Source organism: Anabrus simplex, chromosome 10 (assembly GCF_040414725.1).
Source record: "Anabrus simplex isolate iqAnaSimp1 chromosome 10, ASM4041472v1, whole genome shotgun sequence".
Taxonomy (NCBI): domain Eukaryota; kingdom Metazoa; phylum Arthropoda; class Insecta; order Orthoptera; family Tettigoniidae; genus Anabrus; species Anabrus simplex.
The window spans coordinates 109,585,495-109,657,583 of record NC_090274.1 but is presented as its reverse complement, the minus strand read 5'-3'; the positions used below and the strand labels follow the sequence as shown (position 1 = coordinate 109,657,583).

The following is a 72,089-nucleotide window of genomic DNA, read 5'->3' as shown; positions in this document are numbered from 1 at the left end:
TGAACGATTACAACTTTTAAGAGCATCGCAAGAGGCTGGTCACACTGGTCACGGATCAGAAATTCTAGAAATAGAAAGAGAACTACGTTATGCCGGTATTATTTTATAATGGCTCGTCAAGAGAAGATCTCACCTGTAAAGGTAAACATCGCACATGAGTTACATAAACCAGCACGTCGCACCTACTGTCGCAGACGCGTTATTACACGAGGAAAAGATGATCTCTGGCAAGCAGACTTAGTAGAAATGATTCTATATGCTTCTAGTAATAAGGGCTATAAGTATCTACTTACTGTTATCGATGTGTACTCAAAGTTTGCTTTTGCACAACCCGTGCGTTCTAAAACAGCAGCTCAAGTTAAAGAAGCATTTAAACATATTGTTGAAGAATCGAAACGCTGCCCAAGGCTTCTTCAAACTGATCAAGGTAAAGAGTTTTACAACAAGGATTTTTCTTCTTACCTCAAGTTACTTGGCATTCAACACTACTCTACGTTCAGTAATCTCAAGGCAAGTGTTGTAGAACGCTTTAATCGTACACTCAAAACAATGATGTGGCGAGAATTTACAGCGCAAGGTTCATATCGTTGGATTGATCTGCTACCTAGACTTTTATCTACCTACAACGATACACCTCATCGCACTATCGGAACAAAGCCACGTCTTGTTACAAAGAATACACCTCGTCTAGATGCTATTCATCTTGTAATCAAAACAGCTGATCCACGTCGCTATCGCTTTAAAGAAGGTGATTTCGTTCGCATCAGCAAACACAAGTCTATCTTTGCAAAAGGATACACACCTAACTGGAGCACTGAAATTTTTCAAATCAGAAGTGTTAAGCTTACTAATCCAGTTACGTATTTACTTCGCGATCTCAGAGGACAGCCTATTGAAGGAGGATTCTACATCGAAGAACTGCAGAAAACAAAATATCCTGATCACTATTTAGTTGAACGTGTTATTCGACGTCGTGGTAATAAACTGTATGTTAAATGGCTTGGTTTTAATAACAGCTTTAATTCATGGATTAATAAAGAGGATGTACTTTAAATCTTATGTGTGTTTTCTTTTAATCCTCTACGTTTCCTTTCTTCTAAGTCACTAGGACATGCTGTAGGATTAAACAACACCTGTAATATGTTTTGACAATTCATATTTATTTTAGACTATATACATACATTTTTATCCTTTGTTCATGTTACGGTCTTTGTCACTCAGTTTTTCGTTTTATTGCACCAACAACGACAAGTGCTGCTATATTCTTCTGAGCAGCTAAAGCACTAGGTAATAACACATACACACACACACAGCATAACTTTACGAAGCAGATTTTAACAGCTACACTCTATGCAGGCAGCATGTAACTACGTATCAGGCGAACGTGTTCTAGGGCCGCAGGGGAGATGAAGCACGAAGAAAAGAAGATCAATCACTCTATTGATGAGTCCACGCCCAACATGCTTCCTCATCTTTCTCCCAGCACGTTTCTTCACCTTTTCCTTGTTTACTCTCTCCACAGCCATGATAAGTGTTTATAAGCGAAGACAACTCGTTAGTTTTAGGTCCGTGATACAGTTTAATTAGTTGACATGTACGGCACTGTCTCACAGAAGGTCTTCTAGCTAAACTCACGTGTTCATGATGTAAACTACACGTTTGAAGCTCTGACAAAACAGGATCTTGAGTCCACTCACGAGGCACCTTATCCCAAATCTTCTTTACAGCATTCGCAGCTACATTGACCAAAAATGCCTTTGGTAATGCATTTAACTCTTCTTCAGTAAAAGTGTTTAGTTTCTTTTTGCATGCATAAAACTTTACGATCGCCTTTTCAACTGCGTTACACTTAGTATCTGTTAGAAATGACATGATGTCTATACTCTACAAATGTTTCTTTTACACTAAGGTTATTTCGACACTGCACTTTACATATGTTGTTCACTTCCCGACATGCACTGCGACACAACCAATCAAAGAGCATGCATACATGTTGTAAAGACTGTTTAGTTGTTTCTCTACTATGCTCTTTCGGAAGAGTTTTAAATGATGGGGACCCCAATTCATGCATGTCGATAACATCACATGATGATGGTAGAAAATCACGCAACCATTCTTTCTTTTCACAACCCTTTAAAAGAACAAGATCTGCTCTTGACAAATGTGCATTCATCATTAAAGGTAGAAAACGATAAGGTATTCCTTTTTCTTCCCACTTCAAACCTAAATTGTTTTCAATCCACTGAGTCTGCTTTTTATCTTCATCTGTTTGCAAACAGTAAGGGAACGGTGGACTAAATACTAAACTAACAAGTTTTGGTGCCCACAACACACAGCAATCTAACACAGCCACCTCTTTAAACACAAACTTGTTTCCGTTTACTTTAAAGCCTTGCACATCAACTATTAATGTATTCGTCATGTTTGCACTCCACACTCTATCACTGTTTCCCGAAGACTAAAGCTTTTAGTCAACGAACGGGTTTAAACATGCATGATAACGTCATCACTGCAGCACGTGCTTACTCTAGCTTACCCGATGCGTGATTAAACTTGTTCGAATTAACCGCCATCACATAGAGTGCAGCAGCGAGGTAAGCGATGTAAGATGGTGGTAGCTAAAGATGGCAGCACGGTGCTCTGTTGATTAAAGATGGCTGCTTGTCAAAAAGATTTTTTCAAGTTATCCGCCACCACATAGAGTGCAGCACTGAGGTTTGCGATGCAATATGGCGGGTGACAGCTTGTCAAAGGTAAGTAGCTAAAGAGGGCAGCACTAAGGTTAGCAATGCAAGATGGTGGATGACAGCTGTGACGTAAAATATTACCCGCAAGATAGCACCACGATGCCCTTTTCATTAAAGATGGCAGCTAGAATTTTTCAAATTAACCGCCTCAAAGGTAAGTAGCTAAAGAGGGCAGCACTGTTCTCTCTGGATTAAAGATGGCAGCTTGTCGAAAAGAATTTTTCAAATTAACCGCCTCAAAGGTAAGTAGCTAAAGAGGGCAGCACTGTTCTCTCTGGATTAAAGATGGCTGCTTGTCGAAAAGAATTTTTTCAAATTATCCGCCACCACAAAGAGGGCAGCACGGTGCTCTCTTGATTAAAGATGGTAGATGACAGCTGAAGAGCGAGTAGAATTTGTTTCCAAATAAGAGCACGTAGAATTTGCCGCCACCACATAGAGTGCAGCACTGTTCTCTCTAGATTAAAGATGGTGGCTGACAGAAAAGCGCATAGGTTTGTAAAGCACGTAGAATTTGCCGCCACCGCATAGAGTGCAGCACTGTTCTCTCTAGATTAAAGATGGTGGATGACAGAAAAGCGCATAGGTTTGTAAAGCACGTGGAATTTACCGCCACCACATAGAGTGCAGCACTGTTCTCTCTAGATTAAAGATGGCGGATGACAGCTGTCAGAAAAGCACATAGGTTTGTAAAGCACATGGAATTTACCGCCACCACATAGAGTGCAGCACTGTTCTCTCTGGATTAAAGATGGCGGATGACAGCTGTCAAAAAAGCACGTGAGTATGTTTTCAAACAAGAGCACGTGGAATTTTTCAATTTGCCGCCACCACATAGAGGGCAGCACTGTTCTCTCTGGATTAAAGATGGCGGATGACAGCTGTCAAAAAAGCACGTGAGTATGTTTTCAAACAAGAGCACGTGGAATTTTTCAATTTGCCGCCACCACATAGAGGGCAGCACTGTTCTCTCTGGATTAAAGATGGCGGATGACAGCTAACGAAATTGCCCGCATGATAGCAGCACAGTGCTCTATTGATTAAAGATGGCGGATGACAGCTGTCAAAAAAAGCACGTAGCTTTGTTCCCCAACAAGAGCGCATAGAATTTTTCAAATTGCCGCCACCACATTTCAAAGGTATCTAGCTAAAGAGTACAGCACTGTGCTCTGTTGATTAAAGATGGTGGATGGTAGCTGTCAAAAAAGCACGTGAGTTTGTTTCCAAACAAGAGCACGTGGAATTTTTCAATTTGCCGCCACCACATAGAGGGCAGCACGGTGCTCTCTTGATTAAAGATGGCTGCTGTCACGTGGAATTGTCTGCTACCACAGGTATCTAGCTAAAGAGGGCAGCACTGAGGTTTGCGATGCAATATGGCTGCTGTCAAAAAGCATTTTTCAAATTATCCGCCACCACATTTCAAAGGTAAGTAGCTAAAGAGGGCAGCACTGTGCTCTATGGATTAAAGATGGCGGATGACGGCAGTACTGAGGTTTGCGATGCGTTGTTGTCTGTCAAAAAGCACGTGGCTTTGTTTACAAATCTGTCAAAAAGCACGTGGTTGTCAAAAAACACGTGGCTTTGTTTATCTCGAGCTAGTTAGGTTAAGTTGGCACTACTGAGGTTTAGGCCCGTCAAGATGGCAGTACTGAGGTTAGCGATGCGTTGTTGTCGATGTCAGCTGTCAAAAAGCACGTGGCTTTGTTTACAAATTCGAATTTCGCGCTAGTTAGGTTAAGTTGGCAGCACTGGAAGAGGCCTCTGGCTGAGGTGGAGGTGGCCACTGGGAGGCCTCTGGCTGAGGTGGAGGTGGAGGTGGCCACTGGGAGCCGGAGGTGGCGGTGGCCGCCGAACTCTCCCATTATACTACTAATATGGCTTGCTAAATTTTTTACAGACATTCTTCTAGCAGTCAATATACCCCATGAATTAAAGACGGCAAAAATTATTGCTATTCTTAAACCTGGCAAACTAACAAAGAACCTCAAAGCTATAGACCCATTGCTCTGCTTAGCATGATCTATAAACTTCTGGAAAGAATGACGTATAACCGTATTTGCCATATCACTTTCAAAAACTTACCTGTTGAACAAGCTGACTCCCGCCCACACCGAAGCTGTACAGGAATAGAGAACTGAAAGTTCACTTTGATAGCAGATTACTCTCACAAATCAAGTATCCAAAATTTCTAGGAGTCATTGTAGATAGGACTCTAAGGTTCAAAGAACATCTTACCAGAACTGACGTCAAACTCAGAACCAGAAATAATATCCTGCTGAAACTGTGCGGCACTACATGGGGGTCAACAGCTTCTACACTTCGGACTTCTGCCCTTGGACTAGTTTATCCCGTGGCTGAATATTGTGCACCAGTCTGGATAAACAGCGCTTATGTTAAGCTTGTTGATACTCAGCGCAACCAAACTATGCGTTTAATGTCAAGGACAATCAGATGTACTCCAACATACCAGCTGCCATCATTAAGTCACATACCACCTCCATCCGTGAGAAGAAAACAGGCACTTATCAAGGTGTACAATAATATATGCAACAAGTCTTCTCTTCCTGTACATCTTGAACTCCCTGTTATTAACAGGAAGATACTTCGCTCTCGCCACCCTCCATTGAACACTGCAAGGAAGCTTGCTGAAAGTAATTTCAATATGAATGACAGCTGGAAGCAATTATGGAAGACCTCTGCAACACCAGAACAGCAAGCTATGCCATGCATCACATCTAAGCCACCAGGTTTTGAGGTCGCCAGAAAAATTTGGTGTACTCTAAACCGAATCAGAACTAATTGTGGCAGATGTGCAGATTCCCTTTATAAATGGAAGAAAATTACATCTCCCGAGTGTAGTTGTGGTGCTGAAAGATAAACTGTTCAGCATATTATCCAAGAATGCCCTCTAACAGCCTTCTCAGGAGATCCAGCCGAGTTTCCGATGGCTACTCAAAACGGTGTTAATTATATTAGAGATACCAATCTGACATTCTGACTTAATGTGTTCAGACGTGTAAATAGTTTTAAAATACTTTCATTGTGATGTGATTGTAAACCATACGATAAATAATAATAATAATAATAATCTAAGTGACGAATATCTACTCACTTCCTGGTCGTTTCCGGGGTCGATGGTAAAAACGTTTCAGACGAATGTAATGTTATGATTAGCAATTTGATCGAAGAAATTGTTGGCAGTGAAGTCGACGAGATGCACAAGCATCGCGATGGATCCGTACTAATCAGGACATCATCGAATGAACGGCCCAGACGGATACTTAAAGCCAAATTATTCGAAAAGGTAGAGGTCAAAATCGTTAAGCACCTATCCCTGAAAATGCGTGTGGGTGATAAGCTTCATGATACGGGCAATTTCATCCTGACCTTCGACGCTGAGACCGTGCCTGAAGCGACAATAAATTAGCAGTGTACCGACTGACTGTTCGTCCTTATATTCCAGCTTTAAAGAGGTGCTATAACTAGCCACACCTGATTGAAATGGCAAGGTCCGACGACCTGCAAAAAGTGTGAAAAGTTCGAGCATGTTGCGGCTTACTGCACACCACCCACATGTGTATCTCTAGGGAGCTAGCATCGACAAGTCTCAGCCACCAACAACAAGTACTGAAGGGAATTGTAGGTCCTGGGAAGGTATTATAAACTCCTAGAAACAAAATACGTGCGCTATTGCCGACCTCACCTGGGAAGGGCCCTTTCCAGGAAAATTCGGCTGGGAAATCCTCCCCCAAAATAGGGCAAAGGGAAAATGCTTCTCCAAATAGGGCTGGAAAGTTCAGCCCTCCTTCCAATGCCCAAACCAAAAAGGAGGAGAAGGGGAAGCCCCAGAGCCCCGCTAAGAAATTAAAGAAGAAGTCTTCTTCAACTCAATCAGGGGTCACAGGATCCCCAAAGAAGTCCGGCGAGCCAATTGCCGGTCTTCCTCAAAAAACGACGGAAACGGTGGGCTTAGAGTGAGAGGTCACGACGCCGTCTTGATCGATCGCGTTCTGGGGAACCCTCTTCTCCCAAGAAGAAGTCTCACCGTTCCCAATGAGCTAGATCAGCATCCATGAAGTTCTCGGTCTCCGTGCCTCCTTCTGCTGAGGAGAAAATGGAGACTGAACCACTCATTGTCGTGGATGATGACAGTGATAAAATGGACACCGGCAAAGAAGGCGGAAATTGGCAGGAAGTTGACCGAAATAAGCAACTACCCTAACTTCGTAATGCTACCAATCCACACAATGGCACTTTTGCAGTGAAACTGCAATAGTTATCACTGTCGCTTAGCTGAGTTACGTCAAGTGATATCCGTCCCTGCAACCTCCATAGACTGTCTACAGGAATCTCGTATGAGACATGGACACGACACGACTATGAAAGGTCTTTATTCTAAAGACAGAGTAGCTGTGGATGGCACTGTGACTGAGGGGGTGGGGCCGTTTGTACCCTAGTTCGCTCCGACATCTTCAGCGACGAAGTACCGCTGCGTACCTAGCAAGATGCTGTTGCAGTTCGCACTTCGTTGCCAGTAATGACAACAGTGTGCAACGTGTACATTCCACAGGACTACGATCTTGAAATGCATGAACTCCAAGATCTGATCGATTAGTTGCAACTTCCTTTTCTGTTGCAGGGAGACGAGAACGCCCGTAACACCCTCTGGGATCCAGTTTGCATCTCTGTCTTGGAATTTCCACTTTTCTCCTTTAATAATGAAACTGTCACTGTTTTGGATACGTTCGGCGGTAAAATTCAGATCACAGATACGACTTTTATCACTCAAAGGCTCACCTTGTCGTGGAGTAGCCTTCTAATACTTTGAGAACAGATTGGGATCCTTTGGAGTGAAAGAAAACTGTTTTCATTCGACTGTTTATCACAACCCGACATGGCAAGTTGTTGGCTTATTCTCAAACGGTATTAAATTGAAGGATATTCCGAAGTATACGTCCTACTTCTCAAATGCTTAATATTTTTTACGTTTCAGTTCATGAAAAGTTAACAACAAATATTTTTGCGCGTATAAAACTACCGAAAAACACCAGAAACTGTTTACACACGTCCGCTTTAAGTTGAGGAAAAGCGCTCCTACTTGGCCTTTAAAACGACAGCAGCGTTGCAGGCGGCGGATAACATACACACTGTGTCTGTTAACATGTGATTCAGAGGGAGCCATCACACTATTCATTTCTATTCGTAATGGTACAAGACCACCTCCAATACTCAGACCTCAAGGCAGGTTTCCATTTTATGGCAAGATGGCTGTGAGCGCGGTCCATGAATGAAGTCACTATGATCGTGAATGCCAGTTTAAAGTAAACGTTGTGACTAAGTATTTTAAGTCTGCTTTTGTGGCTGCTTTTAATAGTTTTCAATAGTGACGAAGAAGTGCAGAAGTCGTCCTGTTCTTTTTTCTTTCTAGAAGTTTAATATAATAAGTATAGGCTATCTCCTGTTTACACGTGGTTACGTATAGGTTACGTGTTTGTTTATCTTTGTGTTCGTGTGTTATTTTTAATATTATTAGTGTCGTTTCAGAATGTAATGTACATATTTTAGATTAGCATGGGTCGATCGTGTAGTGATAGTCTTACGAGAAAAATGAATTCGTTACATCCATCGTGAAACTTTCACTGTAAATAGTAAGACTGTTGTCTGCATCAAACATTTTGACCCTAAGTTTATTGTGCGTGAAGATGTTTTTCCCGTTGAGAATGATGAACCGATTCGCATCCCCAGGAAGAATCCTAAATTGCACCTGATAGCCATCCAACCATATTTGACAATCAGCCTTCGTATAATACCATAAGTTTGCCTCGAGAAAGAAAGGACCCTGAAAAACGTAAACAGCAATTGCTACAGAGAGACGAAGAAGCGTGTAAACGTTGGTGTGAAGAGGACAAGATAGATAATTTTCAGGTTTTCGCGACAGAAGTGAAGAAGAGAAATATGAGCCCATTCAATGTGATTGTAAAATATGATATTCTATTCTTAAATCTTCAAGACCAAGATATTCCATCTATAGTGGTGAGTTTTAAAATGATGGGTGACCTAGAAGTGAAAGTGGATTTTAAAAACCCTTTACCTGCAGAAAAATTATATTAGGATGTGAAGGACAGGATGGCCTGAAGTGTGACAGATGGAGCAAATTTGAAACTCTGGTAAGTCATCTTAGTAATTATGAAGAAAGTAGTATTGAACTGAGTGATAGAGTACTTATTTTGGTGAACTTTCTGAAAAGAGCCCTTATTTTAGATTTTGAAAAAGAAAACTGAAACACAATAAAATTAAGTTTGTAGTAGAACAGTTGGAACTTAGTTTACTAAAGCAAGTGAGATATACTTCTGAGTTGCTAATATGGGCAGCAACTTTCTACTATTCTTTTCCTGGAGCTTATCGCATGTTGAGGAATACACATGTGATGACTTTACCACATCCTATCTATTTAGGACACCTTTTGACAAAAATAGGTCCAAATAGTACTGGCATTGGGCCCTCTCAAAAAAACATTTTTAAAGGAGAAGGCTAAACTTCTCCAACACAATGGTAAAGTTGTGACATTGATGTTGGATGAAGTCTTTGTCAGTTCTAAACTGACATATAAAGCTGGAAAGATTTCAGGAGTGGCAGAAAATAGTTCTGAGCTGTATCCAGCTACCACCATTCAATTTTCTATGTCGTGTTCAATACTTTCTGACCACAAAGATGTTATTGGATTCTTCCCGATAGCAAAACTAAATGCAGAGACGCTTTTGAAACTCACAATGGAGGTTCTAAAACTTAGGAATGAATGGTGTAGAAACTTTCTTTAAAATTGTTTCTTGGATATGCATAGTGCTAGTTTTGTTTGACTGCAATATTTTGATTAATAATGAGCTAATGGGTATGTTGTGTTATATTAAGTTATGAGGAAAACTGATTTTTTTTCTTTGCTTGGTGATATGTTGATTAGTGTGTAGGCCTCATTTGTATGTTGGATGTGTGCACTACTAGTTTTGTTCGACTACAATATTTTGGTGAAGAGTGTATATCGAGTTAATGGGTATGTTGTGGTAGTGTTAATAAGTTAGGAGGAAAACTAATTTTTGTGCTTGGTGTTATGTTGATTAGTCTGTAGGCCTAATTTGTATGTTGGATGTATGCACTACTAGTTTTCTTCGACTACAATATTTTTGTGAAAGGTGAATAACAAGCTAATGTGTATGTTGTGTTAGTGTTAATAAGTTAAGAGGAAAACTGAGTTTTTCCTGCGCTTGGTGTTATAATGCTTAGTCTGTAATTTGTTTGTTGGATGTGTGCACTACTAGTTTTGTTCGACTGCAGTATTTTGGTGAAGGGTGGATAATGAGCTAATAGGTATGTTGTGCTAGTGTTAAGAGAAGGACAACTGATTTTTTGTGGGTGTTATGTTACTTAGTCTGTAACTTTCTTGAATATGCGTTTACATTTAACTAAAGTCGTACTTATAATGCTGTTTGTTGTAAAGCTTTCGAAGTGACATACTCTCATAGTTTTTTTTTGCTAGTGGCTTTACGTCGCACCGACACAGATATGTCTGATGGCGACGATGGGACAGGAAAGGCCTAGGAATGGGAAGGAAGCGGCCGTGGCATTAATTATGGTACAGCCCCAGCATTTGCCTGGTGTGAAAATGGGAACCACGGAAAACATCTTCTGGGCTGCCGACAGTGGGGTTCGAACCCACTATCTCCCGGATGCGAGCTCACAGGTGCACGGCCAACTCGCCCGGTCTCTCATAGATAAAGCGTAATGAAAATTACCACTGTTATTTTATATTTCAAACATTGTGCGTTTGATAACCACGGATAAACATTTTCGTACTGCAAATTTCTTACGACTATTATTAGGTTATTCGTCGCCATGTCAGCTTCGGCCCGGTACGGCAGCCATGCTTTTTCTGCATTGTGGTCTGAGTATTGGAGTTGGTCTTGCATGGTAATATCGTAACATGCAGCCATGTTGGATTACTGCCTTTCAAGCCAGAGAGTAGACACTTCCTCTGTTCGCGGAAGAATACTATATACTCTTTGATTCTCTAACTTTTCCCAGCTTCCAAATGACACATGGCAGAGCGTTCCTAATAACTTACATCTTAGCCTACAAGGAATACAAAGCCTGCCCAATAGCCAGTTGTAGTTGTCCGGCCTGTGGATGCTATATTTGCCGCTAGAGGCGCTGCAATTCAACCTCACATGTACACCTCGGTTGGCGGTATTTCTACACGTTGTATGCTTAATGGTGACGTCGTATTGTTAAAATACGTCAATTATATTACAGTGGTGTACTGTTGCCTACCGTTTTATAAACAAGGCTCTAGAAATAAAATTTCTGGAACTAGTTTTCATGAATTCCTTTGCCAAGAGCCAACTAGGGAATTATGGATTAAAGCAATAAGCAGACAAGGTATGGCACAGTGAATACGCAGACCATGTGACGGCAAAAATTAGGTTACTTAATTATTATTATTATTATTATTATTATTATTATTATTATTATTATTATTATTATTATTATTATTATTATTATTATTATTATTATTATTATTATTATTATTATTATTATTGCTCCTGTTCTGATAATAATAATATCTTCGATATAAATCTCATGGCGCGAGAGACGGTGTCACGTCTAGGAAGCCCGTCTCCCTCTTCAGGGCAGGAATAAAAATGTTTAGTAGTTCCATGATCCGTCAACATTAGCATATTATTTGGGAAGGTATAAGCAATGCCAGACTCCTTCGGTGTCATGGCCATCGCATTTGGCACAAATATTGGAGTAGGTACCCCAGGACTACAAGGGTCTCTCATACCTTCATTATTTCCGTGGTATGCTCTACATGAAACTCACATTGAGAATTGCCAATGTCGAACTGTGATTTGAACCTTGGAATATTCGAAGAGTGCAGCTGCCCATTCTTATCAAGGAGCGTAAGTTAATGTGCTCGTCTATGCAGAAAGAAAAGAGGAGTAGTTGTGGGACGTAAAGTGACATAACATATAAGTAGTTCCCTTTTAACTTTCAGTTTTTCGTGAAAAATAACCAGAAAAGGAATGAATGGTCTCCTATAAGCTTCTAAATGGTTTTCTTCTTATTTTCGGAACAAAATAAATAAAATATACCTTTTCCAACTTTTGCAACCGTTAGTTAGTGAACAAACCGCACACGCGGATGAACCGGGAGCAACGAATTCTGAGTTAGCAACAAATGTTCAAACACAGCTGGAAAGTATCCAAAAGGAAGCCGAAGGAGCACCAAGCTTTTCTATGTCGAGTGCTGCAATGGCATATATTGGAGGGTATTTGGTAAGAGTTGTCGAAGACCACATGCCATGTCAAGAGTGTGTTGATAAAATTAGCAGTATCCAGAGTCCATCTCCACTGACGTCATTAATAAAAATCAAAGACAGAGGTGGTCTCAGGTATCCGAAGACAAGTTTTGTTTCACTGCTGATGAAACTGGGGCAAGTAACGGACGAAATGATATCGGTAACGCTAGGCACTCCAAAAAGAGCAAAAACATTAACCGAAATACTGTTGCCACTTGTTGCTAAAAATCCTATTCTACAGTGTGGAAAAAGTGATCATCCTGACGAACTAAGCAGAATAATACCGCAGAAGTTTCTGCGCCCCTCTGTCACTAACTACGCTGATGGCATGACAGATGAGTATCGCCGAGAATACTTCTTGAGAAGAAAAACAATTTATGAGAAAAATATCAAGGAAAATGGTTAAAGTCGTTCCTCTCTACTGAAAATCTAAGGTGCGATAGTGAAAATATCTAGTGCAGACCTTATATCCTTTTAAATGCCAAACATAAATGTCGACAGTTATGTGTGTTATTTGAAATGAAAATCCACAGCTGAATTGAACTCCTAGGGGTAAAAGGTGAACATTTATTATTTTCTACTTCATTCTGCGTAGTAACGTATATAATATACAGGAAATATAGTGTAGAGGTAAATTTGTGCTGGTTTTAACACCCGATTGCAATGTTAGCGAGTGCTGATGTGAGGTGGTATACTAGCGCTGCAGTGGTCAAGGCGCGCACTGCCAGGCGGACACTGTTTCTAAAGGGAGCACTGCGAGTGAGCAGGCTTTGTATTCCTTTGTAGGCTAAGCCCAGAATAAACATGGCGGACATCGGTGTGCGATGTGAGAGGTTGAGGGAAAGGTTATGCATGTTTATTTCGAGTCACCTAAAGAAAATATCACAAGTCGAACGTCATGAAATGCAACTCACTAACTCAAAATATGAATAATTAAACACCAAAAGTAGCGTTATAGCGTATTGTAAGTCTAAATGAAATTTCAGAGGGGAAAATAACGAAGGGAGAATTATTGTATCAACGTCAGGTTAAAACAGAGTATAAAATTATTTCACATATGAATCTCCGGTCAGCAAATACGATATTTTTTTGCTAGGGGCTTTACGTCGCACCGACACAGATAGGTCTTATGGCGACGACAAATACGATATATAAATGTCAACAAAGAACATTATTAACCTTACACGAAATACAATGTAACACCACCATTAACCACAGCCCGTTAGGTAAAACACGCAAACAAATTTCTCCAACAAAATTTCAACCCTCCAAAATCCACCTGTATTGTTGAGTAAGTACAAGCGATATGTGTACGATACACTTGACCATCTAAAGCACTCGTCAGCTTAAAACACCAGAATTGATGGCATAATTGTATTTATATATAAAAAAAACATAATCCTCATGTTCACTCCACGGGAAATGGGTTTAGGTTTAAGTTTACGCATGTTGATTGTAAAACGTTGAAAATTAATTACATCATTCTTGCACCACCGTTTAAGAATAATTTAGTCTCTAAATCATAAATTTTAGTCATGATTTCTGGGACTGATTTAATATTCTTTGTAGTAAGGTACGTTGGCTGGTAAGGCAAATGCTAGGATAGGCATCATTAGTTTAAACTTCGGAAGTTTGCACGGCACTCGAATTAGATCACCACCTTCTATGGGTATATAATGTCTTCCCTGATAATACATTTGATTTCAAAAATGATAAAATGATTAATCCACACAACATTATTAGTCCTATGATTCGGTTCGAAGTTTTCCTTACGAATGCTCTTAACCCAATTTTGTCTTAATACTAGGTCTTTTGGAAACGGGAACACTGAAGCTCTTACTTACATCCAGGCACACAGCACATAAAACTATAAACATATTGTATAGGTAACTAAAAATGAAGAAAAAAACCTTTCAGATAAGAACACGAGAATCAACATTAACCTTATCACCATCGATATTGTTGGAATAAATAAGCTCTTTGAGAACAAATAGCTTCTTACGGCACTGAAAGATGATCTGTAACCTTCTTAAGACTATAAATAAATATAATATACGATTAATAATGTTCAAATTTCCGTAAATATTTGGTAACAACACGACTACACAAATCAAAACAAACGCATGCTAGCACTGCAGCTGCCGCCATTATGGACAGTTTCGATAGGTCGGTTAAGGTCTCAGATATTGTAGCTGGTCTTGCTTACATGCTGCTAAGGAAAAACGTCTGCGTACAAACAGACTCCATTATGCCGTACACCTTAGACAATATCTGGGAACACCTATGGAAGGATAACCTAACTATACTAGAAAGAGTGACAGCCATGTAACTTTAAAAAGTTCTCTGCCTGCCATAAAACGCTCTTTCGAGCCTAACCTATGAGCTCACAAGAATACCGTTCTGTATAAAAGAACTGCGATTAAATATACCATTGCCTTCTACGACACAATACCCAGCTTTGCATCAAGAACTGCAGGATTAAAAAAGCGAATATATGGATAGATTTTTACCATACAAACGGCATGATGACGTCAGAATATGATGAATTCGGACTTCGAACTGGGGCATACCATAACGCGCTTTTTATTAAATGTTCTTAAAACCATTTAAGAGGGCAGGCAAAACAATATGACTCGGACAGGCATATCAAGACAAGTTATCTGACCTATTTATAACGAATGAAGCGGAGCGGCATGGCTCCTCTAGTTAGATCGGAATATTAATGAGAGTGTTAGTCGCTTAGCAACTTGTTAAATACAGAATGTATTGTGGGTTAGGGTAAGCCTTCGCGTGCAATTATTAGAGTGATCATTTAATGATTTGATTTTTATGATTACTCAAAGTTGGCTGAACCCAGAGGTCTATCAATGTCTCATGATTCAACGGTAGGTAATTGCCGAGAGAATAAAACAAAAATGAAGCGCATCGGTCCAGTAGAACGAACGGACGGATTTGCCAAGGCTCATTTTATTAAACTCTTTTAATGGGTCTGTTGCATAAAAATAAGTGTTTGCTTTTACTTGCTGTAAGTTAAGTACTTTCTTATCATTCGTTGAATAAAAGCCAGGTTTTACTTATTGAGGTGAGCAAATACTTCAAGTCTTGAGTATTGCCTAAAAGCGTGCCTTAAAAATTTTCTAGGACTGTCTTATTTCGGTTGAATAAAGACAAGTATTGTCTTAAATCAAAAAGTAAGCTCTTAAATATTTTCAAAGTTGCTAAAGGGAATGCTTGTCTGTGCTTATCTCACGTTGCACATGGCAGGACTCGTAAATTTACGCAGCAAGAAGTGTTACAAGGACAGAAATAATATTAGCCTAGCCAGTGGCGGCTGGTGCAGAAAATCAGTCGTGTGCTGTAACCCATCCCCATTCCAAAAATAAAAATATTTAGAAACATACCGGTATGTGGTTTTCAAGAGGCTCACCACTGAGTTTTCCACACTGAACAAACACGCAAACAACCCCAACACATATACACATTCCTCACAAAAGAAACCTATAAAACTATATAATTAAACACACATTAACACCTGCAATGGCAAAATATTCACGATCTCAAACACTTGGTGTGAGCGCGGAAAAACAGAACTTCCCAATGTTACCAACATCATTGAAATAAAACCAGCAACGTCGTAATGCAACATTATATGTTATGTTTTTATAGTGTCATTTATAAACTAGATATTTTTAATTAAAGAAAATCACAAAATCATGTCCTTATTTTGACAACATAAAATGTACAATTTTTATAGTTAATCGATTTACAAATGTGTCTATGGGATAGGCAAGTTGGTAGTATTCTATCCTCTTTGGTATTAAAAGACCTGGCGCGAGCAACTCTGTAGTATTTTGTTTTCCTGTTTGCGATTCCCTCTTAAATACTACCGCTGAGTCAAGAGGGTGCCAGATGCCACGTTCTCGTATCGTTCGTAATGCAAGTGTGACTAGTGCAAGTGCTGCTTCTCTGTGGTCGAACGAAGAATCGCTGTGAAGTGATGTCTTGGCTGTTGTTTCCATAGCCTACCGGAACACATTCTCTTTATATCGGTAAAGTTCGGCACGCATGCGCAAAAGGCAGAGTTCCTGGTTTCTAGCTAAAAGCTCGCTGAGCTGTGATCGCACAGCACCCGGCGTGAAGCGCACCAGTAGTTACCTGGTTGAGAGGGGAGTTGAATAATTTCCTATTCTTTGGCTGACGTCTTTTTCAATGCACTGTATTTGATTGCAGATAATATTTTTAAAATTTATTTTCCCAACAGGCAATGTGCTGCAGCACTTCAGCACATAAAGTACGCCCGCCCCTGAGCCTAGCCAATCCAGGCGTTTGTTATGTTTTGAAAGCAATAGTGTCGATTATTTGACTGATCACTTTTTGGCAGAAGTTGATTAAACAAGAGGAGGAGCACTTAGTTCACGGCAAAAGATGGAGATATTTCTTCGTTTTCTGAGTGATCCTGGATTCCAGACAGGTGTTGCAGAATATGTGGAGTTCACTAAACAACTGACTGCAGAACTGTAAATAGCGTCGCTGATGGCACATTGGAGAAGGTACACCAATGGATAAAGTTTCCGCCTGATTCACGAACCATGGATGAGTGTAAAGTGAAATGGTCAAACAGGTTTCAAATACCTACAGTCATCGTGCGTTAGACTGCACTCACATACAAATTAAAAGACCTTTGATGTTTGGAGATCATTATGTAGATCCTGTTTATTATACAAGGGAAATAAGAAAATTAAAAAGAAAATGTAGAATAGTAAACAGGAAAATCAAAGAGGGTAGGGAGAATAGAGAAACTAGAAAACAGCTAATGAGGGAACTGAATAGAGTGAAAAAGGAAGCAAAAGAGAATTATATGAATGGCATTCTTCAAGAGGGTAATGACCACAAAGGGAAATGGAAAAAGCTGTATTCATATATTAGGAATCAAAAAGGAAAAGGAATCCAAATTCCTACAATGGTGGGAGAAGAGGGTGAACACTATTTAACAGATACTGAGAAAGCAAACCTCTTCAGTAGGGAATTCAGAGATTCAGTAGAAGATTGTCAGGACTTGGAAACCATAACAGAAGATAGAGAGGGAGAGACACATAGGGAAACAAGAAGCTTCTCATTCACAAATGAAGATATTTTCAGAGAAATCCAACTGCTTCAGCAAGGAAAAGCAGCAGGAAGTGATCAAATTACTGGGGAGGTATTAAAGACGATGGGGTGGTATATAGTGCCTTATTTAAAATTTCTCTTTGACTATGTCATAAATAATAGTGTAATACCAAAGGAATGGAAGGAATCTATAATAATACCAATTTATAAAGGAAAGGGTGATAAAAGGAAACCAGAGAACTACAGACCAATCAGCCTGACCAGTATAGTTTGTAAAATACTGGAGAGTTTAATAGCAAAGTACATCAGAGGGATATGTGATGATAAAAATTGGTTCATGAGGAGCCAGTATGGATTTAGAAAGAAATTTTCTTGTGAGGCACAACTGGTGGGATTTCAGCAGGACATATCAGATCAGTTGGATTCAGGAGGCCAGTTAGATTGCATAGCCATAGATCTTTCCAAAGCCTTTGATAGAGTGGAACATGGAATATTATTAAAGAAATTGGAGGGAATAGGACTGGACGTAAGGGTTATACGTTGGATAAGAACATTTCTAAATTCAAGGGTTCAGAAAGTCAAAGTAGGAAATTATATATCACAGGAAGAGAAAGTTTGGAAGGGAATTGCACAGGGTAGTATAATCGGTCCGTTACTTTTCTTAATATACACAAATGATTTAGGGAACAATATAACATCGAAAATAAGATTGTATGCAGATGACATAATTGTATATAGGGAAATAAATAACATTGAGGATTGCTCAGAATTACAAAGGTACATTGAGAGTATCCAAGAATGGGTTGAAGAAAATAATATGAAGGTTAATGGAGGCAAATCAACTGTTACAACATTTACAAACAGGAGCTTTAAAACTGAATTTGAATATACTTTGGATGAGGTAGTTATCCCTAAAGATGGCAAGTGCAAATACTTAGGTGTGAGATTTGAAAGTAATTTGCACTGGAAGGGTCATGTTGATGACATTGTTGGGAAAGCATACAGATCGTTACATGTCATAATGAGGCTACTTAAAGGATGCAACAAAGAATTAAAAGAAAAAAGTTACTTAAGTATGGTTCGTCCATTATTGGAATATGCAAACAGTGTTTGGGATCCTCACCAAGAATACCTAATAAAAGAACTAGATGGTGTACAGAGGAAAGCAGCAAGGTTTGTAACAGGGGATTTCAGGATAAAGAGTAGTGAATCAGAAATGTTAAAGGAACTTGGTTGGGAACCTTTAAGTAAGAGAAGGGAGAAAACTAGACTAATAGGATTATATAGAGCCTATACAGGAGAAGAAGCATGGAGAGATATCCGTGAGAGGCTTCAGTTGGAAAATAATTATATTGGTAGAACTGACCACAAGTACAAAATTAGAAGGAATTTTAGCAGAAGCGATTGGGGTAAATTTTCATTCATTGGGAAGGGCGTGAAGGAGTGGAACAGTTTACCAGGGGTAGTGTTTGATCCTTTTCCAAAATCTGTACAAATATTCAAGAAGAGAATAAACAACAACAGAGAAAATAAATGAAATGTTAGAGGGCATTCGACCAGTGCAGGATATTGTAAATAAAAAATGTGTGTGATTAAATTAATTCCATCCCCTGGTCTATGGAGTTTGGACAGCCCAAGTAGGGGACTGCCTGTAGGGGTGAAGTACAGTGGGGACTTCGAGGGCCCTGGGACCGCTACGGTAGCTGTGAAGGCCCTTCAGGAACTCTGAATGGTAGCAAATGGGGCTCTGGTTAAGACGCAGCAGGTCGTTATGCTACTTATGTTCCAAAATGTGTAAAATATAAATATGTAAATAAATTCAATGTTAATTTTAATCTTATACCAGTTGTATATTATTATTAGAAGTAATTTCACATACTGTATATGAGTTGACTATGTTTGTAAGATATAAGTAGAATTTTGTAAACAGTATAAATTTATTAAGGATGATGTATGTGTTTAATAGAACAAATTATTAGCGTAAATTGTATAATATTGTATTCTAGGAAAATTTTCTTTGTCTCTTGTTAATTTAAAATTTAGTGCTTGACAATAATGTATTTTAGTGTACCATTTGCCACCGAGGTAGACACCTCATTTGCAAATAAAGAGATTTTGATTTGATTTGATTTAGACTAGAAAGGATTCCCTAGCATAAATGTGCAAGTTACTTGTGACGCAATGAACTGATCACAAGTTACGTAATTCCAGGTTCTGGAAACAGAATTCCATACATGAGACCATTGCAAGATTTCAGGGTTAATTGCTGCTTACTTGGGGACAGCGGATATGGAATGATTCCATGGCTACTTACTCTTTTTAAAAATCCTCGTAGCCGGAAGGAAGAATTATTCGACATAGTGCACTCGACGTCCGGCTCCATGGCTAAATGGTTAGCGTGCTGGCCTTTGGTCACAGGGGTCCCAGATTCTATTCCCAGCAGGTTCGGGAATTTTAACCATCGTTGGTTAATTTCCCTGGCACGGGGGCTGGGTGTATGTTGGCTTCATCATCATTTCATCCTCATCACGACGCGCAGGTCGCCTACGAGCGTCAAATCAAAAGACCTGCACCTGGCGAGCCGAACCCGTCCTGGGATCTCACGGCACTAAAAGCCATACGCCATTTCCATTTCAGTGCACTCGAAGGAGAGAGAGTACAGTATTTGGACAACTCAAACAAAGGTTTCCCATTTTGGTAGCAAACTACAGATACATTTAGGAAAGGTTCCAAAAGTAATTGTATACTGTGCGGTTTTACACATCAGCAAATGTTTACAAGACGACTTGGAGTTTGCAGATAAAAGTTTAGTCCTATTTCTAGCACGTTGTAAAACCACCGCCGTTTCAATCTCTATTGGATTCAGGCGGCGGTGTGTAAAACATACAAAATGTAAACTCTTTGGAGATAGTACCGCTTCTGATTGGCTGAACAAAGCGACCAATAGTGTAAGAACAACAATGCCAGCTGTGTGTATACCTACGTAAAAAAATATTTTAGTGCTGTAATTTACTTGTTATCCGTTGTAGGGGTCAGTTTTAACTAACTATCACGACCTGTGAGCTATAAGCTGCATATCCTATAAACTGTGGGTTTTCTCGGATTGAACTTGTAAAATATCCCGGCAATTTGGAGGGCGTGTGTAAAGGCACTAAAATGTCAACATTCTGACGTGTAGGAAAACAGAGCTTTGCAACCTGTCATAATCACTGGCTGCAGTGCACAGATCTCTACAACATCGTTTTCGAATTCGCCTTCTCCTGTTGGTAAGCAGTTGATGAGCGATCAAGGAATGGATCCTTGCGAATGTATTTGGAGCCATGAAATGGCTATGAGGCGTTTGCTTTCACTGGTTAGTACTTTTTATTTTTTCTTGCCATATTCATATGATGTTTCTGCAAACAGACTGGATAACATTTCTAAATGTGTAAATAGCATATTTCTTCGTTAACGTCGAGCATTGTGACGTCAAGTTTAGCAATATCATTGTGGCATTCTTGATATATGTATGTAAGAAGTTATCTAAACATTTCTAGTGTTCCTCACAGCTGTTTAAAACTTAGTTTTGACTTCGTAGTAATTATTTGAAATTTTTCAGCTTCGCCAGTCGCAGGCTTACTGCACTGATAATGAATGCCTGCAAGAATGTATGTATTTAACCCGTAAAGATGTACTTACAAGTATCCTATGCGGTACAAAACATTGCAAATTATATTTTCTGTTTCCAGTGCCAGGTGGACCGAATGGTCTACAAGGATCTGATAATAGTTTCATGTTAATGCTGATGTGCTGGATGGCTGTAGCTCTGGCTCTGTTCTTCCTACGCCCCAATTCACTTCGGCAGTCTGATGATCTCAAGCCTCGTGATAATGGACCTGTGAGTGTGACCAACTTTTTGATACTTTCTCCATCCAACGTAAAGTTGACATACATTCTGTTTAACGTGTAACTTATGTTGTTGTCTCACCATGTCATAATAACTCTGAGGGGTGTTCCTAAGAGGAGAGTATTTCCCTGTTGTCTTGCATTGGAGGAGCTCAAAGCGTGGGTCTGTGGTGGTTTCCCTTTGTGACTAAGGAAAAAACTTATCTAATGGAGGTTAGGAATCCAACATGGAACAATGTCGTATCGTGCCACACAAGTCTGCCAACTTAGGTGTGGTTACTGACAAAACCATTGGTATGATTTGGTTAGATTATTGGCTAGTGAGTAGACCATTGGTCTGGCTAAAATATCAGTGAATTCCACTCCTGCACACACAGCTTTTAGTCGGGAGATAGTGGGTTTGAACCCCACTGTTGGCAGCACTGAAGATGGTTTTTTGTGGTTTCCCACTTTCACACCAGGCAAATGCTGTGGCTGTACCTTAATTAAGGCCACGGACGCTTCCTTCCTACCCATAGCCCTTTCCTAACACATCGTCACCACAATACCTATCTGTGTTGGGGCGATATAAAGCAGATTGTGAAAAAAAAATTAAAAACTCTTTCTGAACTTCGTATGTACCTATTCACATCGCGGATACACCCAGCACTCGTCGCAACACCTCCAAACTTCATGGTTCTGTTATTTTCACAGAATATGGCAGCCCTGTGGCTACACGATGCGAGCTCTATCAGAGACATTAGCAAACTGTTCCAGCCAATGGGAACACTGAAAATGGTTGCATTTTCCAGATTAACATAGTTTTAGTTTTAATTTTTCTATATACTGTAGGTAAAAGTACTTCCGGGGACGGGTTGGTGGATCCCTGCCCTCTCTGCTACTTAAAGTATTGTTTCTCCTTCCTAAATATCCAACCCCCTTAGTAAAGTGCTACAATGACTAGGGGTGCTTGGGCTCAGATACGTCACCCTCATGCCGGTAGATTTACTGGCATGTTAAAGAACACCTGTAGGACCAAAATCTGGCACCTCATTGTTTCCGAAAACTGTAAAAGTGGTTAGTGGGACGTAAAATCAATAACATTACATAGGCTATTTATTATTATTATTATTATTAGGGTTGCTGCCTTTTACTTGTTTGATTCCAGGACATATTAACAACAACAGCAACAATATTAATAATGGTGACAATATTGTTTGAAAATCCAACTTTGCTTTTATCACTTAGGGGCCGATGACCTTCGATGTTAGGCCTCTTTAAACAACAAGCATCATCATCATCATCCTTTTATCACTTCTGTTTATATAAATCCATACTTCAGAATATAACTTTTATTTGTCTGTATAATCATCTTGTCTCGCGACCCAATTTTAAGTTTACACTGGCAGACAAAAAAGAAGTGGATCAATTTCATTTAAGAACAGAAACTTTAGGCCTATTTTTCTTAAGACTCGAAGTTTCTTCATTCCTACAACATATTATAATAAAATGAAGTTAACCAGTGCTCTGTATACAGTACAGTACTTCATAAGTTACTGATTATTGAAGCTCTTTTTTAATTTTTTAAAAAAGTTTATCCAGAAAGTCTGTAGATGCTGTAATTTATGAAAATGTTGTTACCTTAAATTAACATAGTCCAGCCGCCGACTGTCTGGCCCTGATGTTTCTCAGACAGTGTTGCCGATTTCAAAAGGTGCAATATAAACGAATGCAAACTTCTAAAATATTGCACGTGTACGAAGATCAGATTCTGTGTTAATGCGATGGAAATACGTTCAGAAATATGCAAAAATTACCTCTAATAATCACACTCCAAGAACAGCGTAAATATAATAACAAAACATTCCAGTCAAAATTAAGCACACTCGGAGAATAGAATAACCGTAATTCAATAATAGTACACTGTAAATGTAATATAAAATAATAACTTTAAAACCCAAACTATGTAAATAGTATTTCACTAATTAAAATAAGTCAGAATAAAAATCAAAACCCTGACAATAGTATCACCATGGCAATAAAAACGTTGCTGTTACAATAAAACTTCAACATACTCGTAGAGTGCCGAAATAATAAAATCTTGCAATAAAATGAAACAATTACGTAGGGTACTCACATAACTAATCCAAAGGGAATACGCTAAGTTCTGTCAGTATTTTACTTAAACTGGTCCTTCCTCCACTGAATAAGCGAGATTCTTCCAAAGAGGAATGTCGTTTTTTCACGCATGGGAAATTCTCTCCTCATGTAGTAACTAAAAATCTGTCGCCTTATCTCATTCTTTTGAAATGCATCTAGTGATGTCTTGGTCTTCAATTTTCAGGAGTATGCAGCAATTCAGAAGGTGTAGTAAGATCCTTGGACACTTTCCTTTTGTTACTGTTTTCAACTTTCCTGTTATTTTTAAAGCGTCACAAACTCGATCCACCACTTTTGTAACAGGAAGAAGAGGTCCACCGTTACCACGCTCTTTCTCAAAATATTCACACAGCCGATATATAAATTCACGGCTTTGGCTCTTATAACAACTGAATTTTTTCTTAGTTGTTTCCGATCATCCACTGGCTATATCACAATAAGAAAAACAAATGGCTTGCACACACTGTGAAAACATGCACTTCATGCAGGCTAGTGAGCAACTGAAGCCACGTGTTTTTCATCAGAGAAGTGGCATCACTGCACCAGCAATACACAGGACTCATGACGACATGAACGGTGATTGGTGCTTGCTGTTAAATCTTAAATCTGGCACGCCAGTGGTGCCGGGTATTGCAAACCGTGACAATTATTCTACCCCTAACAGAACTCTTAGTATTCTTTGCGGTAAAATAACTTTAATTAAAACAATAACATCAATTTGATGAAGGGTGTTGGTTTCAGTGATTTAATATTAAAAACATACGGCACAATGTAAATTCGTAATAGTGTTTTCAAGGTTATATCTATAGTTTCAAATTGCTACACGTTGGCAGTACTGTTCTCTCCTCTCTCTTTTCTTTACACCACAATCTGTCAGGGCTATGCTATAGTGTAGGCACTTTGGTATATAACACATAACTTCATAAGGAAATGTATGTGAATGTTACCTTGAAATGAAATGGCGTATGGCTTTCAGTGCCGGGAGTGTCCGAGGACATGTTCGGCTTGCCAAGTGCAGGTCTTTTTAGATTTGACACCCGTAGGTGATCCGCGCGTCGTGATGATGAAATGATGATCAAGATTACACATACACCCAGTGCCCGCATCAGCGAAATTAACCAATGATGGTTAAAATTCCCGACCCTGCCGGGAATCGAACCCGGGACCCCAGTGACCAAAGGCCAGTACGCTAACCATTTAGCCATGGAGCCGGACAATTTTACCTTAAAGTCCTTTTAGAAGAGATGTATTCGTTATGAATGCCTGGGATCCACCAACCAACCCACCCAAAAAGATAGATTTAGTTTTAAAACCTAATGAAAGATTTCATGCATCATTGTCCATTAGCCGGCCAGTTACAAGCACAGCCATTGGCCGACATGTCACTGTCTGTGGGTGGGGGACACAGACAAAGAATACACCCACGGTATACCCTGCCTGTTGTAATAGGTGACTGAAAGGGTGACCAAGGGATGATGGAATTAGAACCATGAGACTACTTGTAATTAGTACCATCACACGAGGGACGCCTTTACTTGCGAGTAGTACCACTATGTTAGGTACACAATAGGTTTTTGATTAGTAGCAAAAGAGGGTGAATTAGTATGGTTTTTTTTTTTTTTTGACAAAAGGTCCCATGAGCCTCTGGCTCGTGATAGGGACAATACAGTACATACTTTTTTAAGGCAACACAATAATTACATTTCATATACAATGGCTTTTCTGTAAAGTGACAAGTACTTTTTTTTTCTTTCTTTCTTTTTACATGTTAGGATCATAATTTTTCAGAAGTATATTCAGATATTGCATGGCTGTAATATACTAAATATGGACAATATATATATTATTGTATTAATTAAAGCAAGTTATATAGAGATTATATTAAGATATCTGTAAAAGAGTAATATTCCTTCAGTTTTTTCTTAAAACATATAACCGATTTAGAGTTCTTTATAACAGGAGGCAACACATTATATTCCCTAAACATTGATGATTCTATGCCTTTCACTCCGTACTTTACTGAATTAGAATGAGAGGGATATATCCTTAATGATCCTCTAGTTTCATATCCATGAATTTCACTAAAGTGGGAGAAGTTAACAGTAGAATGGGTTAATTTCCTGTCTAGCTTATACCCATGATTAGTACCACTATATGCGGAACACCACGGTTCTGGGCATTGCCTGTGATTAGTACCACTATATGAGTGATACTGTGGATCTGCGTTGCCTGTGTTTAGTACCACTATATGAGCGACACCGTGGGTCTGCGTTGCCTGTGATTAGAACCACTATATGAGCGACACCGTGGGTATGCGTTGCCTGTGATTAGTACCACTATATTAGCGACACCGTGGGTATGCGTTGCCTGTGATTAGTACCACTATATTAGCGACACCGTGGGTCTGCGTTGCCTGTGATTAGTACCACTATATGAGTGACACTGTGGGTCTGCGTTGCCTGTGATTAGTACCACTATATTAGCGACACCGTGGGTCTGCGTTGCCTGTGATTAGTACCACTATATTAGCGACACCGTGGGTCTGCGTTGCCTGTGATTAGTACCAGTATATGAGCGACACCGTGGGTCTGCGTTGCCTGTGATTAGTACCACTATATTAGCGACACTGTGGGTCTGCGTTGCCTGTGATTAGTACCACTATATGAGCGACACCGTGGGTCTGCGTTGCCTGTGATTAGTACCAGTATATGAGCGACACCGTGGGTCTGCGTTGCCTCTGATTAGTATCACTATATGAGCGACACCGTGGGTCTGCGTTGCCTGTGATTAGTACCAGTATATGAGCGACACCGTGGGTCTGTGTTGCCTGTGATTAGTACCACTATGTGAGCGACACCGTGGGTCTGCGTTGCCTGTGATTAGTACCAGTATATGAGAGACACCGTGGGTCTGCGTTGCCTGTGATTAGTACCAGTATATGAGAGACACCGTGGGTCTGCGTTGCCTGTGATTAGTACCACTATGTGAGCGACACCGTGGGTCTGCGTTGCCTGTGATTAGTACCAGTATATGAGAGACACCGTGGGTCTGCGTTGCCTGTGATTAGTACCACTATGTGAGCGGCACCGTGGGTCTGCGTTGCCTGTGATTAGTACCAGTATATGAGAGACACCGTGGGTCTGCGTTGCCTGTGATTAGTACCACTATGTGAGCGACACCGTGGGTCTGTGTTGCCTGTGATTAGTACCAGTATATGAGCGACACCGTGGGTCTGCGTTGCCTCTGATTAGTATCACTATATGAGCGACACCGTGGGTCTGCGTTGCCTGTGATTAGAACACCTGTGTGAGGAACACCATGGGTTTGTGTTACCTGTGCGTGTGACATTACTTGTGAGTAGTACACCAATGTGAGAAACACCGTGAGTCTACATTACTTATGATTGGTACCGCTACATGAGAAATACCATGGTTCTTACCTTCGTAGCAATAAATATCATTATGAGGGGCTGTTGACCTGGATTTTGGATCCCTTTAGACAACAAGCATCATCGATTCAGGATTGTGCTTTGGAAACAGCCCCTTGGTCAGTATATACAATTGTTTTAAGATAGATTCTGGGAAGGTCGGGCATTGCACGTCGAATCTACTGATTAAGTTCATAATCATTGTTCATCGACTCTTGTTATAAATATTATAGTTGGTAGATTGGTTTTGGAATTATTTTTAACTTTCAATATTGCGAGTTGGATCCGCTGATTATTTTAAAGTTCATATTAATCCAATTCATTCTTCATCATCACGTTTTGAACTCTCGTCAGTGGATGAATTTTGGACTTAAAATTGTCATTTAGTCTTATTTCGTATCATTAGGGGCTGATGACCTAGATGTTAGGCCCCTTTAAACAACAATCATCATCATCGATTTTTTAAATTTCTTTTTGCTAGTGGTTTTACATCGCACCAACACAGATAGGTCTTACGGCGATGATTGGATAAGAAGGGCCTAGGAGTTGGAAGGAAGCAGCCGTGACCTTAATTAAGGTACAGCCCCAGCATTTGCTTGGTGTGAAAATGGGAAACCACGGAAAACCATCTTCAGGGCTGCCAACAGTGGCATTCGAACCCACTAACTCCCGGATGCAAGCTCACATCCACGTGCCTCTAACCGCACGGCCAACTTGCGTGGTATCATCGAATTTAAACACTTCTAATTACACTGTCACTTGGCCAAAATCATTGCTATCTTATTACCGAGAAACTTCAAGCTTGCCTCCCAATGCTGACGTCACAGTATATTTCCGGAACGGTTGTGAGGCCTTATATCTAAGAAGTGTTGATCCCGGTCAGTAATGTTGTAGTGAGGGGTCGTTTTCATCTTATTGTAATATAATGTTTGACATTGGCGTAGGGATGTGGCGACCCCATCGCCCAGTGGGAAACCACTGCAATCAGCTACCCGAGTATTGGCGGGAAAACCATAACATATGCGGAGTATGGAGGAAATGCCTACTCCCAGTCCTGAACAACTAGGATGAACTTGTAGCACTTCATTCATCACCAATTCATACTTCATTAATCACCTTTCCAGATCACATCTGGAATTGTAAAGCCTGACCTTGGTCAGAAATGTTTCGATCGAAAGATCAGACAATCAATGATGATGAGTCTTCTAATGAATAAATCCACCGGTGTGGACAAACAACAACAAGGATCTGCACAAAGACACCACTCGGAATCGGTGGGGTGTCAAGTAGAAGACCTAGGCGAATCGGAGCGCCTGGAAGCCCAACAGACAATCGACAGACAGCTGACAGACAGTGGACTAACCCAACAATGTAAGAAGAGACTTAAGTTCAACAAATCAGGAAAATTTTCATACTTTGCAACATTAAACATTAATTCACTAAGTAAGGTGGGCAAGTTGAAACATTTAACTGATGTGATGGACCAACATAGGATTTTAATAATGGCTTTACAAGAACTTAGGAACACAGACCAGGACCCAATTGAATCAGGAGGTTATCGTCTCTACAAAGGACCTCCAGGAGAAAGAGTAATGAAGAATGTCCCTCAATTTGGTGTAGGTTTTCTTGTTCATAGTAGCATAATAGACTCAATTGAAGAATTTTCTTCAAAATCTTCGAGGATGGCACTTCTAACAATTAAAGTAGGGAATAAAACTTATACTTTAATAAATGTCCATGCACCAACAAATGACAAAAACAATAAAGATAGAGAAGGAGTTGAAAACTTTTGGGAGGAACTTGATTACATATTAGCGAAGATCCCTGATGAGCATATAAAAATCTTACTTGGAGATTTCAATGCTAAAATAGGCAGAGAAAAGAAGTATCGCACAGTTGTAGGAAAATGGCCAGCTCATAAATTAACGAACAAAAATGGCCAAAGATTAATTGAACTTTGTGCAGATCATAGACTCGTTTTGGAAACCACCAGATTCATGAGGCGACCACATAAACTTATGACATGGAAATGCCCTAACGTAAAATTGGGAGAGTTTCAGATTGATCATGTTGCCATGGATAAAGATTATTATAAAGAAATTTATAATGTCAGAGTCCTCCGTGGGGTAGACATTGACTCGGATCATTATATCTCAAAAATAAAAATCAAGTTAACACCAAAAAGGAAACACAAACATAATCATCTCAAAGCAAGGAGAAATTATGATCCCAGTTACTTAATAAATAATAAAATATATTTAGAGAGATCCAAAACACCTTTAAATGACAAATTAGAGACAATGATCAACAAACTTAAAACCATAGCTGAAGAAATTGCCCCAATCAAAAGGAGAAAGAAACATGCGTGGTGGAACGAGGAATGTGACAAAGCAATTCAAGCAAGACACAAGGCATGGATAAATGATCAACAGAGGAAAACGGAAAAATCTCGAGAAGAACTAATTAATGCCAGAAGACAAACAGCTAAAGAAATTAGGACAATTAAAAGGAATTATCAAAAGGAAATGCTTAGCACTATAGAAGAAACATTCAATCAGCATAAAACAAGAGACTATTACAAAACATTCAAGCAATATCAATCTAAATTTACCCCTCCCACACTTATGTTAAGAAATGAAAATGGTAAAATGGCACACAATAATCAGGATAATGCTAACATTCTTGCAGAATACTTTAAAGAGTTACTTAATTGTGAGGATCCTGTGGAACATTTAGAATTTGATCCTAACCCAAAAAATAAAACTCCATTACAAAAGATTATACCACCAGTTTACAATGAAGTGAAAACGGCAATTAATGCACTTAAAAACTACAAAGCAGCAGGAGAGAATCAAATAGTAGCAGAAATATGGAAGAATGCTAATGATCAGACTATTCAAAACCTACATAAATACATCATTGATATTTGGAACACGGAGAAGCTTCCTGAGGAATGGAATACAGCGATAATCCACCCGCTGCACAAGAAAGGTGATCGCTCCGATCCAAATAATTATCGGGGGATATCCTTACTTGATATTACATACAAGATTTTATCCAAGATTATATACACAAGAATCCAAGAACAACTCGACCAAGAACTTGGAGAATATCAGGGAGGATTTCGACCAGGTAGAAGCTGTCCAGATCAAATCATTAGTTTAAAATGGATAATGAAGCACCAAAGAGTTCGAAGTAAGGGTCTGGTCATCACGTTTGTAGATTTTAAAAAAGCATACGACAGTATTCATCGTGACTCATTATTAAAAAGCCTTAAAGAATTTGGCTTACATCAAAAACTTGTTAACCTCATTAATATGACTTTTAAAAATACGAAGGCAAAAGTTAAATTTAGAGGTGAATTATCAGAATCATTCACTATAAGAACTGGACTTCGACAAGGAGACGGACTTTCACCATTGTTATTTAATTGTGCATTGGAGAAGGTTATGCGTGAATGGAACAAGAAATGCCAACCAACTATCAAGATCGGTAGAAATATTAAACTCAACTGCCTTGCTTTTGCGGACGATTTAGCATTACTTGCAAATACAATAGAAGAGGCTAAATTTCAAATTGAACAACTAGAAATTATAGCTAAAAAAATGGGATTACAAATTTCATTTGAAAAATCAGAAATGATGCCAACTTTTAAAGTTGATTTACCAGTTATTCAGCTGAACAGTAATAAAGAGATTAAAATTGTTCAGAAATTCAAATATCTTGGGGAAATAATAACATGGAACACAAATGAAAAAGAAGCAATAGAACACAGAACAACTAAATTTAAACAAGCACAAAGACTTACCTGGCCAACCTATAAAAAAAAAATCTCTTTCGATAAACGCTAAGCTGAAACACTATAATTCCATAGTTAAACCAGAGGCAACCTATGCTAGTGAAACTTTATTCAAATTAAATGTAAAATCTACAACAGACAAATTACAGAAAACTGAGAGAAGAATTCTTAGAACAATTATTAATAAAAAACACCAAGTTGATGGACAGTGGAGATTGTTGCCTAACAACATTGTCTATCGTGAATGTGAATCAATAATATCTACAATGCGTAAAAGAAGAATTTCCTTTTTCTGTCACATATCAAGATTAGCAGACACCAGGATATTGAAACAACTATTCGATTACTTTTTGAAGAATAAAATCAATAATAATTGGTTCAAAGAAGTTCAGGACGATTTGGAAGAATTGGGTATAACTCGGCAACAAATCAAAGACAGAAAAGAGAAGAGGATTTTGAAGAACAAAAGCATAAGTCTCAAACTAAAAGCAGTTGAACGGAAACAATATACTATATCGGACACACAAAGGGCTTCCAGGTCGGAGAGGATGAAAAAGTTCTGGGAGAAGAAGAAGAAGAAGAAGAAATTAACTCAAATGTATTGATTTCAGTGCTCCAATGTGGGCGTAAAATATGTAAATAAATAAATAATAATAATGTTTGACAGAACTGCTGTGAAACTTGTATTACTTCTCTCTCTTTCAGACTGATGTGTAAATTACGTATGAAACTGGGCCCTACTTGTTAACCTGGGAGTGGTGGCGCGGGGTCTTTTGTTACCCGCTGCAAATTTATTCTCTTCGATTGTGCTTATTTTTAAACTTTGAGACCTTGGCTGCCACACACCTCTCCCCACATTCCTTGCCATTTGTCTGAGGTCAGTGGCGTTGTGGTGAAGGGTGTTCATTCTTAGAAAGAGGGATTATTGTCTGTCGGTGCAATAAAGTGTCTTGTTAGACCCTGCGCCACCAGTCCCGTTCGTCAGAGGTACAACAGCAGCAGTGTTGGAAACAACTTGACGAACGAAATGTAATATGATGTGGAGCTATCATTATTAATGGGGCTTATGGAAGAAAGTAGAACTGCCTGAGTCAGCAAAGAAGATGCTTCTGGATGTGTAAGGAGTAAATGCTATTCAGGTAAGGGGAGATAACGAGGAAAAGATAGGAGATTATAAAGTATACTTGACGGGTGTTGAAAAGGGAAGGGCAGAGTGTGGGGTAGGGCTGTTCATCAGGAATACCATTGCACGCAACATTGTTTGTTTTAGGCACGTAAATGAGCGAATGATGTGGGTAGATTTGGCAGTTGGAGGATTTAGGACAAAATTTGTCTCAGTGTTTGGGTGCAGATGAGAATGAAGTTGACAAGTTTTATGAAGCACTGAGTGACATCGTAGTCAGGGTCAACAGGAAGGATAGGATAGTGGTAATGGGCAATTTCAATGTAAGAGTTGGAAATAGAACTGAAGGATACGAAAGGGTGGGCAAGATATGAAAGCTAATAGGAATGGGAAGCATTTACTGGACTTTTGTGCTAGTATGGGTTTAGCAGTTACGAATACATTCTTCAAGCATAAGGCATTTCACTGCTACACATGTGAGGGTGGGGATACCAGGTCCATAATAGACTATATCTTAACCAACCTCAAATTCAGGAAATCTGTTAGGAATGCATGGGTTTTCCATGGATTTTTTGATGATACAGAACCCTATTTGAGCTGTAGTGAACTAAATATCTCTGGATCTAGGATAGAGAGAGTGAAATCTGTCTGCATATGTATAAGGGTAGAAAATCTCCAGTACAAGGAAATTAGACAGAAGTACTTGGATATGATTAGTGAGAAGTTCCGAACAATGGACAGTATAAGCAAGTTCAGGATATAGGAAGAGAGTGGGTGGCATTCAGGAATGCTGTAATAGAAACAGCAAGTGAATGCCTAGGAACAACTGTGTGTAAAGATGGGAAAAAGCGAACATCTTGGTGGAATGGTGTAGTGAGAGCAGCTTGTAAACGTAAAAAGAAAGCTTATCAGAAATGACTCCAAACAAGGGCTGATGCAGACAGGGATTTGTACGTAGATGAAAGAAACAGAGCAAAACAAATAGTTGTTGAATCCAAACAAAAGTCGTGCGAAGATTTCGGTAATAACCTTGAAAGACTAGGTCATGCAGCATGGAAACCTTTCAGGACAGTAATAAAGAATCTTAGGAAGGGAGGGAAAAAGGAAATGAACAGTGTTTTGAGTAATTCAGGTGAACTCGTAATAGATCCCAGGGAATCATTGGAGAGGTAGAGGGAATATTTTAAACATCTTCTCAACGTAAAAGGAAATCTTCCTGGTGGTGTTGCGAATAGCCAAGCTCATGGGGAGGAGGAAAATGATGTTGGTGAAATTATGCTTGAGGAAGTGGAAAGGATAGTAAATAAACTCCATTGTCATAAGGCAGCAGGAATAGATGAAATTAGACCTGAAATGGTGAAGTATAGTGGGAAGGCAGGGATGAAATGGCTTCATAGAGTAGTAAAATTAGCGTGGAGTGTTGGTAAGGTACCTTCAGATTGGACAAAAGCAGTAATTGCACCTATCTATAAGCAAGGGAACAGGAAGGATTGCAACAACTATTGAGGTATCTCACTGATTAGTATACCAGGCAAAGTATTCACTGGCATGTTGGAAGGGAGGGTGCGATCAGTCGTTGAGAGGAAGTTGGATGAAAACCAGTGTGGTTTTGGACCACAGAGGGGCTGTCAGGATCAAATTTTCAGTATGCAAAAATGTTACGAGAGGAATAGACAGTTGTGTTTATGTTTTGTAGATCTAGAGAAAGCATATGACAGGGCACCGAGGGAAAAGTTGTTCGCCATACTGGGGGACTATGGGATTAAAGGTAGATTATTAAAACCAATCATAGGCATTTATGTTGACAATTGGGCTGCAATGAAAATTGATAGTAGAATGAGTACTTGGTTCAAGGTACTTACAGGGATTAGACAAGGCTGCAGTCTTTCACCTTGGCTGTTTGTAGTTTACATGGATCATCTGCTGAAAGGTATAAAGTGGCAGAGGGGATTCAGCTAGGTGGAAATATAGTAAGCAGTCTGGCCTATGCTGACAACTTGGTCTTAATGGCAGATTGTGCTGAAAGCCTGCAGTCTAATATCTTGGAACTTGAAAATAGGTGCAGTGATTATGGTATGAAATTTAGCCTTTCAAAGACTAATTTGATGTCAGTAGGTAAGAAATTCAGCAGAATTGAATGTCAGATTGGTGATACAAAGCTGGAACAGGTAGATAATTTTAAGTATTTAGGATATGTGTTCTCCGTGGATGAGACTGAATCAAGGTACAATAAAGCTTATGCAGTGAGCTTGCAGTTGCGAACAACAGTATTCTGTAAGAAGGAAGTCAGCTCCCAGACGAAACTATCTTTACATCGGTCTATTTTAAGACCAACTTTGCTTTACGGAAGTTAAAGCCGGGTGGATTCAGGATATCTTATTCATAATTTAGAAGTAAGAGACATAAAAGTAGTGAGAATGATCGCTGGTACAGGAGGGTACTTGGAATGAGGAGATAAAGGCTAAGTTAGGAATGAACTCGATGGAGAAGCTGTACACATAAATTGGCTTCGGTGATAGGGTCATGTGAGGCAAATGGAGGAAGATAAGTTACGTAGGAGAATAATGGACTCTGTTATGGAGGGTAAGAGAAGTAGAGGGAGACCAACACGGCAGCTAGAGTTGCTAACGATTTAAAGATAAAGCACTAGTTGCAGATAGAGGATTGTTGCGACGTTTAGTAAATTCACAGAGGCTTGCAGACTAAACACTGAAAGGCATAACGGTCTTTTATGATCCTGTATGTATGTCTCTCTTACTTGAGAAGAGACGTTTAAAAGATGATGGATGAACTGTACAAATGTAGTCAAAAGAAGGTGAAGTTGCAAAAAAAAAAAAAAAAAAAGCTGCGAAAAAAGGACAAATAAACACTATTCTTTTCTGGCCTATATGTTAAGTTGGGCCTCATCGTCAGACACAAAAGGAAAAAAGGACATTTTCTCAACTTCTGCTACTCTGTTTACATTTATATATTTACTGATTATGATGTCCACAGAAGCATTTCGCGTTAAGTTCAAACTAGTCAAGTTGATCCAGTCTTCGGATGCCATTGTTTTAGGAGACACTTTGTATTCTATTTTTTTTTTTTTTTACGCCGGATCATCTTGATGCACTGCTTATCTCCGTCTGTTGTAGTTCGTACTAGCAGTGAAAACACTGTTGCCATTCCAGCGCATCAGCAACGCACCACCACAACTCCTGTAATTATATGGTCCCCTTTCTTCCTTTTCCTGTTTCCTATATTCGAAGGGGGCACTTCTCTATCTGGTTTTCTTGAAATATCTCTGTTGCACTTATGATCTTTGAAGCCAGATGTCTTAGCAATTGCAGAGATGTGAGGTAGTTGTCAGAGAATTTTGTATGTCCCAATTCGATTCAGTTCCACCTCCATCAATGAAAGGTAGGGCTATATTTCCACCAAGTTCAAATTCTTTCGACCTTTCTTTATATATTGCTGTATACACTTCGAAAGGTATTCCTCGCAAACTTTCACTTACACCATCCTCCCTCAGTGTCCCGAGAAACAGCTGTGCAGGCAACACACACCTATTGTCGTCTGAGCTCTCTTGCCATTCCCAGCCGACAAAGGACATTATTAACCATAGGCTTTCTCCTTACAGAAATGCTTTAAAGGTATGCCATATAAATGCTCAAAGCCTCCTTGCTGAGACGCGAATGGACGAAATTAAAGTTCTATTTATGCCTCCCAGTTTCCACGCAATATTAATTTCCGAATCTTGGTTCAAACCACACCACGCAATAGAAAGACTGCAGCTGGCGGGTTATACATTGCTTAGATCTGACAGATTAAATAAGCCCTCCGGGGGTACCGCTGCATATGTTATGACCAGTCTACGTCCTAAAATAATCTGTAGGTCTCCAGGTCCGTACGAGCGAAAACCTGAGTTCATGTTCCTGGAAATAACTGTGAGTGAAGTAAAATGTCTTCTGGGTGTAGTATATAAGCCACCAAATGCGGGATTTTTATTCAATCTAGAAACTCAAATACAAGATTTAGTCACTGATTATTCAAATATAATTATTATGGGCGATTTCAACATAAACCTTCTTGAACCTAACTCTCCTCAGACTACCCAGCTTTTAACTTCTTTTAAAGCTTGCAACTTAACGTTTCTCCCTCTCAGTGCCACACATCACACAGACACATCACGCACCTTAATTGATCTCATTGCCACAAACCAACCTGAATTAGTTCTTCACCACGGTCAAATTAGTGTCCCAGGTATATCACGACATGATGCTATATTTATGGCTTATTCTATTAAAAGTCCCAAGTTCAAACCGAAAATAATTTCATATCGAGATCTACGACGAATTTATAAAAATAAACTTTTACAAGACGCAGTTGAAGTGCCATGGCATGACATATTTAATCTTAAAAACATAAATGACAAAGTGGCATGTTTCAGTCAACATATGACTGAGCTGTACGATGGATATGCCCCTGAAAAGACGGCTAGAGTTTCGCGGAAGCCAGCTCCCTGGCTCTCAGATGAGATTAGAGCACTAATGGCTGACCGCGATGCTGCTTACAGACGAGTCCCGACAATCTACTTAACTATAAGAGACTGAGAAACGTGACGACCCAACAGATTAGAAATGCGAAATTACGACACGCTCATAGCTTAATTCAACCAAATGTTTCAACAGCTGTGTTGTGGAAATCCATAAAGAGCTTTGGCATTACCAAAGGACGAGACGATGACGAAATAAATATACCCTTGGAAAAATTGAACGATCATTTTTCATCCAACTGCACATTAAATGTAGCCCTGAAACAGGAAGCTCTTGACGGGAATTATGCAAAGTCGCGAACAGATAGAGAAAACTTCTATTTGCGTCCAGCAACCCACTCACAAGTCAGGTTTGCTATAAATCGTATAACATCAACGGCGAAAGGAAATGACAATATAGGAATAGAGATGATAAAAATTATTCTGGACATGATATTACCTGCACTAGTTAACATAATTAACTCTTCCCTTGTAGACAGCACATTTCCCGAAGCATGGAAAGTGGGCATTATACATCCTCTAAAAAAAGTAGCTTCACCTTCTGAACCATCTGACTATAGAGCCATCTGCATACTTTCTGCTTTATCCAAAGCGCTAGAGTTCATCGCTCATAGGCAAATAACAGGCTACATGACGACTTACAATTTACTTGACCCACTACAATCTGGTTTTCATCAAGCACACAGTACTACAACGGCACTACTGAAAGTCACAGAAGACATTCGAGAAGCAATGGACAACAAAGAAGTGACAGTTTTAATACTACTAGACTTGAGCAAAACTTTTGACTCTGTTGACATTGATATTTTGCTCTCGAAATTGTATTGCCTCCATTTCTTGGTCAGTGCCCTCCTTTGGGTTCATTCCTACCTGCATGGCCATCGGCAGTGTATTACAGAGAGGTTAAACAAATCAACTTGGCGGTCCGTGCAGTGTGGTGTGCCCCAAGGGTCGGTGTTAGGACCCCTTCTTTTTTCTATTTACATTAATGATGTCTCCCAAACCCTAACGCATTGCAAATACCATATTTATGCTGATGATGTACAAATGTACCTCCATACATCTCCAGATCGAATATTTTCGGCCATAGACAAAATCAATCAGGATCTGACATCGTTCTCTTCTTGGTCTTTGAGATGTGGTCTTACGTTAAACCCAGCAAAAACGCAAGCCATCATCCTTGGATACCCGAAACTACTCGCGAAGGTCAATCGACCAGAGATTCCATTTATAAGGTTGTGTAATACTAACATACCATTCACGTCACCGGTAAAAGTCCTAGGCGTTACTTTCGATGATGACATGTCATGGAAAACGCATATTACCAACATCACTCAGAAAACATTCTCTACATTGCACATGCTGCGCGGGTACAAATACTTCCTGAAAAACTAAAAAAAATGTTGGTAGAAGCTCTGGTTTTCCCTCATTTCGACTATTGTGACGTGATTTATAGAGATGCTAGGTGCAAGTTATTAAGCACATTACAACGTGGTCAAAATGCATGTGTGAGATACGTCTGTAACCTACGGTACTATGACCATGTAACTCCTTCATGTAACCACTTATCTTGGCCCCGACTAGAAATCCGTTGCACTGTTCATACCCTATGCCTTCTTCATAAAATCTTTCATTCTTCACAGCCATTTTACCTTACTTCATATTTCAAATACCTATCTTCTTATCACAATCTTAACACCAGATCTACTAATAATTCCATCCTTGCTTTACCTACCCATAGATCTGCCATCTACGATAAATCATTCACGGTAATTGCCTGCCGGGAGTGGAACCTCCCTCCCGAAAGTATCAGAGGGTTAAGCGCTATTCGCACTTTCAAGGAAGCTCTGTGGAGACATTTTATGCATGAGTAAGGTTCATCTTTAAACTTGATGCTGCTACTTACTACCATTCTGTTGTCACGGATGTTCTGGTAGAAGATTAGTCTAAAATTCTTACCCGATCTGTTTTTCAATTTTTATTAAGTTTTATGTACTACCTCTTTTTACACGTAGGATATCAGTTTTAAGAATTTATTCTTTTCATCATCATCATCATTTCCCTTTATCCAGCTGTAGCCAGGTAGCGGCAAATATGGTTCCTCTCCACTCTCTTCGGTCTTTCCACCACTCCTCCTCCAACACTGTGTCCCAGTCCAGGTTTCTTTCTATAATGCTGTGTTGGATGGTATCCTTCCATCTCAATCGTGGTCGTCCACGGCCTCTCCTTCCTTGGATTTGCATTTCCATCACCTTTTTTGGCATTCTTTCGTCGCTCATTCGCTTTATGTGCCCAAACCATCTTAGTCGGCTCTTCTCTATTCTATCATTCATTTTTTCCACTCCAATTTCTTCCCGGATTTTCTCATTCCTTATTTTGTCTCGTCTACTCTTCTGTATCATACTCCTCAAGAATTTCATTTCGGCTGCCTGTATTCGACTCTCATCCTTCTTTGTCATTGTCCAAGTTTCTGCTCCGTAAGTTGTTATGGGTACGTAATACATCTTGTACATAGTGTCCTTTGCTTCCATTGGCACATCTTTGTCCCATAAAATATTTCTTACACTATGATAGAAACAACTTCGAGCTTGAATCCTTTTACTAATCTCAGCATCCAGTCGAGCATTCTCCATTAATTCACTCCCCAGGTATTTAAACGTTTCCACTACTTCCAGGGGCTTGTCTGCAAGTCTAATCTGACCTTTCCCTTCTTTCTCCCCTCTAGTCATAACAAGAGTTTTACTCTTTTCTACACTTATTTTTAATCCACATTCTTCAATCTTCCCATTCACCACATTCAATTGTTCTTGAACCTTCCTGTCATCTTCTCCCCAAATCACAATATCATCTGCAAATAACATCATGTTCATTTCTCTTCCTCCATATGCTGCTTTTGCTGTTCTCATGATGTCATCCATTACTATTGTAAACAGGATTGGTGATAGAATACTTCCCTGTCTCAGCCCACTAGTTATTTTGAACCAACTTGTCCTGCCAACTTGTGTTCGTACGCAACTACAACATTCCTTATACAATGCCATGATCATTTTTATTAATCCCTGTCCAATTCCTTTTTGCACCAGACTGTCCCAAACTTTCGTCCTAGGGACACTGTCATATGCCTTTTCAGTATCAATGAATGTCATCACCATATCATTCCCGTACTCCCAATGCTTTTCCATTAGTTGTCTCATAATGAAAATGGGCTCTATTGTTGACCTTCCACTTCTGAAACCAAACTGATTTTCCTGTATCTGCTTCTCAACCCTCAACCTTATTCTACTTTCCAGTATCCTTTCCATTATCTTAGCAACATGGGATATTAGAGTAATTCCCCTGTAGTTCTTCAAAACTTTCTTATCACCTTTCTTGAAAATTGGGATGATTATTCCTTTTTGCCAATCCTCAGGGACCTCCTTATTCTCCCAGACATTCCTGAGAACCCGATATGTCCACTGCAGGCCTACAGTTCCAGCTGCCTTTATCATCTCCACTGAAATTTCATCTATTCCAGCAGTTTTTCCATTCTTCATCTTTCTTACTGACATTTCAATTTCATTCATTGTAATTTCTTTATCCATTTCTTCGTCAACTAATTGCCTTTCTTGGTCGTCCATTGAATGACTGTCATCCATTCTTATGTTCAGCAGCTTCTGAAAATACTCTCTCCATCTATTTCTTATTTCTTCTGGCTTTGTTAAAATTATGCCACCTTCATCCTTCACAAATCTGGTGTTTACTTGATCTCTCTTTTTGTTTCTTAAGATACCATACAGTAATTTCTTGCTGCCCTGTGTATCATCTCTCAATTTCTGTGTGAATAAGGCCCAGCTTTTCCTCTTTTCTTCCTCCACTACTTTCTTGGCCAAATTCTTCGCCTCCACATATTTTCTTCTACTTTCTTCAGTCTTAGATGTTTTCCATGCTTTCCATGCCATTTTCTTTTCCTTCATTTTAATCTTTACCCTATCATTCCACCAGTGTGTTTCTTTGTCTTTCACATTTCCTGATGTTCTACCACACACCTTTTCTGCACATCCAACCAGTGCTTCCTTAAATATTTTCCATTCCTCTTCAACATTCCCCACCTCTGTCCTGTGTACCAAGGGTATTATTTCCCTTTGAAATTCTTCTTGTATGCTTTTCTCCTTCAACTTCCATACTTTAATTCTTTTCTCTCTTCTTAATTGGGGTTTTTCAATCTTTCCAACTTTCAATTTTCCTATCACAACTCTATGATCTCCACCAAAGTCTTCTTCAGGCATGGCTGTTACATCTACAAGGTTCTTCCGGTGTTCTTTCTCTATGATTATATAATCAATCATGGTCTTTGTTCGTCTGTCTCCCCAGCCATACCTTGTAATCTTCTGACTGTTCTTCTTCCTAAACCAGGTGTTTCCAACAATCATTTGATTCCTCATGCAAAAATCCACCAACAACTCGCCTTCTGGATTTACATTTCCATATCCAAAGGGCCCTACAACATCTTCCTTTCCTTGTCTTTCCATTCCAACTTGTGCATTTAGATCTCCCATCAATAGTACTTCCTTATCTTCTGTCTGTCTCTCCACTTCCTCTAAGAAGTCCTCTAGATGTTCATCTATGCAACCAGTTTGTGGGGCATACAACTGAAATAGATCTTTCACGCCATTTTCAACTGGAGTCTCATCATCATCATCCTATCGCTGACGTACTTTGTATATTCCAGATATTCTTGGATTTCTCTTCTAAGTATGATGGCCACTCCATTTTTTGCTTCAGGTCCTCCGCTGTAATACAGCCTGTATCCTTCTCTCAGAGGGATCTCCCCTGTACCCCTCTTCTTGGTCTCGCACAGTCCAAGTATGGCTATATCTTTTTCTATCATGAAGTCAACGAGTTCTTCTGTCTTTCCCGTCAGTGTCAGTACATTAACTGTTGCAATTTTGATGTAGTTGGTGCTGGTTGCCCATTTTTCACAGTTCCCCCAGCACCTGAAGAGCTGCGCGTCGCTTTTAGCAGGGGACGCCCTAACCTTTTCCGAGGCACCATATCTGCTTTGTCCATATAGGCTATTGTTACGATGGGCTCGCCACACCCAAAGGCATTTTATACCTACTGCCAGGTTCAAAATTAGGCCGCCCCTAACATGGAGACAGACGCCTTTCGTAGCCGCTCCTCGGGAGTACAGACGCTACGGGTATGCCCCTTCTGCCATCTCCGCCGTACCGAAGTCCACCTTCTCCGCCGTAGATGCCGTTGAGGTCTTCACTCGTAACCCTGAGCTGGGACCCATACCAGATGTTACACACCGGGTCAGTGTGCTCTGGGACTCACATAGGAAGGGGCGCCACTCCCTGGGTAGGGCTGCCTCCGAAGAGGGTCCCTACCTTTTATTATACCTAATTTATTTCATCTTCATTTAACCTGATCACTTATCATTCTCATATTACTATTAATTTAATTAGTATTAAATCTATTACTGTAAAGTGATACAATGTAATATATGTATATTTCAGTGCCTGGTTAGATGGAAGAGAAGGCCTGAAGGCCTTAATCTTGCCAGGTAAAAAAAAACATTACTAACTAACTAACTATTCTATAACCACTGAGAGAGAGAGAAAAGTCTATAGGAAATTCACAATTTTTCGCATCATCTGACTGGTTGTGGGCAGGACAGGGGGCATGAACACAGTCGGTCACTAAATGAGACGTAGATTGTGATCTTATCCACTTTGGATTGCTTCTTGTTGCTTTGACCTTCTAATGCTTTTGAATTTTCTGTAAGGGATGTCAGAAACAGAGGTACTAGCTCAATCTTAAGTATGACTCCTTTTATTTTCGTATCAAGCTTCCTTTTGCTCAGTTTTTCTGCTTTTTCAGTTCCATCTGTAGATCTTTCAGTAATATTTTGACTTCCACAGGACCTATCCTTCTCTTTTTCATATTCTCTTGAAGTAGGTTTCTACCAAGATAATTTAGGTACTCATACTCATCTGTCATTATCATCATCCGTTTCACACCCGTCATCAGGAGGTTTGAATGCTGCTCCTCTCCAAATGTTGGTTCTTCCTCCAAAACTTCCAATATTTCACTCACCATCAAACTAGTACAGGAATACAAATGTTTGAAACAATAGGACACCCTGTGCATCGCGTCCAATTTTCAAGGATGATGATTCTGTCATGGTGCCAAGAAAGCTGTATTTTAAAAGATGTTGTGTACCATTTTATGTAATTTCAGAAAGCCTCAAGAAAAAAAAATATTAAGACAGAAGTTATTGCCTTCATTTTGTTATTGTAAAATCTGTTTGTTTTGTTTTGACTTGAAAAATTGACTGAATATGATATGTAAAATTATCATGTTGGATGAGGACAAAGGACAACTTTTGGAAATTTGTCTTATATAAAATTGTTATTATCATTTTATTTTCTGTACGTCAAGAACAGTGTGTCGTAATTTGGGAATGTGAACTCTATAAATCATTCATGTAACTTGAAATTATGCGTTTAAGATAATTAGTGTTATTTAATTATTCTGCAACTCTACTAAATTAATTTGGTTATTGTGTAAAATTTTATAATGTAAATAACAGTGTAATTATTAGCTGTAGGAGTTCAGGTAATAACTTGTGAGGCAGGGTGTAATGACGTGTAAGAGGTCTTTTCCAGTCGTTTCTTCATATCCGGTAGCATGCTGGTTCAGCAAAAATATTTCGCTAGAAGCGCTCTGTGATAGGCCAGAATAACAGAGTTTCTTATTGGTGAATGTAAGAACCACGAGTGTAATTCCCGTGCCCTAATTGGCTATCCCTTGATTGCCCCATTTCTGGCTTCTGGCGACTTGGCCAGGGCCAAGCTGTTTTCTGTCGTCTTTGATTTGTGACCAGCGAAGGGGGCAGAGGTCCCTTCTGTCTGTCCTGTACTGGGACTACCAGCCCTCCGAGGTGAGCACTGTTTGGTTCATGTTTTGAATTTTAACTTTTAAATTTAAATTCTTAATTTAATTTTTTGTGCGCCGGAGTTTGCCCGGGGGATCTTCCATTTGCCAATTTTTAACTTCAAATGACTTATCCCTCGCAGCTAGTCATACACCCCCCTCCTTGTTTTCAGAGGTAATCCCCTTTCTTGATTTGAACATTTAGATCTAATGTAAATGTCGCTTTGTTTTCACGTCTTTTAAGTAGTTTGTAGTGTGTTTTCTTCCTTGGAGCTGCCTCCAGTAATTCTGTATCAACTTAACGCACGCCAGTTTTGAAGCTATGCGTGCTTTTACTGACGTGTTTTAGGAAAGGCTGCAACCTAACTGGCCTCTGCGTTAAATTTTATTATTTTGCTGCTATCTCATTAAGTTTATATCTTCTTTATTATGTTTCAACTGGCCCCTTCCTTAATTTCATGTTATAATTGTAACATCGACTTAATTTTTTAAAATGTAAACACCCTGCCATCATCTATAACTCAGTAATTTTAAATACTTTGTCTAGAAGAAGCAAGGTAGAAATGTTTTTTGTAACGGATGTGTGCTAGCACATACATTATAATTTTCGTAACCGATGTGCGCTAGCACATAATTTGTAATATGTTCTTTTGCATTTGTTTGTACCTTAATAATCAGTAAATTTGAGTGTTCAGAAAGGGGTCACCGTTAATCTCGTTTTCCTCGCAACAAACTGCCCTTCACAAACCTCGTATGGTTCCCAGCCCGCTTCCCATCTCGTATCTTTTAGTTGTCATCTTGGTTAACCTGGTATTTATATCTCGATGCTGTTTATGAAGTCTTTATCGTGTGAAATGTTTTATTTAACTTTATCAAATCTCATGAAGTTTATATCTTCTTTATTATGTTTATTATCATTCCTATTATTTTTGATGCTATGTAATCCATAGTGACCGAGCTCGATAGCTGCAGTCGCTTAAGTGCGGCCAGTATCCAGTATTCGGGAGATAGTAGGTTCGAACCCCACTGTCGGTGGCCCTGAAGATGGTTTTCCGTGTTTTCCCCATTTTCACACCAGGAAAATGCTGGGGCTGTACCTTAATTAAGGCCACGGCCGCTTCCTTCCCACTCCCATCGTCGCCATAAGACCTATCTGTGTCAGTGCGACGTAAAGCAACTAGAAAAAATATCCGTAGTGGTTACAGATTCGTACACATTTGCTAGTTTTTATGCATGGTTATTTTTCATTGTCGATTTAAGAGGATTTAAATAATTGTTAAGGTCTGTATTGTAGTGGTAATATCAGTTATGTTTTATTGTTTCCTTTGGTATGACTAAATTATAATTACATCTCAGATTTAGTGAGAGATATGAGTAGGAGCAGAGAAGCAATACAAAATTTACACTAAACATTTTATAATAGACAATGAATAACAGTAATGATTAACCGTTCTAATGTTGGTCATAATGATGTTATCTTCATCTTTCATGGCTAAATCTGTCTTCATCTTTGGTCACATGAGTCCCGTGTTCAATTCCCGGCGGGGTCGGGAATTTTAACATAATTGGTTAATTCCGCTGGCACGGGGGCTGGGTGTGTATGTGTTGTCTTCATCATTATTTCATCCTCATCACGACTCACAGGTCGCCTACGGGCGTCAAATCAATAGACCTGCATCTGGCAAGCCGAACTTGTCCTTGGACACTCCCGGCACTAGAAACCATACGCCTTTTCATTTTCATCTTCCTCTGTATCAAACTACTGCCCATCAGGTATAAAGTCCGGATCTAGGTCACTTTTACAAAATTGTCATCTTGTTCAACATAGTCGATTTCTCCTTCGTCATCGGAAGGTTCAAAAAGAATATTCTGGATTTCTTCTTCTATGAGATCTCCATCCATTTCAAACTGCTGACCATATATGAAAAACCTAAAAAATATAGATACAGAGTCCTGGTGTATATTTCCATACAACTACTAAGTGAAAGATTCCACTTTATGTAATTAAATGTAAACTATAGTGATCATTAGTAGCAGTTCATCTTGGAGATGAAAGAAATAGTAAACATTTATATGTTACGCTTCGTATCGCTGACGACTACAGTTGTAGAAACTTATCCTTAACAATACTTACCTCAACTTTCCGTCTTCTCTCTTGGCTAGCAGGAAGGAGGCTAAACATTGTGCAACACACTGTCAGACGTAAGTGGGAATAGAATAAAAGGGAGAATTGGGGAAGCTTAAGTGTATCGTGTGTTCGTCGCAGAGGTGATCGCCACCGTTCTAGGGTTAAAACCATGCATAATTATTGCACATTTTATTTATTATAATGTCCAGTTTCTCTGGCGCTATGCACTAATGGGTTAATGTTTTTGTAATTGAAACAACAGGAGAAAATTTAATGAATGCTAACAAAGTATTGTGTTTTGCAGGGACCACAAGGAAATCCTCCCCCACCACCACCGGCCACCAGCAACTGAAGGTTCAGTCTTGGAAAGTTGCCAACTGGAAATTGCTCGAGTAACAGCTGCTGAACTAAACTTGTTGGCAACACAACTCTCTTCTCTCCCACGTTTACATTTTATCTTTGTGACTGCACGTTTTCACATGTGTATCGGGACAGGAGAGGGATGGTCTCCCTTCACAGTGTGTCTGGGTTCAGGTTAACTACACATCTTTTAATTTGTTAATTTTTATTATTCTTTAATGGTGCTTAGCACAAATATAGCTTTTTATGGAACATTCAATAGGAAGATTTCAATTGTTATATAAAATAATTGTTATATTAACAGCAGTAAGAACCTTTTTTGCTGTTATATTGTTTTGAGCAAGCTTTTGATCATTGTTAATGAAAATTCCAAATTGGTAATTTTTCTTTTTCTGTGATAGAACTTCACATGTAGTGCATTTTTTCATAGAGATATTTTTAATGCTATCATTATTAATATTAATGATATACTGTTTTATCTGTGCTTCACCAAGGTAAATTATACCCCTTCAATTCTTGAAACACATCACTTAAAACGCAGTGCCAGATTAAACCCTGTGTGGAAGCCCCTAGCCATTTGAAGGCCCGTCCTTGCAATCATAATCTTACCAACAATTTTAATAAACCAATCTTATTTCAAAAACAAACATTGACAATTTATCAAACGAGATTACTAGGCCTCTTTAACAATAATACAGAATATTATTAAACATTTTTAATATGGATTTTAGTAAAGGAACAACATTCAGTATTCTCTTTCCTAATTTTTTATAGTGATATCTTTCATCGAAGTGTACTTAATGTAAATCTTATATTCGGTTGCTGTAATGCCAGGCAGGTTGAGTCGTTCTTGTGACATTGAAGAGTGACCAATTTTTCAGCACTATTTTGAAAATATAGTTTACCCATAGCGATTTTCATCACGAGTTTACCTATGAATTATTTGGGAACGTCAGATATTTTCAAAAAAAAATTTTTTTTTTACAGTTGCAGTTTCTTAGCTTTTTCAACAATTTTGAAATCTTCCATCATGTAAAATACATCAAATGATTTATTTAATCTACAGACTCAATCTCTCTATCGTCAGGATAATTCTCTCTGAATCTGCGGGCAGCTTCTTTAATTTCAGCATCTGTCTTTGACAGCAACTTGAGGAACCCAAATAGAACTTTTAAAATTTATATTTGCCTTTTTTAGATGCGGAATTCTAGTTTTTGACTTCTATGAGTCAAAGTATAAAGAGAATCTGAAGTCAGTTGTTACATTACATTAATGCATTATTTTCCCTATAGAGTCTTTATTGCATAGTTGTTGTTTCTTTGAGTTGGTGTATTTTTTCTATCTTTCGGGAACTATTTGCGTAAAGATTTCAAGATCAAGCCAATGTTATTTTGTTCCACTGTCACAGGGCCCCAGAAAGCCTTGGCTTATCCGGTACTGTTTGAATGTCGCATTAACAGTAAAAGTCTTGAAGGGGAAAAAAGATTAAAATATAATGGAGATTTATTTCCTAGGTCATTATTATTCTTCCAGGTGTTGATTCAGTTCTCCGCTAAAGAAGGACGTTTTGTTTCTGCGAGTGAGTGGTTCTTCTAAATGTGTACTGATTGGTAAATGTTCATACCTTTATAAAGCCATAGTTTTAAAAACAATGGCTTGGAATTTTTTTTAAAGAGGGCTCAATGATTTTAAGTGTTCCTCCTTCTCCTCCTTAAAGTCTTCAGAAATTCTGCACATCACAAGATTCCTGTAGTCACATTCAGTTCTGCTGAACATTGGAAAGAAAAGAAGACCCGAAACCCAACCCCTTTCCACCTTTCTTTATGGAGAATATTTGTATATAATAGAGAAATATATGTTGTAAGTACCTGTAAAGAAAAGAGAATATTCCAACAGAATGCTATATATATGTACAGACATGTGTTGAAAAAAAGACATTAAAATATATGAATCTCCATTAAACGAGTTTCATTATCCTTTTTTTTTTTTTCCACGTCTGGTCAGACCTCATGTTTATTCTTTTTCAGTAGTGTGAATGTTAGACGTCAACACAAGGTCACTACAGAAGACTGAAGATGACTTTCAATTAAGTCAGAACTTGAGTTCCTGAAATAGAATATTCATAGTAAAAACTAGGAGTAAATTCTGCAGAGATGCTATTTATTTTAGCGTGTGGCTTTTTGAATACATTCTGTGGAACATAATTACATACATCACTATATCATATAACACTTCATCTGTCAGTCATTTATCATTGCCCCAGAGGAGTGTGACAGGCTTCAGCAGCTGGCACATTTCCTATCCTCGCCACTAGATGGGGGCTTAATTCATTACATTCCTGCTCCCGTCGAATGACTGAAAACAGGCTGTGGACTTTCATTTTCACTATATCATAAACAAACACCTAGTTCTTGGATGTATCTGATGGAATTCAGAGTTCCGATTAGAAATTCCTCATACTCTCCTCCTAAGCTCTAGGGCCGATGACCTTCGATGTTAGGTCCCTTTAAACAACAAGCATCATCAGCTCCTAAGCTCTATTTCTGCAGTCACATGCAGATGAGGATTGCACTCCCCAACTTGAAGAGTGAGTCCCCACATCTTCCCTCTCCTGTTTTCAACCAATTGAGTGTTGTCCATATTTTGCGAGGACTGCCTCAGAGATGCAAGGTAACAGCTGACATGTTTCCAGAGCATTATGAAGCCATTCTCTTCTCCAGGAATCAATGATGTTAAATCCAGCAGGATTATTCCCACGTGTGAGAGGAGGATGTCTGATTATTCTAAGGTTAGGAATACCAGAATGCAGTGGTAGTCCAGGATTTGCTAAGATCTTATTGTATTCCCTAATCAATGCCCTTTTTCTTCGAAGATTTGGGGGTGGTATGTAACCTAGGACAGGCAGCCAAATGGTGGGTGTAGACCTGATTGTTCCTGAAGTAATACACATAGTAGTATTAAGATGGAAGTTGATTTTGTTTACACTGGCACTGTTCAACCATACTGGTGCAAAACATTCTGCCGCAGAGCATACAGCACTCAATGCACACGTCCGTAGAGTTGTCGCAAGTGATCTCCGTGTGGTTTCACAAAGTTTTTGAATTATATTGGTTCTTGTTCTTAGTTTAGCAGCAGTTTTTGTGTGGTGTGATTTATAAGACAGAGTTCTATCTAGTGTGACATCCATATACACTTCTAGTATTCTATTGGAGTCCCTGTTATTAAGATGAAAACAAGACACTTCAGTTTTAGCTGCATTAGGTCCAAGTCTCCATTTTTGGAAGTATTCTGCTAGCACAGACAGATAAGTTGCCAGTACTTCTTCTATGGTTTCTCTGCTATAACCATTAAATACTAATAATGTTATAATCCACTAACTACTTTCACAGTTTTCGGAGATGCCAAGGTGCTAGAATTCTGTCCCGCAAGAGTTCTTTAACACGCCAATAAATCGACTGACACAAGGCAGATGTATTTGAGCACCTTCAAATACCAGCGGACTGAGCCAGGATCAAACCTGCCAAGTTGGACAGCTACCCAGCCCGTCATTTGAAGTACTGTACACGGATGACACAGCTGGACTGAATCCTTTTAACACCACTGCACTCGCACTGGTTGTCAGCCCCACTTTCGCAGGTTGAAGATTTTTATGTAGCATATGACATATAAGGTAAAATCATAGAAGATACGTATATGTTTTACAAATGAAAAGGGAGAGAATTCAGTGGACCATGGTGCAGCAATCTTCACAGCTAACAGTCAAGATTCTTCAGTCAGTGAACTACTGTACCTCAATGGTGACATCAGTGAAGTCTTCTTCTCCTGCATTAGACCGGAGGGTCTGGTTGTCATTTCCATTCAGCTGACTGCTTTAATCCCCACTTCGTGCCAACACAGCACGGCATCCAAGGATTGGTTTGCCTACTGTTAAGAAAAGCCCAAAGATAACTGGGCCTAACATTCTGCTTTTTGATGGCATGCCACTGTGGAGGTGCCTTGGAAGACCATTCTCTATTTCATTTTTGCCTCAAATTAAATGCATTTGGTTCGCCGTGCGGTACGATAGCTCGTGTGCGAGTCTCGCTCGTGTACGGCGTTTGGTGACTAGTTTTCTTTTTGTGTGTGTAGAGAGTGGACGGTAGGCCATGGCTGCCTCCAGTGTCGGGTGATATATTAGTGGAGCGTGAAATTGAAGTTCAAATGGAGGAGGAATCCATCTCTGATAAATCTTCAGAATCCGAGCAACCACCACTACCCAATTTAATCAATAGTGATCAACGAAATCCATCTACAACGTTCTACTGAAAGCCAGCCCGAACAGCGATCAACAGTACAGCAAGTGGATACTGCACCTGAGTATTATAACAAATTTCACCATGGTCCATATATAGTGTTCGTAGAATCCACTGTAGATAAGAACGTCGGTCGGTTACACCCCTTAGCCCTCGGACGACGTTTTTATGAACAGGACTTAAACGTAAAATCAATTCAAAGAAAGGGCAGAAACAGGATCCAAGTGACTTTTCATACTGCGTAACCCTATATTAGAAACATTAAAAATCAAGGCGTATATTCCCTCATCACAGGTATTTTGAGTGGGTATAATACGTGGTGTTGATAAGGACGTTTCCCATGAGGAAATCCTTAACTATTTGGATACTGCAGTACCGGTTAAGTCCGTTCAACGGCTTAATCGGAAAGTCGTACTACAGGATGGTGTAACAAAGTATCTTCCTACCGGATCTGTTAAGATTATTTTTCGTTCACAATCGCTTCCTCAACAAGTGGCATTGTATAAAGTATATATGGATCTTTTCACCTATTCATTGTAGGAAGTGTCAACGATACGGCCACACCGAAAAGCAATCTCAAGCAAAAAATTACCGATGTGGTAAATGCTCACAGTTACACACAACTAACCAGTGTACTGAACAAATTATTCAATGTGCCTATTGCAAAAAAGACCATCTCACGGGATCATTTGACTGTCCCGAACATAAATACCAAGTTCGAATTAAAAAACTCATGAGTACGGAATACATTTCATTTCCCGAGGCAAAGGCTCGGGTAGCACTTCTGGTTTATTATCCGGACCAACAACCGAACCAGTTTCCCCCCATTATCGCAAGAAAGTAGGTCACCTCCGATTGAAAATCCACGGAAGCGAAAGTTCACTCAAGTTGTTATGCAATCTTAGCACCTGAGTCAGGTTATGACAACCAGGGTTATTTAGCCATTCTCCGTAATGAAAATGTACCTTCAGAATGACTAACTCCGCTACCAAGTACATCAGTAGCAGCTGAGCCAGTGTTGACCACTCAGCCTACTCCTCAACACCGAGGACAGAGAAACATTTCAGCCTCTCAGGCCCAAACTTATTCTCCAACGAAGGAATACCTTCACCAAGAAATACAATGCATCATTGTAATGTTAATACAACTCTTGGGTCACGAACCCCAACTCAGTAATGTCCTTTATAAATTAAGGGATCATATCATGACTATAAGTTCATGATCAGACTTCTTCAATGGAACGGTAGGAGTGTCATTTCCAAACGACATGAATTACAATTACTAATACACGAGACTCAGGCTAATCTCATATTTTTACAAGAAACGTGGTTAAAACCTCACTCTCATATTCGATTAGTTGGCTATCAGATAATAAGACACGATGGAGACGGTTATGATGGGGTAGCCACCTGTATTCAGAATTCTTTAAGTTATACTACGTTATCTTATACCGCACACTTATGCAGTAGGACTCATTTATAATAATATTTGTTTTCTAAATATATATTGTCCTCCGCATATATATATTACCCAAGGCCAACGGGCGCACTTTTTTGCTTAATTTGAACAGTTTCAATACATTTTCGTTTTAGGAGACTTCAATTGTCATCATACTGAATGGGGAAGTTCAACAGATACAGGAAAAGGATTAAATTTATTATTAATGTCCAATAGACACGATTTTTCAATTCTCAATGACGGCTCCCCAACTCGTATTTCACCTCCAGGTCCTCCACCATGCGCGGTCAATTTAACACTTTGCCATACGAGCATGGTTCCAGTTACCACATGGCATACTTTGGCAGATACACACACTAGCGATCATTTTCCCATCCTCATCACGTATGGTCTTAGTAAATGTGTCACGATATTATCATTGCAAACAGTAAGTAATGTACGCTCATACAAAAATTTTAATCCCCAAGCTTATCGTGAATACGTTAATCAAGTTTTGCAACGTGAGCGTGGTAATAATATAACTTTTCCGTCCTTAATTGCCTTTTTGACCCACTATTTAAACACCTTTCGCCCTTGCAGACCCATTAAAACATTTAGACCTCCCCCAGTTACCTCAATCAAATGGTGGGATAAGGTCTGTCATGATCTTATTTCTCGGCGCAAACTGTTATTCAAATTATATCGCAAGTCCATGACTCAATATACTTATCTGCAATTACGTAAGCATATTGCGAAAACGAAACTAATTTTTAATTCCAAGAAACGTAAGGCATGGCAAACATTTCTCTCCTCTTTAACTTCTCGCCTACCTTCTGCACAATTATGGAACGCAATTCGCACGATTACACGAACCTTCTAACCTTTCAACATCAAACCCAATATTCTTTTCCGCAAACAGTATTAGAAGAATTTCTACAGTCGATCACTCCGGCCTCGGCAATACCCCTATTCATATAGGCTACCCGCTAGCTCATGATCCTCATCAATTTCCTACATTGTTACAACCGATAACCTATCACGAACTTCAGATAGTGATATCCACTGTAAATTGATCTGGACCTGATGCCATTACATATAACATGATTTAATTACTCCCCTCTCAAGCTCAGTTTTTATTATTGCAGTATTATAATGATATCTTCAATTCCGTTTAAGTGCTAACACAATGGAATAATTTTTTTATAACTCCAATATTAAAACCCAATAAACGCCCAAACGTTCCAGAACATTTCCGTGGAATAGTTTTAGGTTCGTGCATCCGCAAAACATTTTGCAAAATTTTACTTCGAAGACTAGTGTGGACGTTGGAGTACTATAAGTATCAATTTGCTCTTATGCGAGGACGCAGTACACAAGATTCTATTAGCTCGATGGAGGAAGCAAACTGGACATCAAAGGTGCTTACGATTCAGTCTTGCTGCACATTTTATGGGGAAAATTATCTAGTCATGGTTTTTCCTTTATTTTTATATCTATCTTGCACCAATTATTCACTAACCGTACAATAACACTAAAATATTCTCAGTACCAAATCCCCAGTCGCCAAACATCACATGGCTTACCACAGGGATCCATATTGAGTGGAATGTTATTCGCTTTATATATGAAAGAACTGGAATCTATCGTAACCCCTTACGCCCGTATATTAGCTTTTGCCGATGACTACGTAATTTATTTTCCCCATACTAACATTGACGACTGCAGGAGAACGATATCGCAAGTTATGTGTCTTGTTTTTCAGTGGCTAACTTCACATGACCTTCACCTTTCACTTCCTAAGTGTGCAGCAATGATTTTCACTCCCAAGCGAGCATTTGATAAAAGTCCTATAAGTTTTGATGGCTATAGCATCTCCTTTGCCCCCCAATACTCGTATTTAGGTATTTGTCTGGACTAAAATCTTAATTGGAATTTTCAGCTTCAGCGGTTATATCGAAAGTCAGAAGGTTATCTTAACATCCTGAAAACAGTAACTAGGAGTAATTGGGGAGCTGACCCTTCTCAGCTTTACAGTTGTATCGAGCCACAATTCAATCTACATTGGATTACAGTGCACATATAATTGACTTAGCACCTAAACAAACTCTCTTAAAATTAGATAGAATACAATATTCCGCATTACGCATAAGTATTGGTGCTCTTAAAACTACACCTACCAATGCTCTGTTAGTTGAGGCCAAAGAACCACCTCTTCACATTCATAGGTTAATGCTAGCAAAAAAAATTTATTCACAAACATATCGCTCGATCGAATTCCATTATAATTCCTAAACTGAAATTATTGTATGAATATTACCAGCAGCGTCCCCCAACAAGTAGAAGATATCCAGTGATATATATATAGCATATGTTGAAATGCAGAACATTCAAGACTCGATCCTACGAACACCTCGCTTAATTATGCATTCATACAATTATGATACTCTCACTTTCAAACCGTCAATAATTATACCTTCATCCTTCCCATCAGCCCAACCTTCCCACGGGACAGAATCTATTAAGCTAATTCACAAAAAATTTAAAGGATCATTAAACCCACAAGATTACAATATATTCACCGATGGAGCAAAATCCCCGAATGGAGTAGGAGCAGCTTTCTTTGACTCTCAAGCACACGTAAGTTTTAAATATCCTCTACCGAATATTATAACTATCTTCACAGCAGAACTATATGCGATCTATCAAGCACTATTATATGTCCAATGTCTTGGTTTACGGAAGATAAATATCTTTACAGATTCTCAAAGTGTCCTTTATGCTTTACAGTCATTTTCGCAATCTCACAATATGTATTTATACGAGGTTAAATACTTGCTCTATCAACTTGAGAAGTCAGGCGTATATATTACATTGATCTGGATAAAAGGGCATACTAATCATTTCGGTAATGATCAAGCCAATTCTGCAGCCAAGGAGGCAAGTCACGATACCTTAAACCCACTACAAATCAAAATTCCGATTTCTGACCTCTTTTCTCGCATTAAACAAGACGCTAATCAAGCTTGGCAAACATTATGGCGACTTTCTGCTGGTAATATGGGAAAATACTATTATCAATTACAGCCCACTATCCCGATACAACCATGATCTTCCAAAGGTAAGTATACGCGCCGACACATTATCAATATCATGCGATTACATTTTAATCATTCCTTAACCCCAGCCTACAAATTTCGTTTTCATATTTCTAATCATCCATATTGTACATATGGACACAGCAATGGAGATAGTGAACATCTATTTTTACAATGTCCTCAATATGCCTTCCAACAACGATTACTAATTCAGAAATTAATAAGTCTCCACGTACCTCTGCCAACAAGTGTTTCAGTATTGTTGTTTGAACCATCACCACATATAATCACACTTATTAACCAATTTCTTGATTGTACTCAAATACGGTTATAAACATACCTCGCTCATTTGTTTTTTTGCTTCGTTCATGGAAATAACACTCCTACATCGTCTTTCAAGTGCTTAGTTTAGCATCTTATCTCGTGTTAATAGTAGTGCAGTGGTTTCCAATAATTTAACATCACACTTGGTTATTCGTGTGCAAATAAAATTTAATTGTGATGCGTGTGCATATCAAATTGAATAATATAATTAGGTGAAATACTATCTGTGACTTGAGACTGGGAAAAAGGACATTTCAATCCCAAACAAACTTCTCAAGAAAGAAAAAGAAATGCATTTGCAGACTGAATGAAACCAGATATTGGGGGGGGTAACTGAGGATTAGAAGGGCATTTTCTCGTCTTGAGATCTCGTGGAGCAACATCACACAGTGTCGCTAACCAGTATAGAGGAGTGGATGTAACGGTCTCAAATTTTAGCCTCATCATCTGATCAATATGGCAACTGATGTGCAGTATTGATCAACAGCCAAGTGCACACGTCTGTTGTGCTCCCTATGAGGTAGCTGTGAACTTACACAAGACGATGTTGCGTGCTTTCGAGCGTTACACCTAGGTATTTAGGATGTTTCTTGTGATGGAGTTGCATACTGTTAAAGTAGACAGACAGCTAGCTCCCTGTTGCCAAGTCTACCATTCAGAAGGAAGGAACATATTTCCAATGGTTTCCATTTCTTAAATTAATCTGTAGTTTAATCATCCGTCGGTCTGTGCAATAGACTGATGATGTTTTGGTATGGCCTGCTAGACATTATAAGTTAAAAAAGAAAGGGAGCAAGAACTTATTCTTGTGCCAGTCCATTGTTCGGCTGGTTTTGTCACCTAGATGTACTGTGATCCATCTTTAATCCAGAAATCAGTTAATTACATGTACTATCTTCTTGCAGGATGTTACTTTTAATTCCGTTCCTCCAGGCAGTTTCATATACTGCTGTTAGGTCTATAAATGTTGTTGATGTTTTCAACTTCTTTTGAAAACCGAGCTCTTTGCAGCTTCAACCAGGTCAAAAACCTGCTTGTTTCTAGGGGATTATATCCGTTATTCTAGGGGCAATAGTCTCTCAAACAGTTCAAACCAGCAGCTTAGGAGTGCAATCAGGTCTATCACTTGTCTTGTTAGGTTTCAAAAGTGCTATTATCTTCATGTTGCAATTTTACTGGAAAACTTTGCAAGTCACTGTTTGGTGTTCTTACCACAGTACCGTATTTCTCCGAATACAAGACGACGTGTTCTTTTCTCAGAATTTCATGCGAAAAAACAAGGGGCACACGCGAACCAAACTCTTTAACTTTCAACGTCCGCCGCATCTATATTAAGCCTACACCTCGCTAGCCGCGGCAGCCAGTTGTACAGAGCCTCCCTGTAATGTCACTGGTTCTCGGAAAATAGTGAAGAGGCAATAACTTTCTGCTAGGCCTCTGCAAAGCATTTATCAAATCTTCAGAATGGAATCAAAACATTGCTCTCTTGAGCCAACTGCAAGATTGACCATAATGTACTTCCAAGCCCCAGCTGTGCAGGAAATGTCATTCGAATTGGAATAGCGAGAATATGACCCTTTGAATTCTTAGAAAGTCCACGACTACTCAGTGGCAGAGTTGTAACGCGTCTGCTGTACCTGACACTTAGTTAGAGGGCAGGAATATTTTCCTTATGGGTCGTCATATTGTAGAGGCACATGGAACAGGTATTTCCGCCAAATTTTTGACGGGTTCTCGTCGATATTATGATGCCAATTTTAAGTTAATGATTATTAAACACGCAGAATTGAAGAATTGTGCAGTCGCAAGGAAGTACGGCCTAACTAAAGCCTCGGCATTAGCATGAAGACAGAGATGGCTTAAAACAAAGTGTAAAAAAAATGTATTCAGTGGCCCGCAACAAGGACACTTTGAAGAAGTCTAAGATGAAATTGTGAAGTATGTGCACAAAAAAGCGCGCTGTCGGAATGGCCACAACATAAATGCGATACGAATGCGGGTTTGCGAAGAGGAATTCCCTGCACTTTCAAAGGCAGTATCAGATACCTCTAATGAAAATGGTTAAGGAAGTAGGCAGGATGTACATGATACTTCTGTATGTTTATTTTTTTCTCATAAAATTGAAATTTGTTATAAATAAAATTATGATTTCACAAAACACATTTTAAGCCTGATTTAATCATTTGAAAAGAAAATGAGGCAGTTATCTTGGTTTCAGAAAAATACATTACTTCATAAATTCCATCCTCTCCCGCTGATTTCCCTACATTGAGCTGCTGAAGACCATCTTTTGCCTTGTTTGCTGTCAAAGGGTTTGAAAAATTTGTTGAATCTTGTGAAGTTCTTTTGAGCATACAGAGTTTCCTATGAATTTTTTGAGAATGATCTCTATCAAATGGAGCATTGGTAGATACTGGCACTATACTTTTATCAATTACATTAGAATGGACCGAACGAGTTGGCCGTGCGGTTAGGGGCATGCAGCTGTGAACTTGCATTCAGGAACCCCACAGTCAGCAGTTCTGAAGATGGTCTTCCATGGTTTCCCATTTTCACACCAAGCAAATGCTGGGGCTGTACCTTAATTAAGACCACAGCCACTTCGTTCCCACACCTAGCCCTTTCCGATCCCATCGTTGCCATAAAACCTATCTGTATCGGTAGGACATGAAGCAACTTGTCTAATTACAGAACAATTGGCATCCAGCTTCCTGAGAAGACTCCAGTCCTTCCTGCTCGAGTGTGTAAGGTTCATGTTTTCAACCAGTACCTTACAGGTATGGTCAAGTCATTAAACAAGATTGTCGGCGATCTCGTAGCCTCCAGTTTGTAGGAAATTTTTGTATAATCGATCACATTCAGGATTCCATCATGATGATGATGCTTGTTGTTTAAAGGGGCCTAACATCTAGGTCATCGGTCCCTATTGGTACAAAATGAGATGAAATATAATGACAGTTTAAAAGTCCAAAAATCATCCATTGACAAGAATTCAAAACATGATGATGAATATGAATTTTAAATAATCAGCGGATCCAACTCGCAATACTGAAAGTTAAAAATAATTCCCTCTTTTTTTAGATCTGTTTTATGTCACACTCACAACAGATAGGTCTTATGGCGACGATGGGGTAGGAAAGGAAGCGGCCATGGCCTTATCTCCCGGATTCAAGCTCACAGATGTGCACCCCTAACCGCACAGATATTCGCCTCGTAATTCCAAAATCCACTGACTAGAATTTGTTTTAAAGAGAGACAATGAACAATGATTATGAACTTAAAAACAATAGGTAATGACCAAGGGGCTGCTTCCAAAGCACAGTCCTCAATCGATGATGCTTGTTGTCTAAAGGGTTCCAGAATCCAGATCAACTGCCCCTCATCACTAGGAAACTACGAACCATGTTATTTCTCATGTAGCGGTACTAATCATAAGTAACGTAGACTTACGGTATTCCACACATTGTGGTACTACGCACAGGTAACGCAGACCTATGGTGTTTCTCACATAATGGCGCCACTCATAGGCAACACAAACCTATGGTGTTCTTCACATACCGGGTGCTAATCACAGGTAATGCAGACCCATGGTGTCGCTTATATAGTGGTACTAATCACAGACAATGCCCAGACCCTTGGTGTTTCTCACAAATGGTGCTAAACACAGGAAACGTAAGCACATGGTGTTCTGCATATAGCGGTACTAATCACGGGTACTGTAAAACCCGTACTGATTCACCCTCTGTTGCTACTAATTACTAACCTATTGTGTACCTAACATAGTGGTACTATGGGCAAGTAAAGGCGACCCATGGTGTTCCTCGCGTGATGGTACTAATTACAAGTAGTCTCGTGGTTCTAATTCAATCGTCCCTTGGTCACCTCTTATGACAAGCAGGGATGTATTCTTCGTCTGTATCCCCTACCCACAGGGGGTAGGATTTCATTTTGGGCTGCACTCTTTCTGGGAGTAGAGGAAATGGCCTTAACAAACCTTGTGCCGTTGTACTTTTATGTTGTGTGCTCCATTACGGAGATTTTGTGGTCCACCTTATACACGTGTTTATATCGACTGTATGAACCATCACCCAGTCCTGTTCATTTAAGACTGGGTACCATATTGCACACAGCTGTTTTCTTCACAATGCAATTACATCACACGGGGATAGTTTACGGAAGTCAAGTAAATGAAGCAATCGACTTTCCTTCAACTTTCTGCGTATGATCAAGTCAGGACAGTCAAGTTGTAACTTTGCTTGCAAGTAAATTTGAGTTGCAGAGCTGTCAACTTTTGTGTCCACTTTCCCGTCATGTGACCAACTTGACTCCAGTAGTTGCCCCGTCAGAACCCCGACCTGTAGGCAAAACAACTTGGAAACAGAGCACATGCATATTTCTCGAGGTTTTTAGTATATTTGTTGGTATATAATAATGAATATTGGTAGATGTACCCAAATCAAAATTCACCTTACTTGCCTAGCATTTGCTGATGATATTGCTATCATATCTAACAACAGATAGGAAGCAATCCAGTCTGCAGAAAAACTCCATGAAATAGCAGCCAAAACAGGACTCCAAAGACAAAGTATATGGAAGGGACTAGATCAGCTTTCACCAATCAACCATTAATCACCAAATATGGAAATATTGCTCAAGTAGACAAATTCAAGTATCTAGGATTAAATCAGCAAATTAATGAAGAAAGAATTGAAACAAAGAGCATACAAAATTACTTGGAACAGATAGAATAAAAAAAACTATACAGTATCAAAAAGGCAAAATTATGACATTATAACACAGTAGTTAAAACAGAGGCACTTTATGTATCTGAAACTATTATACTTGGTGGCAGATCTCGAATAGAGATGATCAAAAAACAAGAAAGAAAAATCGCCAGCAAAATCGTCCTACCAAAGTGTGAAAACGGAATTTGGATAAAAAAGAAATCACATGAAATCTATTAAGTTACAGAAAAAAATCACAGATACAATCAGGAAACAACAATTATAATTTTATGGCCATTTGTATAGAATGGATAATAACAGTCTTGCAAAGAAAACAGCCTTATCAATGAAAAATCACAATAATTGGCTAAAAGAAGTCAGTGAAGACATAAATGAATTGGCATTAATAAAGGAGAGAATAATATTCAGACTCTTAATTCACAAACACAAATTTTCGGTAAAACCCACCCGACTAAATACAGGATGGACTGAACAACGTAAAAAGCAATGCAGCGAGGATGAAGAGATATTGGGAAGGGAAGAAGAAAAACAAACAAAGTGCTAATAAATTCAAATACACTCCTTAGTTGGGCATAACAAATCAAGAATGAATGCTTCTAACAATAAGTGGAATGCAAACCAAATATTACAGCTTCTCAATATTTATGAACCTATAAGCTAACAAATCCTCTCCAGCTACACTAGTGTCCAAAAGTTAAGCTTAAGTTACGAGTAGGCAGGGTAACAGGAAATAGACCGCAAATCGCACGACATATGCGCCTACCAACATTACACGTTCACTCTGTTTAGGAAAGGACTGTTTCCTGCTTTGACTAGCGGCGTAACCGCATGGTAACCACAGCCAGTGCCTGCACCCCATATTCCCTCAGTCGTGCTTGCCCTGTTATAGTGTGCAGAGTGTAGCCTCGTGGTGAACGTGACAACAAAATGGCACGACGACGCCATTTGAACCCCGTTTTGCAGGGTAGAATACTCGGCCGCCTGGAAGCAGGCCAGACACAGACTGAAGTCGCCGTATCCTTGAATGTGCCACAGAGTGTCATTTCCAAGCTTTGGGGACGATTTCGAGACACAGGAGATGTTAGTCGTAGGCCAGTACCAGGTCGACCAAGGGTAACCACCCCACAGCAGGACCGATATCTGGCCTTAACCACCCGACGAAATCTGAGTGCACCTGCAAGACAATTATACAATATTACACAGAAGGAAGGATCCACCTTTCAATGCTCTGTTATTAAGTTGAACCAAATAGAAGTTACGACCTGTTCATTTGGGACCAGTTTCAGCACATTTGAAGTATCACCATCAGCCAATTAGCAAAGCAGTGCAAAAATTAAGTCAAAGATCTAAAAATACAATGATTGCAGACAAATGAGTAAAAGGAACAACACTATTTCGTGATCATTATGTTATGAACATCAACTGGAATTCCTTCGGCACGAAATAGTGTTAATTTTTCCACGTACTCTTTTTGTCTGCGATCATTGTGTTATGTCTTTTTAGATCTTTATTGTGCCATGAACAAAGGTCGTAGCCATGTTGAAACACCGGATCCCGTGAGATCTCCGAAGTTAAGCAACATTGGGCGTGGTCAGGAGTTGGATGGGTCGCCACGCGCTGTTGGTGGGGTGTAAGGGAATGGAGGAGCAGAAAGGAACTGGCCACCCTACCGCACGTAAACTCTGGCTCAGGAACACCTCTGCGGAAGTTTGGACCTGCCTTCGGCCAGAACAACCCTTACCTTACCTATTGTGCCAAGACTCAACCGGCAGGTCGACCCAAAGGAGAGCGGGCCAGGGATCTGGATTAATAAACGTAAGGACCAACCCAGAGGTATCATGTCAAGATAAGATTTTAAAACAGCTTGACTAGAACATTTATTTTACACATAATTAAGAACAAAAATATTTGGAAGCGCTTGAGTACTAACATGGTTAAAAGGTGGGTTTTGATCCGTTTCATTCATTCATCTGTAAGTAGGGGAGCAGCCCTATGTAAAACAGAAAAGTAATCCTCTCCTCCTACAAGAGGTCTAACATGAACACAAACTATTCGCCTTAGTACCAGATAAATTTTGAACATATCACTACTGGGCTGCTATGTATATACAGATCACTAGCTACCTTGTGTAAAGAAACATCATCTAAAAGTGAACATTTGCAAACATAAGACATTGAACTAAATGCGCAGAACATTCTGGCTCCTTACATATCAATTCCGTGAGCTCTTTCCTTAACTCCTACTTTGATTTCAAACCAAAACATCGACAATGTAGGCTCAAGTGGCCACCAATAGTTTATGATACAAGAAACATAGAATTTAAGGGCTAGAACACTTAGGTTCAAGTTCATTACTCAGTAGTATATCTACACCAAGCCTTCTGTTATCAGTTCACAAACTAACGTCGCCAGATACATGGCTTTACATATCCTGTTCTTAGTTCCTAGTTCCTCCCATCATCCTACCAACATTTAGAAAACCAGAAGATCTTGCCTCCCATGCCCCCCTCATGGTCCTTGGTTCGCTGTAAGAGAAGTGCTCTGCTCCAAGTGCAGCAGCTGAGTGAGTATGTCCATCGCCCGGCGAGGCGCACCGTCTTGCAGGGAGGGGAGGGACTCAAGACCAACGTCAGTCAGAATGCCCCCTCTCTCGGAGAAGCCGGGAGGGAGTAAGCGCATGCGAGCGGGGCATGACAGAAGATCGAGATACGAAAAGAAAGGCAAGAACGGAGGGATGCCCCAGGACGGAACGAATTCCTTGCCCTGGAGCCGTAAGTGAGGAACAGGGAGAGAACACATTTATTATAACATATCAATAGCCAAGATAGACAGGAAACATGCACAATTAATTACAGTAATTTCAATGAGCTCACTAGGAGCGCCACACATATATCAAGTTCTTTAAGGTGGGGGAGGGGGGGATAAAACTCATGGTTCAGCCCTCCCCCCCCCCCAAAAAAAAAAACACCAACCCAGAGTTGGAAAACGGTTTTCTACACAAAAACCAGCCTCGTAAAGTTCATTATCTTGGATACTTGCTGGATATAAAATAGTATTCTTGCTTTACAATAAATAATTATATATGAAATTAACTTTCTTGCTGCACATATAAATGAAGAAGTGAATCCTTGCCAAGATTATCCCGGGATATGGCAAGAAAATCACGTAGATTAAGTTCAATGAAGATGTCCCCAGCAATCGCCAGGGGAAAGGAGGGTCACCAGGGCCGGCAACACACATAGCTGGAATACAACCCAACCAAACATTGAGCGGCGTGCATGGCACTCAGCCACAGGACAACGGCCACAGAAGCAGACAGTCTCGGAGCCTCCTTAGGCAAATCAGATGCTGGAAAACACAATCCTTCTGGACTAGGTACCGTAAGACACGGCGGCTGGAGTCGATGATCGCCAAGAATCGCAGACATGAAGGGCCCTTCTCATGGAGCAGCGGGCATAGGTGGATACTCCAGTCCTCTGTAAAATAAAGCAGAAGGCCAGCAAAGGTGTCGAAAGATATCCAACCACCGGTACAGAGTACAGGGGGCTAAGGCAGTGCAGATAACCAGACCGGGGGGCATGGGAGCAGTACGGGTATGATAGGACTCCGGGAGGACTCACATTAAATAATACATCCTGATTTTTAAAAGGAACAATCTTAAGCTAACTAAAGGGGGGGAGCACATCCCCGACGAGAATGAAATTGAGTCAAAACTCCCCAGATAACCAGGTTAAAGCCTCATACCACATGAAAGCAAGGTACCTGTAGCCGAGACAGACTGCCACGCAGCAGTACCGAAGAAAAACGCTAAGCAGGCTTCACCTGCAAAAGATGAACTCGGGAGACTCTCTCTGTCTCCGGATCCTTTACCAACAAGGAGACCGGCATTAAGAAAGCAATAATTTCATACGGTCTGCGGAATCGAGGAGCGAGCTTCCCAGAAGGCACGAAATTCTTTAAAAAAACTTTATTTCCTACAGTGAGATCGGTCAGTCGACGCCCCTCATTGTAATGTTCTCTCTTCTTCTCATACGACACCTAAAGGTTTTCCTTAGCCTTTTTCCAAATTGCCCTGATGTTAAGGGGATCAATCCTTTCTGGTAACAGCTCATCAGTGTTCCAAAGATTACTGAGTGGAGAGTTGGGAACGAAAGAGAACATAAAGAGACACAGGAGAAAACTGATGCGCTTCATGTACAGCAAAATTAAATGCGAAGGCGAGCCAAGGCAACGAAGTGTCCCATCTCAAAACATCGTCATGATGGAAGGCAATTAGAGCAGACTGCAAATTACGGTTGACGCTCTCCGCATAAGAGGGTTGGGGGTAATACGGAGACGTTGTCATATGAGTAATGGACAGACTAAAGCAAAACTTCCTGAATAAATTTGACGTGAACACCCTCGCATTATCGGACACCATGTACTGGCTCAGACCAAAAGATGAAAATATAGTTTTTAAACACCTTATGGTGGATTCTGCCGTAGCTAACCTTGTCGGAAAAAACCAAGAAAAACGAGTGAAGCCGTCGACACAAACAAATATAAATCTATTGCCGTCTGTCCTTGATTTGGAGAGGGGTCCTACACAATCTATGAAAAGACGTTGCGTGGGTCGTGTAGCCTGGGTAGAAGACAACAGGCCGACCCGAGTATTTAAGGAAGGCTTGCTTACCCTACAAATCTTGCACGCTTTGACCAATTCACGGACTTCAGCATCAAGCCCCTTCCAAATAAAGTTTTCTCGAATTTTCTCCCTGGTCTTAAACACTCCCAGATGACCGGCCAAAGGAGTTTCATGGAAATATTTAAATATCATAGGTACTACTACCGACGGAACAACTACATTCATTTTGTGATCAGAGTGGGAGGGACAGCAAAGGACACCATTCCTTAGCACATATGGGTTGACAATCTTGCCTTCCTTCAACTGCTGAACAATAGGCCCTAAGATAGGATCTTCCACTTGGAATTTAGCAAGATCATGGTATGATAACGGGGCATCAGTCAAGAACGCTCCAGCAAGGGGTAATGAAGTTAGGAACTTAGGGTCAGAAGAGTCATCATCCTGAATAGGCTGACCAGCGAACATGCGGCTAAGAGAATTGGCCACAACATTGTCCGGGCCTCGAATGTGCCGTACATCGAACTGAATCGCCGAGATTCTTATTGCCCAGCGGGCTAGACAGCCCGTTTTCGTAGGCTTGCCCAGGACCCAGCTCAATGCTTGGTTATCGGTTTCAAGCTCGAATTTTACATGTTCTAAATACATTCGAAACCTCTCTAAGGCAAACAACACAGCCACACCCTCTAACTCATAGACTGAGTATTTACTTTCAAGAGGAGTCAAGGTCCTGGAAGCGTAAGCAACAGGTCGTCTGCCCAGGTCGGATTCCTGCAATAGGACAGTTGCAACCGCAGAGGCTGAAGCGTCGGTCTGAACAATGAAGGTTTTTGAGAAATCAAGCATCGCAAGTATCGGAGCATTAGCTATAGCCAACTTCAGATCCTCGAAGACCACCTGTTGTGAAGTACCCCATTCAGATTTAACCCCTTTACGACGGAGGGCGTTAAGAGGCCCAGCACGCTTAGCAAAGTTAGGAATAAACTTACGGAAGAAGTTTACCATCCCGATGAAGTGGGCGACGCCTTTAACGTCCTGCGGGGATCTGAAATCATCAATGGCTCGGGTGCGAGACTGGTCGACTGAAACTCCATTAGATGACACTATATGTCCCAAAAAGGACATCTGCGGCTTTGTAAAAGACACCTTGGACAATTTAACTGTCAGCCCAGCGTTACGCAGTCCAGACAACACTTCGCGTAAGTGGTCAAGGTGCTCCTCAAAAGTTTCCGAATAAATCACAATGTCGTCAAGATAATGATAAAGATAACTGAATTTAATATCCGAAAACAATTGATCTAGAAGCCTATTGAGGACAGCAGCGCCAGTGGAAATATCTAAATGGCAGACGACAAAATTCGTAGAGGTTCCAATCGGTTGCGAATGCTATCAAATGACGGGCCTCCTCTGCCAAAGGGATTTGATAATATGCCTGGTTTAAGTCCAGGACGGTAAAATACCACGAACCACGAAAAACAGGAATGCAAGTCTGGGAGCGGAACAAATTGCAATATCACCTTCTTATTCAATGCCCTATAATCCAAAACCGGATGGTAACCTCCCTGAGGCTTAGGCACGAGAAATATGGGTGAGGAATAAGCTGACGTAGAAGGTCGAATTATTCCCTCAACCAGCATTTTACCGATGATCTCCTTCACTGCTTGCATTTTTGGGGGAGAAAGACGGTGGGGCGGACTCCTAACAGGAATAGAATCAGAGACCTCGATCTTGTACTCCAACAAGTTAGTCATCCCCAATTTCTCCGTAAAAACCTCGGGAAAGGCATCACACAACTCCCTAATGTGCTTGGCCTGATCCTTGGGCAAATGGCTAAGATCGGAGCCCTTTTCGTCCTGAGAGGGCACCACGGCAAAAGAAGAAACCAAGTTAGACCGCAATACAGGAACTCTAACTTCACGACAAAATTTGAACCAGCAGGACCCTTCCTGCATATCCAAAACCAAGCCGGAGTAAGCCAAAAAATCTGATCCAAGGATTACAGTACATGGTAAATCTTTGGCCACATAAAAAGGGAATTTCCACGAAAAATTAGCAACACGAATCTTGCACTTCACAACTCCCACAACTTCAACTCTAGAAGAATTAGCAGCCACACAGGAAAAGGAATCCGGGTGGACAACGGGGAATTTACACACAGATTTATGCAGACCTACCCACCTCTCGCTTACGAAGGAAGCAACACTTCCAGTATCTAAGAGTGCCGTCATCGGTTCATTATTAATCTCGGCCTTGACAAATGGGGCCACCCCATTATTCTCGGTCGTTATGTGCAAACACTCGGCAAGACAGGATGACAAACGTTCACCTGGAGACATACAATTCTTTTGATTAAGCGACGGCGAATTAATGAGCCTGTCCCTGGCCTTTTCCCGGCCTAGTCAGTTACCTTTCGGCTTTTGCGTGCAATCCTCGCCACATGCCTCGGGGTCCCACAGCGAAAACATACAACATTCGAAACCCTAGGTGGCACCTCGGTACTCGAACCACGGCTAGGCCCTTGTGCCTGACGAGATTGAGAAGGGCACTTATTACGAAGATGTTCAGAAGCGCCGCAGCCAAAACGTCTTTTTAATGGGGCGGGTTTATGAGTAACACCCCGGTTAGAAGAAGGAGGATCAGGAACGCGAAGTGAATCAGCATGACGAATGCCCTCTGCAGAGACGACCATAGCTTCCAACTCGGCAAAGTTACGAGGATGAGACACAAAACACAAACAAAAACGATACGATGGAGCAATCCCTTCCACGATAGTAGAAACCACCTGCTCCTCCATATAATCAAGTGCGAAAACCCTGGCATAAAATTTAATGTCAGAAATAAATTCTGATAAGGTCTCATTTAAACGTTGCACTCTAAAATAGAGCCCTAGCGGGGATAAAGTGAGTTAGTATATGTGCATGAAACTGATGCAACGACAATTGTTCCGATATTGCATTAACAATCTTATCAGAAAGAACGCCAACTGTATGCGGCTAAACCACCTGTAAAAGCTGTACATGCGTCAAACCGAATACTTGGGCATGATCCAAGAATTCAACAAGAAAACGAAGAAATGCAACCGCATCACTCGCCGAATTCACCGAATAGCGAGGGCTGTCTTTCAGCATGTTATTCAATGGATGAGGAATACTCGAAAAGGGTGAAACTTGTGAAGACAAGGGTGGCTGTTGACTCGTAGTCTGATGTTTGGAAGAGCGCTCTAAAGATGAAAAATGCGGCTCGAGGGAAGTTCGCTGCCCATCAGACCCAAGGTCAGGAGTAGGTTGATTTAACTCGCCTACTACCAGTGCAGTGGAAGGTAACACTGGCTTAGTTTTGATAGACGGGTCAGCTAGCCAAGTCTCAACTTTCTCTAAAAGTTTAGATGATTTGACCCTTAAGTCCTGAACCTGATCAACACCTCTTCCTTTAATTCTAATGACAGCAGATCTCCCACACGATGAACGCAATGCATCAAACGCCCCTGTACTCTCTTAAGTTGATGGGGCGAAGCTACGTCGTTCTCCAGGAAATCCATCACTGAGGCGATATCAGAGAGATTACCCTCAATAAGGGATACGGAACTCGTGACCTCGCTTTCAGTATAACAGGGCACTGAAACATTCCTATGTAAATTGTTCCTCAAGAAGAGTTCATCGGCCTTACCTGTCCCTATTGATTCTAAATTACGTATTGCTAGCTCGTACAGCAATTCCTCCTTCCGCAAGACTCCCGGATAATCAATGTCTCGAGTAGCCATCGTGTAAATGATGCAAGACAGAGTTAAGAAATACCGAGACGAGAGAGCTCCCAGGGCTCAAATTTCGCAAGTAAAGCAAGAAAAGTCCAGATCGAACCACGCTCTGCTATCAGCACTGTGCCGTAACTCAACCGGCAGGTTGACCCAAAGGAGAGCGGGCCAAGGATCTGGATTAATAAACGTAAGGACCAACCCAGAGGTATAATGTCAAGATAAGATTTTAAAACAGCTTGACTAGAACATTTATTTTACACATAATTAAGAACAAACATATTCGGAAGCGCTTGAGTACTAACATGGTTAAAAGGTGGGTTTTGACCCATTTCATTCATTCATCTGTAAGTAGGGGAGCAGCCCTATGTAAAACAGAAAAGTAATCCTCTCCTCCTACAAGAGGTCTAACATGAACACAAACTATTCGCCTTAGTACCAGATAAATTTTGAATATATCACTACTGGGCTGCTATGTATATACAGATCACTAGCTACCTTGTGTAAAGAAACACCATCTAAAAGTGAACATTTGCAAACATAAGACATTGAACTAAACGCCCAAAACATTCTGGCACCTTACACATCATTTCCGTGAGCTTTTTCCTTAGCTCCTACTTTGATTTCAAACCAAAACATCGACAATGTAGGCTCAAGTGGCCACCAATAGTTTATGATACAAGAAACATAGAATTTAAGGGTTCAAGTTCATTACTCAGTAGTATCCCTACACCAAGCCTTCTGTTATCAGTTCACAAACTAACGTCGCCAGATACATGGCTTTACATATCCTTTTCTTCGTTCCTAGTTCCTCCCATCATCCTACCAACATTTAGAAAACCAGAAGATCTTACCTCCCATGCCCCCCTCATGGTCCCTGGTTCGCTGTAAGAGAAGTGCTCTGCTCCAAGTGCAGCAGCTGAGTGAGTATGTCCATCGCCCAGGGACTCAAGACCAACGTCAGAACGCCCCCTCTCTTGGAGAAGCCGGGAGGGGGTAAGCGCACGCGAGCGGGGCATGACAGAAGATCGAGATACGAAAAGAAAAGCAAGAATGGAGGGACGCCCCAGGATGGAACGAATTCCTTGCCCTGGAGCCATAAGTGAGGAACAGGGAGAGAACACATTTATTATAACATATCAATGGCCAAGATAGACAGGAAACACCCACAATTAATTACAGTAATTTCAATGAGCTCACTAGGAGCGCCACACATATATCAAGTTCCTTGGGCCGATAACCTTCGATGTTAGGCCCCTTTAAACAACAAGCATCATCATCATCAGTTCTTTAAGGCAGGGGGGGGGGGGGGGTGGGGAGGGGAATAAAACTCATGGTTCATTTATAACTTAATTTTTGCACTGCTTTGCTAATTGGCTGATGATGACACTTCAAATGCATTGAAACCGGTCTCAAATGAACAGGTCCTAACTTCTATTTGGTTCAACTTAAAACAGAGTATTGAAAGGTGGATCCTTCCTTTTATTTAATATTGTATATTTCTCTATTGAATACAGAACAATCATGAAATTTTTTACTTTAAATGCAAGATAATTGTCGGCGGAGCTTGCAGCCGTCTCAGGGGTTACCATTTTCCAGCAAACGTGTACCGGAGGCTCAGAAAGCAGGGCTGTTTGCCCGACGTTCAGCAATGTGCGTCCCGCTCATTCCAGCACAGAGACGGGCCCATTTACTGTGGAGCCATCAACATCGAAACTGGATCATGTATGAATGGAGGCATGTGCTCTTCACAAATGAATCCAGCTTCAGTTTGCAGAATGATTCCCATTACACATTCATCTGGAGAGAACCGGGTAGCTGATACAACCACAGGAACATCATGGAATGGGACCAGTATGGTGGTGGTGGTGGTGGTGGTGGTGTCGTGTTGAATGGCCGTATGGAGCAGCACATCTTCATGGGTGGTCCGAGGAACACTGTTAACGCTCGGAGATACAGGGATGAGGTGTTGCAACCACATGTTGGACTCTTCAGAGGTTCGGTTGGTCCAGGCTTCCTCTTATTGGATGATAATGTCCGACCGCACTGTGCTGCTCTGGTGGATATAATTTCTGGCTGGGGAAGACATTCATCATATGGACTGGCCAGCAAGGTCTGCGGATCTGAATCCTATATAACATGCCTGGGATGCATTGGGGAGGCGAATTGCATCCCATCAGCCTCCACCAAGGACCCTCCAAGACCTTCGCATTGCCCTTTCGGAGGAATGGGACCGACTGCCACAACAGTTCTTGAACCACCTGATAGAGAGCATGCCATGTCGCTGTGAAGCATGTGTGGCCGTTAGGGGTAACCATACACCCTATTAACAGCATATTTTGTTGTGGAAGGCATTGCCAAGGTTTGTTAGCTGTTGTCGAAGGTGTACCTTAGTTATCAGAACCTTTATGACACTTTTTTTTTTGACAAGTTGTATGACATATGGTGTATGAGTCAGCTTCTGTTTGTTCAGCAATCCTTTTGAAGTTCCTATCAGGCGGTATGACTTTGTTTAGTGATTATGCTTAACTTTTGGACACTAGTGTAGTTCTTTCAACAAGTTATTAGATCCACTATGGAAAGCCCTTCTACTAATCCATCCTTTAACACAAGTTTCCCCTCATCATCTTTTTAAGATAGTTTTGTAATTCATGTAAATGTGCAAATTAGCTGTACACATTCTTGTATTTGTGCACTTGGCATCTCTACTTCAATAAACTGAATGCAAATTCGCAGACAGTTACTAGTGAATTGGAATATTAAACCAATGAACTTTACACGCACCTCTAAGAACAGTTAGTGAGTGTTTTCCACATCTGATTAAAAGTATTGGCTTCAAGTTTCGAGATTTCAAGTAGGTACCCGAGTCCAGTAAACTATCCCCATCTGAATTAGGCTTTACCACCTATAAATGAAATAGGAATCAATCAAAGAATGTTCCACCATTCAACACTTTATATAATATGTAACATTTATTAAATGAATACCAGTTTCAATTACCTTGGAATTATCATCAGTTCAAAGCAAATAAATCAAAAGGGTATTAACACACATTCAACATGAAATTTGCCTTTAAACACACTTAAAATGGTTCACATGGGTTATATGTCATAAAAACACGTTAAAATTTAAAGAATGTCCTACGATCCAGGTCACAATAATTGGAATGCGTTTGTACAATGTGAGCAGAGTATTTAGATAATATATAAAAACTTGAAGTAGAGGAATATTATAAAGTTCTTATATTGCTGCTGTGGTTGTAAAAACATATGTTAAAAAAATGTTTTATTCGTAGCTAGCGGCAGAGTAACGAGAGCGAGGAGTAAATTTCACATTCGTTACTGGTGTACATGTTTCGATCCTAATTCAGATCATCTTCGGTAGATTGGTAAAATTGACATTACGTATTGTAGTCAAAAACATTTAAAACTGAAGTAAGAATGATGTTATGAAGGTTAAAATGTTCTCGTTAAGAGAAAGTTTCTCTTATAAGGTTGTGGTTGAACGTCTTCCATATGCACTCTTGTCCACTTGATGTTATCTTTAGTTGCAAGTCTACTGAGTGGACTAGGCACTATCTGATTTATGATTTGGTTTGCTGCCAATACGTCTCAGTGGCATGATTGCCTTCTTTGCCCAGTTGTGGCGAATTTAAATTTTTTAAATTCACATTAACCATAAGGTATTGAACAAGGAGGAGTTCAACAATAAATCATTGTTATAGTGATTTAAAGAATATTAGTTTAATTGCAATACGGAAATATGAAATATATATTTGGTGGAACCTAATATTGTGTACATCGAAGTGCATTACGGAAGCTGAATGCGTGCCTCCCATATGCTGTTCATCTAGGTATTCATGTACATCTTGCATTATGTTTCCCGCATCCTTTCTTGCTGTCCCTTGTCTTCTGTATTACAAGTTTATAACTTACTTAATAAAATTGAGAAGCTTTCGAAATTCTAATTCCATGGTATTTGAAGTTTGAAACAGATTGTAACACAGTTTCCTCCAGGAAAATGTTTGAAACTGTGCCTTTCCTGTTGATAGTTATTTCAACAGTTTTAATTTTACTGGTGTTTAGTCCATATTCTTTAAACTTGCCATTCCAAAGATTTAGTTTCTCCTGTACTTCTGCTTCATTTTCAGAATGTCACATGAGCCTCTGTGGCTCAGGCGGCAGCGCGCCGACCTCTCACCGCTGGATACCGTGGTTCAAATCCCGGACACTCCATGTGAGATTTGTGCTGGACAAAGCGGAGGCAGGACAGCTTTTTCTCCGGTTACTCTGGTTTTCCCTGTC

The 72,089-nt window shown here is 40.0% G+C and overlaps 1 protein-coding gene across 1 annotated transcript; it reads left to right on the top strand.

The window, feature by feature from the left end:
* Positions 1-20,149: 20,149 nt before the first annotated feature.
* LOC136882283 (small integral membrane protein 14) lies at positions 20,150-47,483 on the top strand. The gene is made up of 4 exons (XM_067154842.2): positions 20,150-20,560; positions 20,807-20,855; positions 20,937-21,085; positions 45,466-47,483. Exons 1-4 carry the CDS (start codon positions 20,486-20,488, stop codon positions 45,511-45,513), a joined length of 321 nt encoding a protein of 106 aa, XP_067010943.1. The 5' UTR covers positions 20,150-20,485; the 3' UTR covers positions 45,514-47,483.
* Positions 47,484-72,089: the final 24,606 nt, after the last annotated feature.

Bases quoted from the DNA above. Each gene is read 5' to 3' on its own strand.
- LOC136882283 (XM_067154842.2), top strand. From the start codon at position 20,486: ATGAGCGATCAAGGAATGGATCCTTGCGAATGTATTTGGAGCCATGAA. The intron at 20,561-20,806 runs GTTAGTACTTTT...GAAATTTTTCAG, and splicing joins TGAGGCGTTTGCTTTCACTG to CTTCGCCAGTCGCAGGCTTA. The intron at 21,086-45,465 runs GTGAGTGTGACC...TGTGTTTTGCAG, and splicing joins AGCCTCGTGATAATGGACCT to GGACCACAAGGAAATCCTCC.